Source organism: Chenopodium quinoa, unplaced genomic scaffold, assembly GCF_001683475.1.
Source record: "Chenopodium quinoa cultivar QQ74 unplaced genomic scaffold, ASM168347v1, whole genome shotgun sequence".
Classification (NCBI taxonomy): Eukaryota; Viridiplantae; Streptophyta; class Magnoliopsida; order Caryophyllales; family Amaranthaceae; genus Chenopodium; species Chenopodium quinoa.
Window position 1 is genome coordinate 2,005,271 of NW_018742577.1, and position 60,703 is coordinate 2,065,973.

The following is a 60,703-nucleotide window of genomic DNA, read 5'->3' on the forward strand; positions in this document are numbered from 1 at the left end:
TGGATGCAGCCAATGAATAGAGTGGCTGGCACGCGTCGAGCGGGATCAACTCCGTACAGTAGCCAGTTAACCTCATTATCGGTCAGCTGATCCAATCGAGCACGAAAAGCGAGGAGGCGCTCCATGCTCTTGTTCGGGCATCCCGATCCCACATCCCAAGCACACGCACGAGGAATACTAAGCTCCCTCGTCAAGGTACCCTGTTGAGGCTGGAAGCACGGAAAGTACTCGTAGATCCACGCCTGCAGAAGCGTGAGACAACCAGCGATCACCTTTTTTAATAAAAATTATCTTACCAAAATAAGACCACCTTGTAGATGGATTGGGAAAAGGGTAGAGAGAAACTAGGATACATGCTTGTAATGACTCGTAAAAGCGGTCTTATAACGATAAAGAGATCTTACACAAATGTTTATCGTTATGATCCTTGTTACCATGTTTATGCATCAATTTTCATTATTATGCACATGACCCAACACGTAGGTTAGGTTGTGCATACGATTTATCGATGAAAGATTAGCACGAGCCTGATACGATTCGAATTTCTTGATCCGTATTAGACTCACAACCTACAACATAGTACATTTTTCTAGGACCTTTGGCGGGATCCGAACTCGTAACCTCAATGTCATCAACTCCACTAAGCAAGAATCCCACAACATAGTACATGGGCTTGCACAACATGACCTATGTCTAGCTCTCTTGTTTTGATGCCGGGACTCCAGGAGTAATGGCGGATACTGAAAGCATTGAACCAGCGAAAATGGTCGTCAAATTTCGAGCTCGAGACTACGCCGCAGAAGCAAAGGCACATTCTCTCCCTCGTATTCCGGCCGATCTTCATCCTCTCTCCTCTACTCGTTCTCTCTCTCCTCAGGTTTCCGTTCTCAACTTTCTGTTCATGTTTATTTCGATTAAAATTAGCTATGTTATTCGCAGAAAAATTCAATTAATTTGAGGACTCGACAAATTGCATTAGAAATTTGTTGACTTGTTCATCACTAGTTTAAAATTCGTTGATTTCTCTAGAGTAATTCGATGTGAATGATTAAGAGGAATGTAATGTGGAAATCAGTGTGTATTTTTTGCACTTTGAATTAATGGCTTTGTTTCTAGTTTTGATTTCTTAGGGTTTGATCATGCTAATTAGGTAATTTGATCATTTTTGATGTAGATAACTCAACAGTGATTATTTTCAAACCTTTGTTTCGAGCATTAAGGTATTTTTGGATTAATTTTCTGTACACGGAATGAATTTATACTTATGCATGAGATGAAGGTAACGATAATTTGGATATTATGTGAAGAAAGCAAATTATTATGTGCACTCGGGAGTGTGATGCGCATCATAGTTCATAACAAAACACATATACTCGTAGTTAACATACGACTCAGAATAAAATATTATGTAAATATGATCAAATGACATGCAAGTATAGTGAAAAACAACATTAATTTGGAGGATCATACTCAGATGCACAAAATAAGGATATTCTTTTTTCAAGACAAATTAGACAATGCATTGAAATGAATGATCTAAGCATAATTTAGAAGGATCAGATCTCTACACTGATTACACCTAGTGGAGTCAAACAGTTTCTCTTCGAAAAGAAAAATAAAAAAATTAGAACGAAACTGAGATATTTTGCACTCACTATTTTTGTGATTCAGGGTGCGATTGGTGCATAGAAAAACAATTGTTAATTAGCCTTTATAATTTATGTGAAATGCCGCCTATTGATCAATTGATGTTCATTTTAATTTTATTTTCTCTGTCTGCTTACCAATTGCTTGCGCAATAATTTGTGCTTTAGGTTGATGTCAAAGATGAAGAGAAGGATGACACTTTTGATCCTTTACGAGCATCACGTGGCAGCATAGTTGTGCCTTCCAAAAACTCAGAGGATGCTCCATATGCTTCTAAATCAGATATCTCAAGCAGTTATGTTCAACCTCTCGGGAAAGAGTGGACCACTTTTAAGAAATTCTTGGTGCAGAAGTTTCCTCCTTCTAAGACGGTTGCAGTTTCATCGGTACGCGTGGCAGTCACCTGAACATCCTATATACATAAAGTAGGCCAATATCCAAACCTATTTGAAAACTAGAGACCCAAAACTGGCTCAACCTGTATAGGTACCTCAAAAGACCCCTAATTTCAATATGATCCGATCCTAACCCAAACCTGAATTGAATGGCCATTTTGTCATCTCTACTAAGCAAATACTGTATGTCTATTGCTTGCGTTTATCCCATTTACTATGCTAGATCCTGGAAGTTCTTGAAATAATCAAGCTGAACCTTTTTGTAGTTTCCAACGTGTCGTAAGAGATATGCCCTCTTCATGCTGATATTTTCTTTTGAAATGAATGTTTTGTGTGACAAAGATGCCTGGAAAACTCATTAGAAAACAATTAATTGTCTTACTTCTAAATATTGTTTGGAAATTTGCTAGTATCTGACTGAAGGAATCATGGTTTAGCCTGAATATATTCACCTTTCTCATGTTAGAACATGTAATGTCTTTACTCTTTAGTAAGCTGTTTTATTGACATCTTTGTTGCCATCATTTCCAGGCTGCTGATTTGGTGGTCAGAAGTCATAAGGGTAATAAGGATCCTTTTCTCACTTAAATTTTTTCTATGTCAATGTCAGCTTCTTTGTTTCTACCTTTTTGTAAAACATGCAAGTATACAACCCCACTTGATGTTATGACTTTTCCCCCTCACAAATGCTGCTGGTTGCCTCTTTAATGCTTTAAGCTACCTTATTCATTTCGAAATGATGCCTATTTATGCAGCATATGAGAAATCGAATACGCATTTGGATGAATTGGATGATCCACTGGGATCAGCTGTTGAGGATGTAAAATTTATCTCACAGCAAGAGTATACTGCAAGATTAAGTGAAATGAAGAATGAAATTCTTTGTACTTGGGCTGCTGGTGATCATTTTAAATCTCTGAAGTTATCTGTTAAGGCAAGTTGATGAAGCTGTAGGTTTTTTTTCATTATCTTTAGTTGGACTCTGGCCTTATGTATTCCAGGCACCTTGCCCACATCTTCATTAACATTTCCTAGTTAAATCTAATAAGCTGCTATATAGATGAAGTGATCTTTGTATTTTAGTTGAAAAATTCTTCTAAGGCCATTTCGTAGTTTCTTTTTACTTTCCTTATTCAAGATCATCAAGGGTTTTAAAATTGTGGTTTTTATGATAAAAAACTTCTTAATTAGCAGCAAACAGAGAGTATAAAGAAAGAGTATAAGTTACCTCAGAACAACCAGACAGACATAACAATTTCACTGTCAAGGAGGGCATATATTTATCTGGAGAGTAAATGACCACTCTAGTTATTTTTTATGTGCTTGCAGTGGTTTCCTTCTGGGTTCACATATGCTTCTATGCTTTAATTGTTGGTGATTTCCCCGATTTACTTATTGATTTGCTTCTCTTCTGTGTTCTAGAAGCGATTGTAGGAGAAACTTTGCTTGCTCTTTTCACCATTTCTTGTGGTCACTCAGGGATTAAGGAAATAAGTTCTCATTGCTTCCGACAAAGTTGCTAGACAAGCCTTTTTTTTTTGTGGAATCAGAATTGTTCATTTTACCTCAAAAAATAAGTTTTAGATGAGTCCGAATTAGTTTAGATAAGGGATTTCATTTCTATTTTACAACTGAAAATAAATTCAAATTTTGTATTTTCTTAAGCCCTTTTCATATTTTTCTCTCTATGTAACATGGAATTCAGAGATTGCTTAATTTGCAGGTTGCTAGGCTATTGAGGGATACAGCTTTGCTGCAATTTTATCCAACCTTGTTTACTCTTGCTACTGACATATTGGACATGCTTGGTGATATGGTATGGCAGCGCATTAAGCAGAAGGCCGAATTTTCAGAAGATGGTTCACAGAATCATGCTTTGCCAGGTTTTTGTCTTGTTTTTAATCATCGTATTCTGCATTTTTTGGTTCTTGCTTCATCCCCCCCAGCTGTGTTGCTTTTCTCTGTTGATTGACTTTTTTTTTTAATTGCTTTAACTCTTATATCTTCATCCGTTTGGACATTATATTGCTACAGTCAATATCTTGATAAAAAAAAGTGTGCACCAAAAAATTAAAAAAAAAAAAAATCATTTGTGGGCTTTGTGAGCGTAACATAGTATGAGATGTAGTCTCTATTTCAATCAAGTTCTCCCTACAAAGCAAGGTCATTCCAAAAAAAAAAACCCTCTCTTATGTAGATACTGTAACCTAATTACCTAGGACATTATGATGTAATTCACCCTAGATCAAAGATGCACCCTAACCTAGCTCAGAGGAAAATGGTTCCTTCAGAGGTATCTTTTAATTACTGGTTGGATCAACTTTGAGATTTTGAGCAGCCTGGGTGTAAAGTTGGTTGCATTTGAACGCAGTGTTGCACAAACTTGTGAAGATGAATCTTATTGTCTCATTCTGTGGAAATAGATATGTGACTCAGAGAGTTTCCTCAAAATGTTTTCTCCCAATAATTGTGTCATGTGTGACAAAGGTGTAGAAACTGGATTTCCTTTTGCTTTTTTTATCTGTAAGGGGTTGGGTCTTTGTGGAAAAGCTTTTTTTGATTAGAGGAGCAGTTTTAATGGTGTTTTGCAGCTTCTGCTTTTTTGATGGTTTCATGCTGGTGAGATGAGCTGGTATTGGAAGGACTGAAGGAGCATACTGCAGAAGTGCGAGGGTTATGGATGGTGATGATTTGGGCTCGTTGGCTGAAGTTTACTGATCATATTCTCCATAATTAAGTATTTAAGTTTAGTTTAGTGGATGTGTTATAGGATTATGTAATATTTTTGAGCATCTTTGTGGTCTATGCTATCAAATGCGTTTTCTACTAATTATAAATTAAATTCCGGTGTGATTGGCATGCGTTCTTGTAGTTTTCTTTTAGGGCACCTTGCCTCCTTGATGTTTTTGGTTCTTATAATCTGGAAAATAATTCTTCATTTCAAGGCAGAAGGTGACTTAGAGGGCTTATTGAATTTAATTCTGGTGAAAAATACTACCTCTGTTGAAAGTTTTTAACATTTACTATTTGCACACAAATTGAGGCAATTGAAGGGAGAATGTTGATGTGCTGTAGGTATAACAAAAAGGTGGGTGAAGTAGGATAGATAGTGTAAGAGGGTCGGTGAGCGTAAGAAAGGGTGAATAAAAAAGAGTGAATGAAAATATTTATATATTGTGAGGCAAGAGGGTTAGAGTAGTAAATGTTGGGGTTGTTTATCCCAAGTCCCACATGGAAGAAATAAGGAAGAGATGACTTCCTTATAAGTGGAAACACACTCCATTAGTATGAGCCCTTTTGGGGAGGTGCCCAAAAACAAATCCGTGCAGGCTAGGCCCAAAGGGGACAATGTCATACTAGTGTGGAGTGAAGTGTGTGTGCAACCTGACAAGGTGGGTGACGTGGGCCCAATAAATGGTATCAGTCAGAGCCGATGGTTCGATAGGATAGACACGAGCATTATGTGTGTGGGACATTCTCTCAAATGTGTGACCTCGCGATTTTGGGGTCTTGCGTCGAAAGTCCTCCTGAGGCTCAGGTGGCGTGTCCCGTGGTGATAGCAGCATTGCAAGGTATTTTGTTGGAAGGAAGGCCATTAGTATGTGGTCCTATGTTTGAGGGGAGGTTTGTTGGGGTTGTTCATCCCAAGTCCCACATGGAAGAAATAAGGGGTGACTTCTTTATGAGTGGAAACACTCCATTGGTATGAGGTCTTTTGGAAAGATGCCCAAAAACAAATTAGTGCGGGCTAGGCCCAAAGCGGACAATATCATACTTAATGTAGAGTGGAGTGTGTGTGCGGCTTGACAAGGTGGGTGACTCGGTTCCAACCACTGGAATCAGAGCGCAGGTTAGAGGATGATTTCCTTATAAGTGGAAACATACTCTATTAGTATGAGGCCTATTGGGAAGATGCCCAAAAATAAATTCGTGCGGGCTAGGTCCAAAGCGGACAATATCATACTAATGTGGATTGGAGTGTACGTGTGGTCTATTTAGGTGGGTGACGCGGGTCCAGGTATCACAGCGCAGGTTAAAGGATCCGTTGTGGGGGGAAGAGCTTCTCGTAGGAGAAGAATTTGAGAAAATACGACGGTGGTAAGTCTCGCGGGTGATAGCTATAGCTGCGGTACAAGTTGATAGATCTATGCTACGGAGTTGTAGACTTTTAGCCTTGTGTCGAAAGTCCCCTTGATATTGTGATGGTCAAGTGGCGTCTTCTGTGGTGGAAGCGACGGTACAAGAAAAGGAGATATAAGCTATGAAGTTGTAGCCTTGTATCGAAATTCTACCTAATATTGTGTTGGTTAGCTAGCAGGCCTAGTAATGTCGATGGTTAGGAGGCGAGTCATGTGTGTGATAACGACGGTATAAGTCGTTTGCAGAAGTAGCTTGAAGGCCGATAACAATTTTTGTTATCCAAAGGGCCAAGTTGTTCGAGGCCATAAAATCGAGACCGAGTGGAAAGGGTCTGGTTTTGTGATGTTGTAGATGTGCTCGGTGATTTGGGTCGAGGAAGGAATTTGTTGGGTTAATCTCCCCTAATCACAATTACCAGTAAGTAATATTATTATTGTAGTAATAATATTAATGTTGTAAGAAAGAAAAAGAAAAGAAAAAGAAAAAACAAATGAATGCATGTAGTGAAGTGAAGTGGACGGTTGGAGTCCTTTGTTGATGCATTGACTAAAAGTCCAAGTGGGTTAGGAAAGATTGGCATAATGTTTTTAATAAAACCTTGACTTTGCTTCCTAGCATTTACTCCCAAGTAGGAGGCTTGCTAGGGAAGTTTTTGGTTTATGCTATGTATAATGTAGCATTTAGCCGTGAGAAGTGTGTTTGTGAGACGGCACATACCATGATTAACGAGGAGGCTAGCAAATTGTAGAGTATGAATGTGTGTGTGAGAGAAGACACACACCATGAGAGAGTGCTAGCAGAATGTAGTGCTAGCAAAGATGTAGAAGCTTACAAGCAACTAACTGATGGTAAAGTAAATGAGTGCATCTCGAATTCTCAATGCGAAGGAGAGCACAATGGCTGTAGTAGTGAGGGAGGAATTGACGAGAGACAAACACGATATTAGTGTGAGGGGTATTTTAGGATTAGTATAAGTACCAATGTTAAGGGTACTTAGCGTAGACTGTCCCAAAATACATTGTATCTGATATTGTAATTGAGTGGTGGTCATTGTACTCCCGAATTTATTGCTAGTAAAGTTATTTTTGTCCTTGGAGATCGGGATTGTGGTTTTTCCCCTTATTGTTGAGTAGGGTTTTCCACGTAAAAATCTTGTGTGATGTTTTTATTATTCCGTATTTTATTATTCTTCCCAATATTGTGTTTAATAGTTGCTCCATCCCTAAAAACGCCCACGCACACACTTCTTGCGACTAAATGCTACATTATATATATCATAAATAAAAAACTTCCCTAACTAGCCTCAAGTAAATGCTAGGAAGCAAAGTCAAGGTTTTATTAAAAACCTTCTGCCAATCTTTCTTAACCAACTTGGACTTTTAGTCCATGCATCACCAAAATACTCCAACCGTCCACTTCACTTCACTACATGCATTCATTTTTTTCTTTTTCTTTCTTACAACATTAATATTATTATTACAATAATATTATTACTTACTAGTTATTGTGATTTGGGGAGAATAACCCAACAGTAAAAGCGGTTTGCAAAAATGGAGTAAATTGAAAGTGTTAAGAACTTTCTGAAACGGTCGAAAACAAATAGTGCTAAGAACTTTAGAAAATGGAGATAGCAACAATGACTACAATCCAATGTGAATTATGTTGATGACGGGGTTATGAGAGATCTGAATGTATGCTGAGGCTGCTTTCTGAAGGCCAGCTTAAAACCTTCTTAAGAGTAGTGGAAGGGGTAACATAAAATAATCAACAATAAGTTAAAGCTTATAAGTAAATGAAAATTTTGAAAACTCAAAAATTTGATAATATAAGTAATTCAATTTTCAAATTAATCACATCACTTTCTGCTTCCATCCATTTCAGAATAATTGCCACACTTCCTAAATTAATATGGTCCCACCACTATTTAATTATTTCTCTTTCATGGTATATAAGATTACCCCATAACATCAACTTTTACTTAGTAATAAAACCACACTACGTCAGCTTTAAACAGTATAATAACACAATCAAGGACCCACAATCCCACACTAATACACTATAGGTTTACTAAACTACATGCCTAGTCTACTATTGCAATTATTCTGAGGCAGAGGGAGAAATAAAATATAGAAAGTATACTACTTGTGATAATGCTAAAGAATGTATTGGAGAAGCAACAATGGCATATTGAGTATACATATAGTATCTGAAGAGTGAAGAGGAGTGAGGGGGGAGGTGGGAAGGAAAAAGGGGGCTAAATATTTCCTTAATACTAAGATTACTGGAGGAAAGAAAGGGGCTGCCCATATTTATCAAGGGCTTGGTGAAAGTTTATTTCAAGGTACTTTTGGCTGACTTCAGGGTTAATGTATTTATGAAATTTTGCAATTAGTCTTTCACTGTTTTGAACTGAAAAATCTTGTTGAAGAGTGAACACCTTAAATCTTCTAAGCTGGCTCAGGTCGGGTGAACTTGAAAAAGGTCTACTTGGGAACAATTCTGGGTTGATTTATGCTAGCTTTAGGAGAAATTTCAAAAGTCTTAATAACACCTTATATAAGGCCCAATAAGGTCTAATAAGGTCCCATAAGATAAGATTAGTCATAAGTTAATACTAATAAGATAAGATATTATAAAATGAAACATAAGTGAAGAGAACATTACCTTAAATCTTTTTTCTTTCTTATACTTCCTGCACATCCTTTTGGTTGTTTTTCAGAAACTGTATACTCTTTATTGGGATTCAGGGATGTCGGTAGATGCGGGATTAGTGTCTGACATTATTCTTTCCATTATTTAAGATAATTGTGGTTATCTGAATTTGTGATTGGTTAATGATAGAGGATTTCCAAGTGAGTGATGTTTGCTCAGATGCAAAAGAAACCTGTCACAATTGGTTTTGCAAGATCGGTTCCATACGTGATCTGCTGCCTCGAATGTGAGATTACTTCTTCCCTCTGTAATATGTTCCTTATTGTTTAAAGTCCTGCTTGCATTTAGATGCATTGAGGCACATATAAATGCAGATAACTTGCACTGAGATCCTAACATCCTCATTCACTTACCACTGAATGATGATGTGAGGATCCATACATATTCAGAAAACAAATGATGAATACTCTAATAATGTACTTCCTCCGTTTTTTTTTTATAGTTGCAACAATTTGACTTTTACACTATTCATGTGTTCCACTTTGACTAGATTTGATGATTTATAGTTATGCAAAAATATAGTCATGTGGGATCTTATTAGATTCGTCTCGATTTATACTATTTTAATATCAAAAGTTTATAATTTTTACATATTGGTAATTAAAGATATTAACGATTGAAATCATGCATCGGCAAGCGTGAAAAGAGAAGTGTTGCAACTATAAAGAAACAGAGAAAATATGTCAAGGTTTTTTTTATTTTTTTATTTTATTTATTTATTTTTTTTTATTTGTGTTTTATATTCTATTATTATAATCTGATATATTTCTTTGTAGAGGCCATTTGTCCAACATTCCAACTGCTTATATCATCTGTTCGATATTCTTATTCTTAATATTTCTCTTCTTCAATGTCTCGTATGCTTTTCTGAAGAATTATTTTTAATGCATAAATGTTACTTGTAATATCTATGCACCTAGTCTGCTGATTGCTGGTCTTTGTCTTTGAAACTAATCTATAGCTAATACAAAACAAAAGCCACTTACCCCAAAATTTAACACATGTCACTTTCCCATATATATAGGTGTAATTTATAAAAAAGTGTTCCTAAGTAAGTATACACGCTACCTGTCACCTCTCCTCCACTATAAAATTGCCACGTCATTCAGTGAGAAATGTTTACTTTCTCTCTTTTTTTCTTTTAATACTTGCCATAAACCAATCTATAAAATTTAAATTGTAAACAGAATGGAGGAAGTATTATATTATCTTATAAAAATGCTTATATCAAGATTTGAACTTGAAACCATTTAGAAATTGACAAGGAGTCTTACCATCTTTGCTCTTTATTAGATGTGATTAGTTAGTCTTTTAAATATAATCAACTAAATAGGTGGTTTTTTTTTTTTATTTTATCTTTTATTTTTTACATTTTGTTAATTTTTTTTTTTTTTTGTTAAGTACTACTAGGTAATGACTAGAAGACAAATTTTTTTGTCAAATGAAGCCAACTAACGTAAATAAAGATATTTAAGATAATTATACCATAAAAGTATTTATAAAAATAGAAATTGATCTATCTAACGCATGAAATATTATAATACAATTTATTTCAATTATTAACTTTGGGGCATCGCTAAAGGTAAACACTAGTTTCTCATAAAAATGATGTACTCCGTAAATTGAAATTGTTTTGATTTTTGAAAAAAGAAATATTAATGACTTGACTTTTCCTATGTCATATCTTAATAATACTCCGTGTAACACTGGGATAGTAATACTTATACTCAAAAGCAAATTTTACTCTTCCTCAAAATATTTCTTTTATGTGAGTTGTGTAATTTGCCATAAAATCAATTAGTTTATCATTCTTCTGTTTTTTTTACTTGTAACGCTTTTCTAAAATGGAAATATCACAATACATGCAACGCAACATATATGGATACTTTTCATAGCCAAAGTTACAAACTAACCCATATTTAGGTCTTATTAGGTAATTAGTATGTAGTTGATTGATACATGTGGTAGTAACTGTTTTGACTAGTTGGTTGTAAATAGCCGATTGTTTAAAAATGTTGGGTAAATTACTATTAAGTATTAGTTATTTAGGTTTATGTAATGTACTAGCCAAAAAGCTAATTTGAAAAAGCTCCTATAATAAACTCTTTCAATAAGCTATTTATTGGACTCCCAAATTAGCTTTTTTAAATAGTCAAACCTCTAATAGGCCTCAAAGCTAAAAATTCTCCAAAAAGCTCTTTACAAAGCAAGGCCTTCACCAACTTAAGTTTCTTTAATTAACTCACCTACTTAAAAGTAACAATCTTTCTCCTCTCAACTCATACATACCCTTCTCCATTACGCCTACCGTAACAACCAATATCACCACCTACCAAACCACTACTGCCGCCGCAACCACCACCCACCTCACCAAATCCACCACCACCTCCTTTGCTTTGTCCGAAACCACCATCCATCTTTACAAATCTCGTCAAAACCACCACCCATCTTCACCACAAAACACTAGATTCCATCACCACTGCTATTTAGTTCTCCCTCTCATTCTTGAATTTACTCTCTCCTCTCTTTAATTGTACCACTGCCCGGTGGTCATAAAGATGGTGATTAGGTTAAGGAGAAAAGGAAGATGAGTTGCTTTTTGTGATGGTGGTTATTAGTTATTCATTTATATTATAAATATTTTTGATTAATTTTCTTAGATCTGGAAATTTTCTTCAAGATTGAACTATCTTACTTGGATATGGTGTCAAGTTTTGGTTTTTTTTTTTTATATTTTTTTTTATGTTGATTTTTGGGCGATGATGGAGGCAGTGGTGGTAGGGGTTGTGGAGATGGACGGTTATGGCTGTTAATTAGTGGCTTTTGGTAATCTACAGGGATGAGGTTAAGGGAGTAAGGTGGGTAATTAAAAGAGTTAATTAAAAAGTTTAGTAATGTGGGGACCAATGAATAGTAATTTTCTTAAAATGTGTGCTAAAGGGCGTGTTGCAACTATTTAAAAACGGAGGAAGTAATATTTTATTGTAAAAATCGTTTTTCTTGTTATAAATCATGCATCGCATGAGTTCTAACCTTGTCATTACTATTTTACTTCTAAATGTGTGTATTAAAATATGGGCATGTCAAACAATGCAGCTACAATCCATCCATTTTCATGATGTTGCTATACTGGAATAATATGATTTAGGACTCACATAGATAGGGACACAATTTAGCACCTATTTATGCTGATGATTAGATACAGTTGGGTTCTAAATCAAGTAAGATTTACTGATTTAGTAAACCACCTATTATTTATTTTACTATCTTTGTTTGGCATGTAATGTGCTTAATTAGTTTCTTGCACACTAATTAGAATTTGTTCCTGAGTTTTAATATTATTTAATAGGGTGTAACTATATTTAGTATGATAAAGAACTAAAGATTATTGAGTTTACCTTTATAGTGTAAACCTTTGGGTGAAAGAAAACTTTTTGTTGTTAAGAGTTTGAAACTTCGAACATATTATTAATCTGGCTTTACTGTCATTGGTCCATTGCCATTAACATCAAACTCAAGAATCATTGTTATGAATCCATCTAAATGGTCATCAAGATCCATATCAATAACCGAAGGTTTTCTTGTATGTATGTATGTAAGCAAACCTGTTATAACTTTTGACATTTCTTCTGGTATTTTCGCCACTACCTTATGAGAAATTTTGTATTTCAGCTACTTGGAGCTTGCTATATTGCCTTGTTGGCGTTTTTTACTTGATGATACCACTGATGTGATCCAACGCTTGCTGGCGATGATGCGTGGTCTAGGCAATCCCTTGGCATCTGCATATTGTCATCTATATATGGTCTACTGTGTTCAGAAATTACCTTTATGCCAAAAAGGTATATTCAATTGAAACTTGCGTATTTATTTTGTGGTACCTTTTGGGTTTATTCTTTATGTGTATGCCTATGTCTTGTTATTTGTTTTTTTAATTTGTCATTTTTCTAGATATATTACGTCTACGTGGTTCATCTTCAATTTTATTTGATTCAAAGAAGTTCAAAAAGCTTTAGCTAAATGTAGAAAAAATAAATGACTTCTAATAATTCTAAATGTTGGTTTCCATTATAATTATGGTTCGAGTAATAGTAGTTATACTTCCTTAGTTTTCAGTTTTGACTCTAAATACGCAATTCTATGCAAGATGAGATAGAGTGTAACTTTTGGGGATCACTTGCTTTGTGCTTACTTTTTTAATATAGAGGACAAAGTGTGGGTTTTCGGACGGGTCCTTATGACAATTCATGTTAACCGACCCTAAATAATTTTGGGACTAAGGCTTTGTTGTTGTAGGACAGAGTGTGGATTTGATATGTTTTAAGGAGAAGAAAGATTGTGGAAGAGGAATTACATAACAACTCATTGAATTTCTAGACTTCGATTTAAGTAGCAGAATATCAATATATGTGCTTAGATGCCTAGTAAATTATTCTTCTTATGTAAGAAAATCAATTATTGAAATCTCACCTAGGAGCTAATTTCAAAATGCTTATTTAAGTAATTAAGAACTGAAATTCACAATGCCACACATGCCTTTCGTTGTCATGTTAGCTGGCGTTTTTAACCATTGACGCAACAAGCTGATTGCTATAGTGTTCCCTGGATAAAAAGTAAAGCATTTAATCTGAAACACGTTTTGCACAATATTTGCTATATGAGACTAACTCAACTAGATACCAAATGGATGAATTTTAAGCTGAAGACTTTGAAGTTGAAATACATGCATGCTTAATCTTGATTTATCTCACCTCAATTTTGATTGCCTTTGTATTGGGGTTGCTTGTGAGATAACAATCGTTGCCTTATCTATTGCTGGAATTTCCGCTTTTCTCTTACATAAATTTTACCATTCTCTCAGTTTATATTAATTATGATACCATTCATAAATTACTCAATTTGCAGGATATCTTGTAACCTGCATTAAAGACATTAATCGCATGATGTTACCTCTTGTGTCATCGAAAGAGACCACAGAAGGTAGAAACAATGAGAATTATCAAGTCCTTGTTCACCTCATGGAACCACCCATGTGGTACATCATGAAATGCTTATTTAAGGATCATCAGGTCAGTGAGATATTAAGTATGTAACTTTAGTGATTTCCATGTTATTTTCATGCTCATTCCCATAGGACCACAGTACTTAGAAATTAGAGTGCTATTTGAAGATTTTTGTTCTGCAATCTTTTTCAGGTTATTCTTTTCTTAATCTTAGTCTATGGTTTCTTTGGATCTGTCTTTTCTTCTGTTTATTTCCCTCGTGCTTAATGGATTTTTGTAAGTCTTGAACTTCTTTCATATGGCTTTTCCTTCTTCCTACTGATTACTGATCTTATTCTCTTGGGACTATAAGATTCCCCTTATCTTCAAGGACAATTTCTTCTCTTTCATAGTTCTCTAGAATCTGGAGCTTACAAGTTCATAGATAGATATGAACTTTAGTTCATGCTTTCTGGTTTTATTAGTCATTAATGAGTTTAGATCTTACACTCTTGCTATATTAATTTCATTGTCTTTTCTTTTTCATGTATTAAATTGCATTTGCATCAGATTCAAACTCTGTTTTGACAAGGAATTGTTGTTTGAGAGCCAATGAGTGCTTTTATAATTTGTGCTGGCAAGAATGTTTTCACTACTAAATTTCATCAAGTGTGATGAAATTCTTGGCAATAACAGAAGCCAAAGGTGTTTTGTGGTTGGCGTAGTCTTGACATTATTTAGGATATACAAGATCTTCAATTTTTCTAGTATAAACCTAAATCACAGGAAAACTAAGAAGCAAATCCTTGTTTCTGAATAAGTAGCTTTGCTTGCTTCTAGAATTTCAGGATGCGGCTGGATCCTAGGTCAGATTTTGTCATGCATATTATTAGTTAAGGATACATATTTGCTGTATATGAAAATCATTTACGGAGTATATTGAAATAGGACTTGGTGTGCTGTACTCCTCTGTTAGCTAGTAGAGTGTTGTAACTACACCATGTATCAATGAAAGACAAAGCAGGGAAAAGCCTTGAAGAAAAATCTCAAAGCTAACCTTATAAAACTATTCTAGTCAGTCCTAGAGTCCCCTAAACTGCTATTATGTACATCTCTCACCACAAAACAGAGTATTTCCAATCTAGCGTGTGACAAAGGTGATTTGCTGGTGCATTAACATAGATTGCTGACTGCAACCTTTAAATCTTATCAAGTCTGGTCAGAAATAGAAATCTTAAATCTGGAAATTAAACTAATGAAAAGCGTGCTTAGCAAAAGCTTAAACAAAGGTTTATATATCAACCCCGCAAATTACAAAAACGATTAAAACTATGAGTCTATGGAGAAACGCGCGCCCGATCGGCGAACACATGCTCGATCGGGCCCGCCATTTTAAGCTCTCTCCTTTGTTGGGCATCCGCCCAATCGGGCGAATGCATGCTCGATCGGGCCGGCTACCTTGAGCTTGGCACCTCCGTTTGGGCTTCAATCTTCACTTGGCCCAAACCTTTTACCATCTTTGGTCCTTAAGCTGGAACTTCCTTTCACGAACTTAATCACCGAAGTCTTCGGCATCCAGCTCCAATATCTCGTATTGGCTTGAAAAGCTTGAAAATCAAGCAATTCCTACCAAATGAACACCAACTCTATGTTTGAGTAGTTTAATTCTAGGGTTTTGGGGATCCGTGATTAATATGAAGGGATAATTTATTATTGTTGGTTGTTGATGTTGCATATTAATTTCTTATTGGATTATTTTAATTCTGTTCAATTAGATTATGAATCGAGCAGATTTAATTTGATTGTGATAGTTTAGCAATATTGATTTTATAAATCGAGTAGATGTAATTTCGACATAAAAGGATATTTTCAATAGGAGTTTTAGCTTTAATAAATGCGAGAGCGTGTTAGTTCTAATTCTATGATTGATAAATGCGTGAGCCGGTTAATCTGATTATTTGCAATATTGGTTGTTGATTGTTGTACTTTAGCCCAGAGTATTAATTATTGGCGAACCTATATCCTAGGCTTTTTATTATTGATAATATGCCTTAGTTTAATTATTGCTCTAAATTATAATTCATACAAATCTCACTCGTTTCTTGATAATTTAGATTTTAATAATTTATTAAGAATAAAAGAACATTGTTTCCCTTTAGATTCAACCCTACTTCCCTATCTATTTTAGTTAGTGGTTTTAGGAATCACTTTTGATCAGGTGATACGACTTTAGCGTATCAATTATCACAAATAGCAATGCAAAATTGCTGCTGATAAGAAGGGATCATATGAATCCAAAAGTCTAGTTTATTTTCTTAGTGATTTAGCTGCTAATAGAGCGATGCTTTTGCTAATTGTGGGTTCTATTGTTTAAAGCCGATGATTCCTTTTCAGTGCTGGAGACTGTTATATGTATATTCAGATGATGGTCTGATTTTGGAATCTTCAGCATTCCCATGTTTCCAAGATGCAGTAGGTGAATTTTAAATGTTTAATAACAAGAGTCTGTCCCTAGTCATGTGTTGGATGCATGATTTGCTAACTGCTGACATTAAGAAGGCATTATGTAGAATGCTGTTCCCGCTGAGAGTTATGTGCATTATGCAACCTTGAGGCTGTATGACATCTTCTCAACCCCAGTGTATAGGCTTGACAGTACAACTCTTGGTTGTAAGGATGATGATGATGATGATAGAGTAGTAGACTACTGGACTGTCTTAAGATGATGGGTTAGTATCATTTGTATTGTACTTATGTCCATGTTACATAGACCAATAGTCCAATATTGGAGGATTTGTCATAACTTAGGATTGTTATCATGCACTGTGCCTCATCTCACTCCATTTGCAGTTTTCAACTTCATTGGGAAGGATTGAGCTCTTCCTGGGTGAAGACCTCTCTGGATGTGACTTACCATTAATAATACTATACACTATCTAATTTTTCCATTAATATTTGTTCTGTGCTGAGAAGAAAGTGTCTTTTTTGCATTGCTTTGTAATACTTTCTTGGACTTTCATTATTGAATATCCATCATAGTCTCTTGGCTTAGAAAATATTTGTTTGTAAAGTATATGTATGTTCTCTTCTGGGGAAGGGGTGAGTTCTGCTTACTGATCTATTACATTGTTGGTATCCCTAGAAGTTTGCATTTAATACTTGTCCATAGCTCTCTGGTTATCTGTGTAACATAAGTTATAAAACATTTATACGTGTAATGCTAGCTGACACTGTTTTTTTTTTTTTGTTTTTTTTAATCATTTTTGAAAGCAAGGATGCAATATACTTTTCGAGCTTGGAATAACAAGGAATTTGTCAGAGTTGTTTGGCGAACATTCTTGTGTCTCACTCAATCTTCATCATCTACTCAAGGAACTCCCACCTGAGGCTGTTAGATCTAATACTCTGCACATTCTTGACCTCATTGCGTGTGGCATTGGTTCGTCCTTTGATCAGGTATATTAGATCTCTGTGTATCTCTCCTGAATTGAAATCTTAACAAACATATATCCGATGTATGCTTTCAGGCCAACTCTTCAATAATTTTTTATTTTTTTTCCCTTTCTCCCTATTTTTAGTGTATGAATTTCCGGCTCCTTGGATTCAGGCTTTACGAAACAGACGCTCCTGTGGAGATCGTCAATGTGGTTTTGGAGCGAGTGATGCAGGTCTCTTATGTTTCTTACATGATTAATTCATTCTTTCAGTTCATTTGTGACCCCTTGATCTTTCTTGATGTATAGCTGTGTTTTTTGCAATTGTTTGCTTGTAGTTTTTGATCCTGAGGGTATTTTATCTTATAGTTCAGGGATGCATATATGAAATAAACCATTTTGTTTCAGTTAGATAAGTGCTTGATATTAGATCCTGATTATCAAGAGCTAATACCTGCCATATTGTTCAGCTTTTATTGAATACATGCCTTTTATCCTCTCATCTCTATTCACTCTTAGGTTTGCTGAAACAAAATTATCCATGTGTGTTATTCTCAAGCAGAGGCAAATAGATTAATCATTGATGTTGGATGATGGATTGTATATATCTGCAGTTACCATTAGAGTTGGAGTAATCATGGGTCGGCTTTCAGCTGATTGTATATCATCAATTTTCATGATGCAGCTTTTAACATGGAGCATGATTATAATTGCTCTTTGCATCTTCCTATCAATTTTGCTGACTAATATCTGGAATTTCAGGATGTTATTGAGTACCAAGACCTGGATAATTTCCTAAAAGTCATAGATGGTTATGTTGATGTTGTCCTTCAGAATCAGATGGTGAGTAAGAATAGCTGATAAATGATCCTATCACTGCAGTTGTTTGAAAACAATATGCTTTTTTTTTTTTTTTTTTTTTAATAAGCTGATTGTACATCTCTCTCTCTCTCTCCCTTCAAACTAAAAGTATATTGTTTTAATAGTTGATTTGATGAAAAAAAAAGGTGTAAATACCGGTTTATTTTTCTTAACCTGGTAGAAAATTGTAAATCCGTTAGTCCTTCCGCCTAATCCACACTATTGTATAACAGAAAGTTCAATTGGAAGGGCTACTTGAGAGGATTGCAGAGCGAGCATGTAACAAATGGATAAAAGACAGTGAGCTGGAGAGCTTGCAGTCTGTTTTTATCAAGATTCTTAGTCATACAAAGTGCTTGGAAGATATTATAGAGCTGGTATCTCTCCTACTGTCCTCACATTTATGTGTCTCAGGTTTGGTTAGATGTGTGTATGTTGTAAAAGTTTGCTGGAGCACAGTTAATTTATTATTATTATTATTACTCCTCCCATTCCATGATTAGTGTCTTTCAAGGTTATGCCTATACAGACAAGTTACGTAAGTGTTTCATACAAAACTAAGTAGTATATACATTGGTGTTTTAAATTGCAAGTTTTAGCGCATTGTTATTGTAATTACAATGTAATGTGATAAATATACTCTGCCATAAATTGCTTTGCTGACATATTATACTCCTATCACATTCCCTTTGTAAAAGAACATATAACTTGAAATGTGTGACCATATGAAGTATTTGTAAGCTTTAAGTTTTATGTTTTCAATTGAAGTTACTGGAGTATATGCTAGTCATCTCAATATCAGTTTTGATGGTCATTGCAGAATTTCTTTGCTGAAATCATTGATGTCATGCGTGGGGCTTCAAAGAATGCCATCAATATGCGTATTCTTCAAATTGCTACCAGGTACATAGTAATATCTACTTTGGTCTCACAGTATACGATAGAGATTATACAGGATAGAAAATATGTAATAAACGATATGAGAAATGAGCAGTTAAGCAGAAAATAACCTCAATGTCCTCCACAACATCCTACTATGTCATTTTGGCTGAGGGGCAGGTGGAGTGATTGTTTCTGAAAAGCTCACTGGATTTAATTTGGAGCAAGTAGATTGAGCAAAAAAGTAGCACTGATGTAAGCTAACATTATTGGAGTATTTTTTTAAGAAAAAAAATTTCAGGATATCTTGAGAATGGATATGCGATAAAAAATATAGAAGAGGGTGTGAATTGAATTTAGCTTAGATGTTTCAATATGTGTATTTTCTCAAAGATGAAAAGACTAACTGAATGGTATTTTAGCAAGCAGCCAATTACAGGTTTCAGTATCTGCATTATGTGCTGTTTCTAATGGTTGAGATTTTTTTTTCATATGAATGCTCCGACACTGATCTCATGTATCTCTGCAATCAAAAGCCTTTTCAAACTCTCTGCAGTAAAACATTCTCAGATATCTCTGCAATTAGAAACCTGAGGATTCAAGTCTTTGCTTTAGGGACTTGTCTTAACTAATTTCAGTTGTCTTCATGTCTGCCTAAGTACATCTTTTTTCTCTATAGGAGTGGATGTATCAGGTGTCCGACTACTATACAGTTTCTTTTCGAAGTTTGTCAGGGTCTGCATAATGCCAAGGGTTCTTCAGACATGCTGGACAGTGATTATCAACCTTTGGAGCGATTATGCTCTTGTTTTGTGCACATGGTAACAAGTCATATATACATAATTTCAAATCCTCAATCCCCCCCCCCCCCCCCAAAAAAAAAAAAAAAAAAAAAGTAACTCTTTTCTGTTATTTGGTATCTCTCTACCATCATGTGCTGTTATGGGAATTATAGTTAGTGATTTTGGTAATTGTTGAGCAGGTTGATTTTGGGACAGAATGGGAACGTCACCTGGCATTTTTGATTGAGTGTCGTGCAACTTTTGCTAGTGCAGATGAAATCAAGGTCTGTACTCTCTTGTAGACATGCCACTAGTAAAGCAAAACGATGTCATGATTAGTTGCTAAATGTTTTTCCCTTTGCGTGTGCTCTCATAGCCTTGATAAATGAAATCTGCCATTCTGCCCTCATCAATTAAACAGGGTACTTAACTAGAAAGATAAAAGGCAAGACCTATGGATTGTTTGTTAATTGGTATTACAATTTTTATAGTTTTTTTGTTTAAATAGATTTGGATTACGAAATTATTTTGAATGGATAGGTAAAAACAACAGTTTATTTATTGCTCATAATGAGATGATATGTGAATAACTTAATATGTTTGTTCTTTGGAGATGGTGAACTAGGTCGAATATTCAGTCTCATATACCTGCTATGTATTTCTTAATGTTGTGAAGTTGCTTCTCTGTCGATACCTTTAAACTAAGGATCTGACATACATCTATTATTCAGTCTCTTGCTAATTCTTATTTTTTGGACATAACACATAACTACATTTCTTCTTACAACCTCTTTGGACTAACAATAATCCGCCATAGGTGAGAGCCTTATAAAAGGCATTGATGCAATGTTTTGGCGTGTTAATGTACCCCGTTTGAAAAAGCAGTCCACATATATTATTTTTGTGGTTTAGTAATGTTAACTGTGGCCATTATTTATCAACAGTACATCGTACTAAGGCATACGTTGAAGAATTTTGCGGTGATTTAGAAGTACTGAAAAAGAAATAGCACATTTTAGCATGATATATATATATATATTTGTAGTAGTCAAAGTTTGAAAACCTTGACCATTGAAGTCCAGTATGAGTTTTTATTTTGAAAAGGACATAATAATTTCTAGGAATAACTTATATAATGTTTCCATTTGTTTCAGGAAACTCTCGTTCATCATGCAAACTGCTTAGTGATGAAAGCTTTGAAGGATTCAAAGCAACTTGTCTCTTTTGGCAAGTCATGTTTAGCATTTTCCGAAGCTACAATTCCTTCTGTTGCGACTCCTGTAAAGCAGTTATATCTATATCTTGAGACTGCTGAGGTATGAGGCTTCATTGGTTTTTGTTGTTGGACTAGGTTTCTGAATACTGAGAGTAATCACATGGCGGTCCGTTATTTACTTCCAGGTTGCATTGACCAGCAGCTTAGTTTCTCATTCAGATGGATTAATAGATTCGACCATAAGCTCACTTCAAAATTTTGTTGCCCAGGGTTAGTCTGTTGCCTTTAATTTTTAAACATTCTTTTTTGTCGCTGGTTTCCTGCTTGAGCTTTTCGTAATTTGATACCTGTTTTGCCAACCAGATATTTCAATGTATTAGCAGCTCATCTGAATCGGTTACTATTTAAGCCATTGTTATGTACCAAATGTTGTGGTTCCAAGTGAGGCACTGTGAGTGCATTCTACAATAGCTGGCTGGTGAAAATGCTGGGTCACGGTTTCTGAACTTTATTTTTCACTTTAGTGTAGTTGCACAAATATGTACTTTTTGGTGATTTAAAATCCAAGAAATTGGGAAAGGAAGCACTTCACAAGTTCTCATGCAAATTTTGCTGGAGTAATATATTGGTTAAAGTGAAATTCACTGTCCTACCAAAACTACCTGTAGGGTCCTCCACTATCTTGGTTGTTTTATACGACCACAATCCCTCTATGATTGACAGACTGACTTTCTTCTCTGATTATAATTATTAGTCCCAAAAGATGTGTTTTTATTTAGCTACCACAATTATTCCTTGCTGAACATTCATACTGTACTTTTGTATTAATAACTATAACTGACCATTAATAGAAGTCGCTAAAAGAGTGAAAGGTCATTTGGAGACAGTCAGTTTTAGTGGGTTTGACCTGTAAAAAAATGCATTTCTTGAAATGAGTCATTATTAAAATTATTAATTTTTTTCAACAAAGTCTAAGACCTACCTTCACAAAAGTGGTATGTAAATTGTTTATTTGTAGAGACATTTATCTATCTCCATTCTGGTTCATTTAGACATATACTGGCATAGTGGATGTGATTAGCTGATAACTGATCAGTCAACTAGTAAATAGAGGGAAAGAGACTTCGGGAAGCAAGAGAGACAGAAATAGTGGGACTGCATGTGAATGCTGATCTTGTCTCTACAGATTTTTTGGATTGTAATTGTGAAATCATCTGTTATTAATAAAGAATCCTATGCTAGTATATAAAATAAAATGTTACTGTCAAGATTTCCACCTGACAAGCAATTTTTCTGAGAAGCACAACTCCATTATCTTATACGTCCAATTGGGCAAAGCTCATTCCTGCCAAATTTTTACTTCTCTGTGGGAAACTTGCCTTCTGTTTATGATGTAAGATGTCTCTAATGATGAATCCTATTTGAATAGCCTTGCTATTATTGTTAAGAAAAATGATGCAAAATCATAATTTACTCTTAGGTTTAAAAAATCTCTGACATTTCAGAACTACCACTTGAGATTTGAGTGAATGAAACTTGAACTCCATGTATTATGTAAGAGGCTAAGAGCTTGGTGACTTTCTGCTGCAGCATACTCACTGATACTAATAAATGTCTTATTTGCTTACCCTGGCCATGTATATGGATACTCTGGAGTTTGGTTTGCTTTTGATTTTTCTTGCTGTGTTACTTCATATCATGTGTACATTCACTGGTCAGTGATAAGTGTCTTATTTTCTCACCTGGCCATGTATATGGATTCTCCGGATTGCTTTTGATTTTCTTGCTGTGTTACTTCATACATGTGTATTGCAAACTGCAAAATCTTTTTAACATTTATTTTGTGTTGTAGATTCAGTGACACCGCTTGATGTGGATAGAATCATCTGCATAATACAAAAACTGTGCAGCCTTTTGATCATGGTTCCAGGTACTATAGATGGACTTAGATTGTAATAGACTACTAATCTGACTTGTATTTCTGATTTAACTAGGCTAATAAATAAAGATTAAAGCTTGTGTCTTTGATTGATAATGGCAGAAAATTGGATACACAAAAGTGATAGGTTAATAGGTTTATGCTATTATTCTCCTTGATAACTTTAGGTTATCACTCTCTTAGTAACTTGAGGTTACTCTCAACATATTTCCTCACAATTCACATAATCCTCTACTGCATACCCTATCCCCTATTTATACTAAAGCAATTGTAAGGAACCCTAACATTAATTGGGTTAGTCACTACTGCATCAGAAAATCAATTAGCCCTATTCATGTTACTCAATGCCTTAGTGGAACATTAATAACTTTTGTTCGTTTATGCCTTGTTGTCCTCTTTTGCTGCTGCTTGTCTCCACCCTTGGTGTGTTGAGCTGATTCGTTACATAGATCTCATCAATTATAGCCAAGTTTAATTTTTAAATATAAGATTATTTGAGCTGCTCTCATGTATGCGTAAGGTTGCCAAAAAAAAAAAGGTTTGCTATTTTGTCAGTGTGCTGTTTACGCACTTATTATCCCATTAATCGTAAAATGTGCTATGAATCATGTGTAATATTCTAGGAAAGGAAGAAGGAGGAATTAGTCATCTCCTGTGTCTAGTAGTTCTGTGGTTAGGCAGGGCAAATTATTCAATCCAACTTTTGAGCCTTCGGCTATAAATTAGCAAGTACGATTCTGCTTTGTACACTTCCCATCCACTTGAACAATTCACCATTCCCATGATAAATCTGAACATTCTGAAGTTAATTTTTTTTCCTCACATCTTCCAATGACCAATAATCTATCTATGCTTCAAAGTTTTCCTGCCAGAATACTGAATATATTGCATCACTTCAAGGTAACCCTATGCGTGGAGTCACCTTTATCCCAAAGAGCTTACTGTCACTGGTTAATTCTCACTCATTGTAAGTTTTATTGATACCAAACAGAATCATACTTCCGATTCTTTGTTTTCCACCCCTTATTTATGCAATTCATTCTCAGGCAAAAAACTGCAAGATTGAGAGTCAGAATATTGTGCGCAAATATTATTATGCTGGCAGCATTATCACAGCATAAACTCCCATACAGTCCTTGTGGCACGAAAGAGGTATTTAGGAAACATCTTTTGTTCATGTCGACAATGAAATTTCTCATGTCACTCTTAGGAAGCTTAACTTTTGTTATAAAGAGAATATATGACTGTATTGCTAGTTAATAAATTAAATTTTATTTGTGCTTGTTTTCGTTACTAAGACCACATAATTTTTATCCCCTTGAGACTCTGTATAGGCACCTCACTTCTTGGTGGTTGTATATACTGCCTTCGATAGGGTGTAGTATTATCCAACTTGCAGTTCATAAATAATAAGAGAATAGATTTGGGGTGTCATTTATATATTTGATATACGAAGTAGTATTTAATTTAAATATTCCTGAGAACTTAGTGTTGTACCCCAACTCCCCAAGTAGGCTAATAGGAGCTTCTTGAGTTTCATTTTCTGGCTGGCTGCATGTGTATGAGTAGTTGATTATTTAGCGCCATATTCTAATGGGCTTCTCTTAATGCTGATGGCCTGAAGGACTTCTCTTGAGTCCCACATGAGGATTTTCTATTTAGCTGTTTATTTTAATAATTACCATGTTTGAGATGGTTAATTTTGCCTTGTGAAATAAGTGAGAATGATGTAGTCTATTTTGAATGGATTGTCCGTATGTGTATAAAACTTATCATTTTAATGTTCTCATCTTGTCATCAGGTTTGATGGACATGAACCTTAATTGCATTTTTCCCTAAAAGTATTCCACTTCCCTTCTTTTATAAATTTGGAAGCTGAACTTGTCATTACTCAATTAAAGGCTTTATAAGTTACTCAATTAAGATGTTATTCATTTGAAATAGCTATATGTTTCTCTCTTGCTTCTTATGGTATAGAGTATGTCATGCAGGTTCCTGGTAATGATCTCCTGCATTTTGATGATCTGTACTATCATGAGGAACTTGCATCAATTTGTGGTCACATTCTTCCGGATTTTGTTCATGCAGTTAAGGAAGAAGCTTCCCCGGTATGTTTATCTGTCTATGCATTGTTGCCTTTATAGCTGAGTTTTCATTATTGGTTTGTTATGTTAATAATAGAATGTCACTATCTAGATTGCTCGGGGAAGCCTTGCGCTCGAAGCTTGCAACTGCATTGTATCAGCCCTCCAGGTTTGGTCCTGATTAGTTTCACCAGTGATGCCTCTTATGATTTACTCCCTCTGTTTTCTTTTAATATGCTTACTTTCCTTTTTTTAATTTACTTGCACTATTTTTAGAAATGGGACCCACCACTTTTACTCTCACAACTAATATTTTTATATGTCACTTTCACACTTTACTTTCTCTCTCCTAAAATTAAATAGAATTCTTGGTTTCCGTGAAAAGAGAAGTGTGTAAATTAAATCAATCAAACAATCAAACAAAGCCTTAATCCCATAAGTGTGTACAAAAAAAAAAAAAAAAGAAAAAAAAAAGAGAGAGGAAGTATTTGTTATTTTTCACCCTAGCATCTCCAGCTTCCAATATATATGATAGATGTCAATTAGGATACTGCTTTGGTGTCCTGCCATTGCTGTATAAGTCTTACCACCTTACCTTCTTCCCTCTGCCTGCCTGCTATGAGTAAGGACTAGCATTTAGGGTATTGACTTACTAGTAGGGATTAATTAAAACTAAGTGAAAACATTTTGCTTGTAATGAATTGCTTAAAACGAAATGTTGCATGGAATGTGAAAGCATTAGAGAAGAGTTGAGATTAAAGATGTTAGGAAGGGAATGATAGTAAAAATTATTTCTTGGGGGAGGGCTGAGGGTAACATAGAACTGAAAGCTTTTTGATGATTCAAGCCTTTTATGCAATGTGGTACTACGCATAATTTTTTCTGTTGACTGTGGTCAAGTGGGAATATAAGAAAGGTAACTTTTCTGATGAGATCATTTTGGAATCTTGAACTGAACTTGAAAAGAAAGTGTGCATTTGAAATGCAATCACTGTTTGTACATCAAATACTCTTTTTTTTGTGGCACAGTTTTATGTAGCAGGGTGTGCATGTCTCACTTGTACTAATATAGAAGTGTACGCTGCCCCTTAAGAGTAATAACTTAGGTGCTTGAGAAAAATTGAGAAAAACCAATGCGGAAATGATTTTGCAGCCTAAAATCCTTTTAAAAGGAAATGGATGTGTGGATATAGTGATGCATATGTATGTATGTTGCCCAATCAAGGAGTTTATTTTCCCAGGCCATAATATTCTGATAAACATATTATAGTGAGCATGTGCCAAGCATTGATAGGTTTAGGGGCTCATTTATACAACCTTTAAAATTCTCTTCTGTTTGTTCTACTAGTCTTTTACTCGCAAAGCATTTCTCAATGATAACTTAGCCTAGCTAAGATTTTTTAGATACCAGACATGTTTGATCTTCATTCAATGTCATGTATGTATATAAAAAGGTCATGGGTTCAAAAATCAAAACTTGCATCTCTATAGTATTATCAATGGTTACAAAATTTGACTAAAATTAAACTTGGAAATGTTAACATGATGGGAAGGCGGTAGATTAGGAATAAGCAAGCGCACTAGCTACTAAGCTCACTTAAGAGAACATGGTGCAAAGATAGATAGACATGATACTATACCTCTATTGACAAAAACTTAAAATGAATTGAATCAAGGATGAATATGTTGATACTTGTAACGCATGTCTTCAATTTTATTGTTTATTATTTTTATATGCAATTCAATTTATGCAGATAGACGAAAACGTATCAAGTATCTGCAATGAATTGGTGGAGATTGCCCGATCTTGTTTGAGCACGAATCACAAATACTTATTGTCAACATCCAACTTCTTTGTTGCCAATCAAATGCGTAGTGTGACAATATCCAATAGCTGATGGTATATATATCATGTAATTATGTAATCATTGTTTTTGGTGTAATTATTTATCAAGGCAAGATGGTTAGATGACTTAGATCTTAGATGTGATGTATACATATTACTAATTACTTAAAATATAGAGTAATTGTTCTAGATGCATTGATCTTACTAGTTACTACAGCTTGTATTCTTTGAGACAATTGCGTAGTAACTCAAGCTTTGTGAACTTCAAAAATTTTATAAAATTTATCATAACTTGTCTTATTACTTCATAGCATGCCTCAACTGTAATTTGCAATTTGCAATTTATCTCTTGAAAGCGAAGTACTTTGAACTTCACACCTTGGTGTTGTTGAAATTGAAAGGGGTTTCAACGCTTAAATAGGAACGAATCATCAAAACAATGAAATTTGAATTGGTATGTTTCGAAATTTGGAACAACTTGAAAATGATAATTCGACCCATCTAGGGTGTATTATTGAATCACCAATTTGTTCAGTTGATGCATTGTTTTGTAACATAGGAGTTCTCAGGTTGGTTACTAGAGTCACAGAAATTTATGTCCTAAAAAAATAAGAGGAAATGATAGAAGATGAATAATGGGTGTAACCTTCTCATTGAAAATCATGGAATAAACAGAAGATAGAAGAACAGCTTTCATGGATCACCCAAATATTATAAGCAATCAAATGTCTTTAAAAAAAGATAATAATTATAATTACATTAATATTCTAAGATAAAGGATTATGATTGTTAGGTCTTTTAATTATGTAGAACTATAATTCATACTTTGTATAATTTTTTTCCTAATGTGTTAGGTTGTTAATTTCTAATATAAAAACGTGTTTTATAACCCATAAAAGAGAGAATTAAATTGTTATATCGTTCAAAACAACGTCTAAACTATGATTTGGAATATATTTGACCAAAGATTGAAAAGTGTTAATTCGTGAGCTACTCTATTTCTAATTTTTCTACTATGCTTAACAAAAAAATTTGCTAGTGTTGTACTCGTTATGTTTTACATATTACGTATATCCCATACATTAATACAGAAAACAATAAAGAGGGGCAAGTATAAAACCTCTTCGGAAGGGAAAAGGCTTTGGGTTGGGAGGTTTCCAATCACCTTGGTTGGTAGTAGGGGAGTTAATGAGCTTAGCCGGCTCGCGAACTACTCGAGGTCGGCTCGGAAATTTTACAAGCCGAGACACAACCATGTTCGGCTCGAAAGCTAATGAACAAGCTCGAAATATTTTTTGTTTTAATTTTTTTTAACATCGTAACCTTAAATATTGGTAGAATATTTTTAATAAATTCTAAGAAAAATAAATAAACTTAGTTATAGTATATTATATCTTAAAAATAGACATTATATTGTTATAATTTTCGAATCTAAGTCGAGTTTTACTGTAACTTAAACTTGATAATTTAAGCTTGAAAAAGTTCGGCTCGAACTCGAACAATAGTATATTGTGCCAAGTCTGAGCTACCCAAGCTCGGTCTCGACTCGGCTCGGCTCGTTAACACCCATAGTCGGCAGAATCCCCAATTCTCACCAATTAAGGGTTTCTCTCTCCTCTTCCTCCCTCCTCTCCTTTCGCCCCCTTTTATCAAATTCACTCTTAGCCTAACTTTCTCTCTCCTCTTCAACAATGGAGGTCGAACTCGAGGTAGTCGGCCGCCATGCGATGCTCTTCGACGACGACGCCACTGCCGCCTTTGTCAACTCCAAAGATGCCCTAATTGACTGGAATTCTCTTTCAATCGATCGTTTTGATGTTCGCAATCTTCTCACAAATCCTCCCTCTTCTTTCCGCAAGCTCACCGTTCATGGCGGCGGCGGAGGAGTGTCTCCCGATTCTCATCTCGAAGCTGAGCTCGATCTCGAACGATACGCTGATCTTCCATCTTCTTCTGATGAATTAGGTTTGTTCTTTTTCTCTCTTGCTCTCTTGTCAGCTGAAATTTTTTATTTTGAATTTATTTTGTATTTGTGGTTTATCAATGAGTAAGCAATGTATTGAACTGATTTGTGCTTTGAATTGATTAAAATTGAATTTTGTGTTATGTTGTTGATACTATAGTTTATTCCAGTGAATTTAGTTTGGTAGGGCGTAAAATGATGCAACTATATGGAATCAGAATTATCAATTGTTTATCTAAGATAAAGCTTGTTAACTAGGTCATATTTGGAAAATTGAATTTGGTAAACTATATATCAGCTTCATTCAGAGTGTTTATGTTGATCAAATTAGTGATTGGAGTGTAGCAAGATCACAGATTTGGCTGTGTAAGTCTATTATTTAGACAAGGGTGTAGTTTTTGAAATCATGATAATATTACTAACTCGAGAGAGAACTCATTGTGGATAAGATCATGAAAAAGTTGTTTTTGTTTGTGTCTTTTAAGTATATTTTTCAGATGAGAGAGTGGTATTTGAAATTAAGATAATCTTCGCTTGAGAGAGCACTCACTGTGGAGAAGATTAGATTACGAAAGTGTTGCTTGATTTGTTGTATATAAGTATGATTCAGATGAGGATGGGTTATAGAAATTAAAATAATGTTGCTCTCTTGAGGAAGCACTCATTGCAGGCCAAATCATGGTTATGTTGCTCAATTTGTTGTATAAGTGCACGGAATGCTTGCACAATATACAAAGGATTTCTTCTCAACAAATGGCAAAATTGTCAAAAATTAAATAGCTTGTTTTTGCTCCAATTTGTGAGCTAGTACCAGATAGATTTTTCTTTTGTAAAATAGTAACTTGAATATATTTTTATATTAAAAATCAGTACCTTGAATTAAATTTTTTTATATTAAAAACATTATCTTAATGCCACTTTATGGCCAAAAAGTCAAGTTTCCGGCTATTGACTTCCGTTTCCTCGCCAATATTATGCGCGTGATGTACAATTGCAAGAAAAAAAAGGGCAATTGAAAGGGTATTGTATCTATGGAGTAACAATAAGGGTGAGTTTGGGAGGGCTTTTTTGGAAATCAAGATGATGTAACTAGCTTTGTGGAGCACTTATCTTGTGAGCTCCCAGCTACTAAGAGCGATCACATAAATGAGTTTTTGGAATCTTTGGAGAGGGCAGTGTATATGTAGGGAATTGAGTTGTTTGGCATAAAAATTAGGGAGTGTGCTAAGAAAATACTTCTATGGGCATGGGGCACTGGATTTTGATACTTAGTTAATGAGGTCTGTCTTTGCATTTATAGGTTAACTTAAAGATGAGAAAGTTATGGAAATCAATTTGTAATGTAACAAGTGTTAGTTACAGGTGCATGCTATGTTGCTTTGCTACATATTTCCACATTTGCAGGAAAGATATCTTATCTGCAACTGGTTGATCTCTTGAAATGACAAGTAAGAATGTCCTCCGTCCTCACTCTGCTAGTAACATCGTATGTCTAATTTTCTTGGGTTCTTTCAATGCTCAGCTTCTTTTGCAATTAATCTAGATCATATAACTAATTCGTACAAAAGACAATGGTGATAACTGTATTTTGGATTTGTTTTGTCTGTTAGAAATAGAAAATGAAGCGGCGAAGACAGATGCTTCTGGATATCATTTTGTGCCCTTCTCCTATGGAAACTCTACTGATTCCAGTGACCAGAAATATCTTAATGTGGCTCCGGACACATCTGCGTTTCATCCTCCATTTACAGTGCCTGAAAGTTTACTACAAAATCTGGTAAGCTGATCCCTTTTCAGTTATACATCTTACACATGGCTTCTATAAGTGTTTTAAGAAGTTGATGATTTTTTTTCCTCTTTGGATAAATAGCTGATGTAAACAAATGGTATTTGTCTGATGTGCATATGTTATTCTGAGGCTTACTATGTCTAAGTTTTCAGATGCTTGGAGCAGGTGGACTTCTTCTGACCTAAAGTTGCTATTCAGGGGCACATTGTTCCCTTTTGATGTGATGACAGATGGGCCATGCAGGTGGGATTAGGATGATAGAGTTAATTACTTTACCTGGAAATTCACATCATCATAGTCGTGTGGAGCATATGGAATGAAATGTTTCCTCATAGAATTTTGATATTTTATCGTTTAAGATTATCAAGCTCTACGTGAGATGCTACTTATCAAGTTTCCTTGGCTTTTAATATTCTTGGTTCTCCACAAGATTTTAGATAAATTTAACATGTGAGAATTTCTTCTCTTTATTAATGATATTTTTGTTTTCCTCTAATTCTTTTCAGCCTCCTACGGATAAAGTGCATCAGATTATTGCAAGGACTGCTTTGTTTGTTGGAGAAAATGGTGGCCAGTCTGAAATTGTTTTAAGAGTAAAACAGGGAGATAACCCAACATTTGGATTTTTGATGCCTCACCATCATCTACACCCATACTTCAGATATCTCGTTGATCACCCAGAGCTTCTGAAAGCTGACCATGATGGCAAGTCACAGAAGGAGAACACAAATGAGGATCGAACTAGTGGAGCGCTTTCTCTCCTGGGTTCATTCTATGGTACAGGAGAAGATGAGGATGTTGCAGCTGTGCCTAACCAAGAATCTAATCAGGTTGACTCTGATGAGACTACAGCAGTAGCTGTGATGTCCAAGTCTCATGCAGTAGAAAAAATTACCGGTCCTGAAAGCGAGTCTGGAAAGGACGAGATTGTTTCTAAAGTTGCACATCCTTCTAAAGTGAAAGTGCCTTCATCGAGTAAAAATCGTAGTAGTAGCATTAAGTCTGTAAAAGCGAATGCCGTAAATAGAGAGGCTGGCACTTTAGCTTCTACTGTTTCTATCATGGACAAGTCAAAAACTTCAAGTTTGTTTCCAGTTTCTGAAGTTGAAACGCTGCTTGTAGACCCTCCAGCAGAAGTTAAAAGGTTGGTTGATCGAATAGTTGAGATCATCTTGAAGAATGGTAGGGACTTTGAGGCAGTGCTTATAGAGCAGGACAAAAAGCATGGCAGGTTTCCATTCTTGGTGCCATCCAACCAGTATCACCCGTATTATCTAAAGGTTCTGAAGAAAGCTCAAGAGGTTTGTCTCTTAATAGTATATGCTGTTATTTTCTTAGTCATGTAATGGTCATGCATATATATAAGTCATGGCCAGTTTACTTTGGATGAGCCTGTTGGGACAATGGGCATTGGGAGATTTATAGGTAACTACATGTTTCAAACCAGTAGATTATTGAAAGGTATGTTTTGATAGCGGTGGATTATGTTGAATTTGCTTAGATGTTGAGGCCTGTTCATGTGAAATGGGATATTAGTATCTTTTACTTCTTTCCTTTTTTTTTTTAATGCGAAGTCAGTCTGATACTTAAGTCATATGTAGATCTCTGTTTCTTTGGTTATTCAACTTTAGGATACCTATTTAAAAAGCAAGCTGATTCAAAAATTGTCACACGTTACTCAATGAAAACTTTGTTTCTTATAAAGAAGAATGTTTAGTGCTCAATTGTTAAGTACTCTGAGCTATGTCTATTTATCATTCCAGCTTTCCTTATCAGTTAAGCCTCAGCTTCTGAGTCAATTTAACACATTCCTTCTGCTTTGCATTCAAGATTCAACTTGTTAGAATGTAGCTTTATAAAGCATATTGGTGTGAGACAAAGCCCTTCAGTTTCACTGTTGCATCATGATACAGCCTATTATTCACGCTTCATTGTATTTGGACAGGAAATAACCTGCTATATTTGGTTCCATTTTTCTCTTTTTTATTTGGAATCCTGATTTCTCTTTCCTTCATCATTTCTTACAGTCCAGATTAAGTGGTAAGAGTTTTAACACTGAGACAGAAAAGAACACTGCTTCCAGGAAGGACAGTCGTATCTCATCATCCATGGGATGTGGAGCTGATGATTCAGCGCTTGACTGTGACAAAAAAGAGAAGTTCAAAATGGTAATTAGCAAATCAAAAAAAGATGCACATGATCATCCATCCAAAGAGACTCAGCAGCACTCAGGAATAACTGTGGATGCAGCAGCAGCAGCAGCTATACTTCAGGCTGCCACTAGAGGCATTAAGAAACCTAATTTGGATATATTCTCCAAAACATCTTTGAGTGGTGTAAGTCGTGGTTCCAGCAATGAAGGTGGGCAGGCATCAAGTTTTGGAAGCCTTCAGTCTTCACAAAATCAAACTTCAGGCCAAAAGTTAATAGAAAATCAGAAGTCCAATGTTACAATTCCTGTTGCTAAAGAAATTGCCAATACTGCTGCTCGTGCAGCAGCTGGTGAGGCGGACTCATCTGAAGCTGGGATGACCAAGGAGCAGAAGTTAAAGGCTGAAAGATTGAGACGAGCAAAGATGTTTGCAGCAATGATAAAGAGTGGTGTTGCACCATTGGGTACAGAGCCCCAGGAAGCTTCATCTGTAAAACCATCCAGCTCCGATTTCCCTGGCTCTGCCACTGAGGTAACCAATGGAGAAGTCAAAGATAGAGAAGGAAGCTGTGTTCTAGAAGAGGCTGAGACTTCAAAAAGGATTGAGATGCCAGTAAGGAATTGTTCTGACGATGAAATTGAAAGGAAAGCAAGAAAAAGCCGCCATTATAGGTCTCGAATACATGATGACAGTGAAGGAGAAGAAGATGAGTACTTGGGGAAGAGTGGGAATGATGAAGAATATGATGATCCAAGGCATTCTAGGAAGAAGCATAGGTCACGTAATTCCTCGAGGCATCATAGAGATAGAAGCAAGGATACTCACAAACATCGTAAAAAGCATTCATTGTCAAGAAACAGAGAATCTCAACATAGACACAACCATGATAGCACTTCTTCTCCCTATGAAGATGACAGACATAACAGATATAAGTATGATAGCTCTTCTGATGATGAACACAAGGGCCATAAGCGCAAGCACAAGCATGATAGCTCTTCTGATGATGAACACAAGCGCCGTAAGCGGAAGCACAAACATGATAGCTCTTCTGATGAAGATGAGCACAGACACCGGAAGCACAAGCATGATAACTCTTCTGATGAAGACGAGCACAGACACCGTAAACGTAAGCAAAAACACTACAGAAAAGAAGAAGACACACATAAAAGGAAATCTAGGAAGGGTGAGAGAAAATCTGTAAGGGAGGAAATTGAATTGGAAGAAGGTGAGATAAGAACCAAATCTTCAGATCAGTCTTCGTCAGCCATAGGTGATGATGCTAGTACAGAAGCCTCTGTTGATGTTTCAAAGATATCTTACCAAGATAAGGCTCCATCTTTACCCCCTCCTGAAACAACAGAAGTTCCTGATGAGCTAAGAGCCAAAATTCGGGCAATGTTGCTAGCCACAATGTAACTTCTTTTTGTATTCGATTTCTGTACCATGTAACTATTTTTCTGACATTTCTGGTTACCATTGCACAATGAAAGATTGTTCTTTCTCAACTTGTTTCTGTACCATTTTTTTGTCCTTTTATCAATAGATTACTCTTTCTGTTGATTATACTGCAAAATTCATGAGCAAGATTGGCAGTACGGTGTAAAAGTTGTGTTAAAAGAATATGATATTAGATCTCGAGGAGTTGTCACAACGTGGCTAGTTTTACGGAGTTCATATACTATACACCTACGGTCATAATACTTATACTGAGTGACTAGGTCACAGATATGTACCTAAAATAAATCATAATGTGATTGTTGATATCTATATACTATTAGCCACCGCTAGTCACTTGAAAATTGAATTCAGGATAAACCAACATATCTATGTTTTTCTTAACAAATTTTTTTTATTGAAATCATCACCACAGACTAGAGATAAGATGAAGTTTGTTGAAATTAAATGATCCGAAATCTGTTAATTGAGTGATGATATATCACGATATAAGCATGAGAACTCATCCTTTGACTGCAATGAAATGAAGAAGGTTCTCCTTATAATGTGCATACCTTTCGTGACCAAAAAAACCTATAAAAGTGTGCCATTTAATATATAATACCAGTAGAAGAAAATAAATTACCATTTTAAGTGGATGATTTAGAGGATGTTTGGCAATTGGCTTTTTGCTTAACTTTTGGCTTTTGGCTTTTTAGTTTGGTCAAACAACCCAAAAAAATGTTTGGTAGTTGGCTTTTAAGCTGACTTTTCCGCTAAAAATCAAAAGCTAATAGGAGTAGCTTTTTCTATTGGCTTTTGGCTTGTTGACGCACTTAATCACTAATAAATAGCTAACAACCATAAATAATTTTACCAAACACTTTTGTAAATAGCTGGCTTAAACAACTAACTTAAAAAGCCAATCCATACAGCTAATACTTCCAGCTAGTCAAACAAGCCAATACCCAACAGCCAACCGCCGATTGCCAAACAACCCCTTAAATTAGGAAAGATAGGCACATGGGAGTAAGTAGAAGAATCAAACCCTTTTTGACAAATTAGAAATAAATAGAGCATGCATGTTTCAAGGGTTATCCCTTGATTTCTCTTTGAAAAAAACATCCATACACATTGATTGCGGCATGAGCTAGCCAACTTTTTCAAGGATTTTCTTTTACAATCTAGCGTACCACTCCCCTTTGTATAATTGTATACATGCATGCATGCTTCTTTGTCCACATTAATAATGAAATGGATAGCATATTCATGCACGCACACACTCCGGCTAAATGGTTAGCATATTAGACAATATATAATAGTTCTTGTGTCATAAACAACGATTGTTTGATAATAAGTCAATCTTTTCTAGAATAGTTTTTCAAAAACAAAAAAAATAAAAAATAAAAAATAAAAATCTAGAATTTACTTTTAGTAGCCATAAAGTATTAATTAATAAGACAAAAATATATTTAAAGAAGAATGAGCAGTATAGATAGAAATGAGGTCAGATCACACTGAATAGGAATTAGGAAATCAATTTTTTTTTTTTTTTTTTTTTTTTTTTTTTTTTTTTTTTGTTATTTAATTAACACACACAAATCCAATCATAAAAGCACATACATGGATTATTTTTTTTTCCAAAGAATGGTCTAGAGAGTGTGACATAGATGTACCATGTATAGTAGTAATATCGAGTTTGATTCTCACTAAATGAGACTTGTAAGTCTTGTGAAAATTTTAATGCAGTCTTATGACTTTTGACTACCATAATTTTTAAAATAGACGGTTAAGATTTTTTTTTTTTTTTAATTAGTAATTTTAATTAAAAATCTTTTTTTAATTATTTTATATATATATTTTTTCCACAATTTCGAAAATATTAAAAAATAATTTCTAGAAGATAAAAATATATTTAAAATATTTAATATATTATTTTTAATTAAAATTACTAATTAAAAATAAATCAAAAAATAAATAATCTCAGCCGTCCATTTTAAAAAAATTATGGTAGTCAAAAGTCATAAGATTACATTAAAATCATCTGTAAGTCTTGGACTTCAACTACACTAGCTTAGGAGATCCCAACCATCTACTATGTACAATACATCCTCATTCCTCTATGCTCTCCTTGAATGAGAACAAATAATAGTACTAATCGATTCCTATCTAAAAAATCGTGACTTTTTTTTTTTGAAAAAAAAAAAAAAAAAAACCTCCAAATTATATACGTGAATATTTTTCAAACATACAGAATATAATGAATTTTTGTTTTTTACCTAACTAAAAAAATCAAGCTAACTTTACCAAGTCAATGAATTGTGCACAAGTTTAATCTCACGAGTCTTGACAAAATACCAAAAAGCCTAATTTTGTTGCACTTAATCTTGTTTTAAAGTTATAGGTAAGCCAGTCAATCTTCTTTGAGAATAGAGTGTAGACTTTGGAAGAAAGTTGTAACTTGAAAATACATAAATAATAAATTAAAAATCCTCCAAAAGACAAACGAACTCTATATAATTTTTAGAGATTTAGCTGGTCTAACATGCATCATCATGCATGCAAGCAAATTAAAATAGATATATGATGAATAGTATATTTTCGCATGCCGGGTGGCTTACAATTTAACGAGTTTCCTCAAAAAAAATTTTTTACGAATTGTCAAAAAGTCTAGTATGATTTATGAAGCATGAACCAAGTAAATTAATCATGTGACTATGTGAGTCGAGACTCGCGACTAGTTGTCCCATTGCACATCGAAGATTAGAGAGAAAATAACTAACATAGATAGGGTATACCGCCACTCAATCTATCACCAATTGACTTTAAATTAAAATCTTGCTAGTTTATTATATGCGGTCAATACAAAATAAAGGTCTCTATGTTAAATTAAAGGTTACTCCTTTTATGTTAAAATAAAGTCATTGTGTTATTATAAATGTCATAAGAGGTTAATTTTGAAATTTTTGATATATAGGTCAATGTGAATGATAAAGGTCACAATATTAAAATTAGGGTCACTATATTCAAAATAGCATCGTACGTCAAATTCATAAAAATATTAAAGGTCACACGAGTTTTAATAAAGGTTACTATGTTAAAATTAGGGTCATTATGTTCAAAATATAGTTAGTTGCGCGCGTATAGATATCAGGGCCACAAAAATATTATTGTGGACCAGGCCCACGCAAGTTTTTTCCTCTGTAGTCAATTTGAGCAAAAATAAGTTTTTTTTCTTTCAAAAAAAAAACAAAATGCTAACTTGATTTGTTATCTTAAAAGTAATTACTTTTGACAAATATAAAGACATAGTGTGAAACAACAAAATAAATTTTCTTAATCGATTAATGAGAACTATTTAAGATTATTAATAGGCAAAAGTTAACGAGTGCCCTAGGGGCGTTAGATAAGAGAACTAAATGTGAGAATTTTAAAGTAAAATAACCGATCGTCCGATTGGCGCGTAATTTTATCATGCATTCTGAACTTAATAATATTTTAAGTAATATATAGATTAATTAGTTATCTGACGCTTGTTAGCAATATCCTTATTAATATAAAGACATGAAATATTGTTGTAACCTGATATTAAGTGTCAACCAACCATGGTAAACGATTCTTACTTTATAGTCTAATCTTACCATTAATACATCCAAATTATAGGAAGACCAGTCAATCACATTGACTTTCTCAACATTCTACACTCCCTAATTAAACCGTTTTCTTTTTAACGAAATTCATGCTTTTGTCTCCATGATTTACATTCTTCTTGGAGATCTAATCTCATTTTATTTTCCCCCCCCCCATTATTTTGACTCTTTCTCTCTCTCTATAAGATTACGTGTACACCTATGCATTTGACGCAACCCCTTACCTCATGACCTAGATTTATATAATAAAAATATAAAACATTATATATATTATGGTATATATAATATATATACCTTATTATATAAAATTATATGTTGATTAATTAATTAATTAGTTAACTAATTAATTTAGTCACCCCCATTACATCTCTTCTTTGGTCTTTAGCTTTGACCTCTTTTAATGCCGAGTCCATCTCCTAATTTTTGCTTATAATCTGTTAAATTATTTCTGTATTATTCACTTTCTCAACTCTTTAGACTTTTCTTTCTATATTTCCACCTTTTTCTTCACCTCTTCTTCCTATTTTACACTAATTACTCTCCATAATTATAATCTTCTTAATTTTGACTCCACTCTAAATCTTTATGATCTAGCAAATAATTGAGAGGATCATAATATATATCAAAATAAATATGGAATATCATGTGAATCGTAGCTATATTAGAAGAGATGATGATGATAATAATATTGAAGATGATCATGAACCTCAAAAGCATAGGTTAAAGGAGATGGACTTTTTTCAAGGCTCTACTTTTTTTTCACAAGGGATATTAAAAGAAGGTGGTACTAACAAGGCAGACAACAATGGCGGCGACATCCGAGATGGTTATGGTGATGATGATGATCTTAAACTACAACTTGATGTATGCAACTAAAAATTATACTATAATTTTGTCTTAGCTTGTTTATGTTGTTTAAAGTCATTAATCATTATTTTTTGTGACGCGCTCATTTTATGTGATCATAGACCGGGTTAAAGCTTCAAGTGGCTAGAAATTTCGATTTTGTCGAGAAAACTACGGTGGGAGATGAAGTAGAAATGCTAGAATCTCATGATGAGAATCAAAATGCTAAGGATGAGGTGATTAACACTTAGTAAACTCGTGTATATACGTAAATCTTATGTGATTATGATAAGTATGTACGTATATTTTTATGTTGTTCTAACTTTTAATTAGATAGAATTGGTTCCTATTTTATTGTCATACCATGAAAATCTAATTTATTATAGTAATTTATTATATGTGAGTGAAGATGATAATTCTAAGGGAGGAAATTGCACGAAAGAGCGTCGAAAATCAAAGATTGAAGACATTACTTGATCAAGTTACGAGCAGTCACCAAGCCCTACAAATGCAAATCATGACAATTAGACAACACCAACTTGATCAAAATAAATCCATTAAAGTCCACCCAACAGAGGTACTCTTTTTTTTTTTTTTTTTTTTTTTTTTTTTTTTTTTTTTTTTTTTAATTTACATATTTTTGTTTAAAATTACCTATAAAAAAAAATTGATATGTAATGAATTATATAGTTAAATTTCAGGGTCAAATTATAGGTGAAATTTTCGTATAAAACATTCTTTGATGTACATGTTTTTTTGGATTCGTGCATATGATTTTAGACATTAATTAATGATGACGGGGTAATAAATGAAAAGAGGAAACAACAAATGGGTCAATTCTTGGGTCCAAAGCAAGAAAATAACACTGATGGAGGTGATAAAAGAAGGTCCAATTCAAATTCAAGTGATAACAATAGAGATTACGAGCAATTAAATAAAAGTACAAGTAATGTGCAAAGAGTTGGGGGTACTGCAACCGTAGAGACTGAGGAGGCTCATGAAGTAACCATGAGACGAGCTCGCGTATCAGTTCGGGCACGATCAGAAGCAAATATGGTATGTAATATCTAAATTTAATGTCACCCTCTAGTTATATAGTATATTTATATTTGACATGCTTAACTCATGGATTATACAATAGAGATTCATTATACTTATTTGTATTCAAAAAATGGATTTAGTTAATACAAACATACACACAAATGACAAGAATCTAAGCTATATACCAAAAACAATGCATGAGTTTGTTTTGGTATTCTAGTTGTTCGTAATAATTGTTATCATAATGATATCAAATTATTTGAAAATAAAACAACTATACAAATTACATTGTAAATTGTTTCTTTTTGTCTATGAAAATTTTGATATTCTTTTTCTTTCCTTAAGTATACCTAAGTTTAATGAATTACTGTTACAAATCAATAACATGTTGGCATGTTGTCAAAAACTAGGAGTTTATGTACCATAACTCACATGTTTAGATCTCTCTTCTTCCAGCTATTAGGATTAATTCAGATAAAATAAAATATTAATCAATAGCATTCTTTATATTGGAATATTTTTTATTATTGAATGTGCAGATTAGTGATGGATGCCAATGGAGAAAGTATGGTCAAAAAATGGCAAAAGGAAACCCTTGCCCTCGAGCTTATTATCGTTGCACCATGGGAGTTTCTTGTCCAGTTCGCAAACAGGTTAATCCTTCGTTCGTTAGCTTCTTTGTACCCTTTCTATTTCAATAACTAACTTGGTGATTGAATTTGAATAGTTGTTATATGAACCTATTAAAATTTAGTTGAACTAATTTTTCACAAATAAATTATTTGAAAGGTGGAAAGAATAAAACTTGAAGCAAATCGATCAAATTAAAACCTTCAAAGCCAAAATTAGTTTAGGCCTCATCATTAATGTAACTTACAATTATTTTATATCAAAGCTTAGTAGATGATCTTGATCATCTAAGGCCAACCATTTACAAAGTGTTCCTTTTCCATATATAGAAGTTTCAATGGGTGATAATAGCATTATAGTTTGAACCCTTTCTAGAAACAAACTCTGGAAAATACTTTAATTGGTTCCACTTATATATGTACAAGTGTATCACTTAGGTGTGGTCTTTAATTGGTTCACAACATGCGGATATAAGTTAGGACTTATATTACTTTATTATCATTGGAGAAAATTGCAAAAAAAAAAAAAAAAAATAAATAAATAAAAAATAAAAATAAATGATAGTGCTAATTATTAAAATTGCAAATTTTAAATCATATCTTAAATCCTCAAGGTATGAGGTTTAAAAACCGAAGAAAGGATTGGTTGATTACTTGATTATGCTGAACTTCTAGATATTAAATAAAAAACAGATTTATTATTTACAAAAAAAAAAAAAAACACGTGGTATGTATTGTGAATCAAGTTCCAAATTCATATCAGTTTGATCTTATCTCATTCTCACTCTAAATCCATACGGTCCTGCTAACCCCAATCACCCTAGGTCCTTTATAAGAAAGAATACGATTAAGTAATAAGGCAAAGATTACAAAGCTCAAAGAATGATTTAAACATAAATGTATCTTTATTTAAAAGAAATTGTGCTTCTTCATTATCGTAGTCGACCTATATTTGTATTTGATGTTTGGTAGAATATTTTCAACTTACAACCAGTTGTATTTTATAGATACAAAAAAAGATTTAATTTCTCTCATTTAGTGCTTCCACAAATTAGCAAATAAGCAAAGAGTTAGCTTTGATGTACGACAGATAAAGTATAATCAACGCACCAAAATTAAAACTATATTATATAGTAATATGCGAATTCAAGCATCCCTATAGCTAGGAGGCAACAAAATTTAATCTTTACAAGGACATCATCTTTGTACATTCCCTTGATATGTTAGTAGATTATGTGCTTAATAATGTATCTCAATCCACACAAACGTTATTGGTAAAGTATTGTGTAGGACGCACTCACGTGAGTCCGGTCATACAAACAGGAACAAGTAAATTTTTTTATTTTTCTTTTTTTTTGAGGAAAAAAAAATCTTAATTGTAAGAAATTAGATAATAATAGTAAGATATTAGATTATAAATATAAGATATTAGATTATAAGTGTCGGAAATTAGATAATAATGGTCAGATATTAGATTATACTTATCAGGTATTAGATTATAATTGTCAGATATTAGGTCTTAATTGTTAGAAATTAGATTATAATGGTCAATATTAGATTATAAATATCAGATATTATATTATAGTTGTCAGAAAATAGGTTATATATATAAGATATTAAGTTATATATATCAGATATTAAACAATGTCTCGCCGTAAAAGAGGGCTTTATGAATCGATGCGTATCAGTGAGCAACCAAAGAAGGCTAAGGTTGACCAGCTTGAGGCTAGAAAACGAAAAATCTCAAAAAGCCATAATAATTGAGGAAAAGATTGAAGCAGCTCCAACGTGCATTGTTACTGAAGCTTTGCAGTTCTAGTACTGGAACTTAAGTAAATCTGTGAGGAAATTTGTTTGCTGTATAATCCGGTTTAACAGAGGCAGGGTCGCCGGCGCCGGGGTATGGGTGAGGGAGGTTCACCGGCACCGGGGAATGGGAGGGAGAAGGTCGCCGGCTGCCGGCAGGGGCTGGGCAGTGACATTGGGTAAGGGATGGGAGTATGCATTATAAACCGGACTCACACAAAACCTTCTCAATGTTATTATATGCATGTAATGCATAACTTGAAAACAAAATAGAACAAAATTTTGGTGTGCTACATCTAGAAAAATCTACATCTTCAATAGATGGACAAAGCATTACAACTATAGTACGTAGTAATTCTTTTGTTATAGAATACTTTCAATGATTTAACTTTTGTACTATTTATACATTAATTTTACCATATTTTCTAACTAATATTTAAAATTAAAATCAAATGTTACTGTGTAACATTGTTGGATTAGTTTTAAAGTATATTTAATAACTAATTATTTATGATTTTCATTATTACATAACAACATATATTTATCATCAAACATGTGCACAAGTATTCTATGCTCAATACCACTAAAATTCTAAAATGAAGGAATATGTGAAGAAATAAACCACTTTACCAACGTTAGTCTCTCTTTGCATAATGTTTTACGTAATACATATCTTGTTTAACTTCTAATGTTTTTTGTGTAACGAATATACTTAATCTGACAAATTGACAATCAGACATACGACAAAAGTGAATTAAGTTTGACAATTTCATGTCAAGAAAACCGCATGCAAAAAGGCTAGGAAAATTCAATGCATCACTTAGTTATAGAATAAATATAAAATTTTCTATTCAATTAGTCAAGCACTTTACCTTATTTGTCATGTCAAGTATTATTGACCTATAAATTGGAATAAATTTTGTAATTTATGTTGACATAGATATGATTTTTTTGCATTAGATAACCTTGGGCAGCTGTCTAAGCTTAAGGAATATATATTCACGTTTTCCTTCTAGTATTTACACAATTTAACATTATCATATCTTATATTCTATTTCAATAGGTCCAAAGATGTGCAGAAGATAATAGCATTCTCATCACAACCTATGAGGGACACCACAACCATAACTTACCACCGGAGGCGGTACCCATGGCCAGCACAACAACCTCGGCCGCCTCAATGCTCATCGCTGGCTCCAAGTCATCAAGTCCGATGGACGGACTATTATGTCCGTCTATCTTCTCACAATCCACGGCACTCCCAGGCCTCCCAAGCTTGGCCACAATATCCGCCTCGGCCCCTTTCCCTACTATCACATTAGACCTCACTCGGCCTCAAGGCTCACAACCACAAGGGAACAACAACAGTAACATGCCATGTGCAAACGCAAATGGGCCGGCCTTAATGGGCCTTATGCAACAATTGTTGGGCCATGGGCCCAACAATTTCCTTGGATCAAATGAGCCCAATAGAGAAAATAGTAACTTGCCTTCAGTTGACCCATTAAGTATAGCTAAAGCTGCCCTTGCTTCGGACCCTAATCTTGCTTCCGCTTTAGCAACGGCTATATCCTCAATAATTAAGGGTAATTATGACTCAATCAATAATGTTAATAATAATGGTAAAAGTAGTGAAATAGTTATGGGTAAGCAAATTTCTAAGGACAATAACTCTGATTTGTCCAATTTATCAGAGAATTAATTGGTTAATTATCAATAATATAATCATCATTCTCATCTTTTTTATATCCTTATTATAATCTTTAGATTTTTTTATTTTTTCCAAAAATTTTGACGTGCCTAGGATCATATGTACTACGTATTTTTTATTCTTTTAGATTCCATGTATCTAATAAGTAGTGTAATTTATAATTTTGAAGGATATTATATTGCATTTATTCTTCAATTATTCGATCATTTAGTCATGAAGTTCATCATATAGTTCAATTAATCAAACATATCTAACAATCAAGTCAAACATCAACTTTATTTTGATATCTTTTGCTCACCAATATCCCTTGATTCATGCTTTATGTCTAACATATTAAGCATTAATTTATAATTTAACCTCAAATTATTAGTTTCAACTATGGCATGACTAGGAAAGCAAGAAGGTGGCAAAGGAAAACCGAACCTCTAACTTGTTGATAGTGTAATTTAAAAAGCAATGTTGACAACGGTTTAAGTTAAACGAAGGCAACATCGAATAACACTATTGGAAAGGATAAGGTTCTACTAATTTTATAATTTGGTAATGGAATGAATATATAGAATAAATAAAATAGTATAGGTGATCATAATAAACAATAGGACATGATCTGATCGATTACCATGCAACAATTCATGCACGTTTTATACATACAATTTTTTAACTAGCTATGAGTTATTTACAGTTTCTTGTGAGTTGTGACGTTAGCTTCAAGCCTTCAAGCTGATTAACTTACATCCTCTCCTTGTGATGAGTTGGTGCACTAGCCGTAGCTTGCACCACCTTACCCTTTTGTCGATGAAGCTCATTATCTTCTCTCAATCGAGAAATTTCATTCATATAATAGTGTAGTCTGTCTATTATGAAAGCAAGAAACAAGGACATTCCTATACAAAATTGGAAGATAAAGATTATGATAGGTCACAAAAAATTTCACAATTTTACTAGTTGAAACTTTATTAAAAATGAAATCTTCACTAGTTAATTAAGTCTGAATTCAAGAATTATGTACCAAGAAGAGTTGTTTCCAGGAGATGATGAGCCATAAGAACTTGTTCGGTTGGATTAATGGCACCAGCATCCATGAAGCGCCGGTGGGCTTCTAAGAGGCCATATAAGCTTGAGAGGAATAACACAAGCATCGTTATAGACAAAGTTTGCGCAACCACAGGACCTCGGCCAACCTTCAGCAAGCTTAGCCCTTTCACTAGAAGCTTTCTCAAAGGAGTTTGGAACAAAAGGATACAAATGAGAAGAATTTCCGTTAACACCAATGGATACATTATGTACAGAAACATCTTCAACCGAAAAATATAGGTTTCTGAGCTTAGTTCGAGATTCAGAGACAATGTTTAGTACAAATTTTGTAAATTTATTTGTTTTTGTCAATTTTAGACTAGACAAGAAACATATGATTGATTATGATTAGTTTGCCAAAAAATGTAAACCTTTTCAAGACTTATGTTATTTTGTATTAATAAAACTTCTATGTAAATTAAGGTATGACTGTATGAGAAAGAAAGAAACTAACTCAAGTATGGTATATAGTGTAGAAACTTTGCCTTTTTCGTCTTCAACCTTTGATTCTCGAATCTTAACCAAACCATCAAGTAAACAAATAAAACTTTGATGAAGCACTATAGAATGAAGTACAGTGCAAGTTATTTACACATATTTAGCTCTCCTACGACTAAATTTCTTACATACATCCATGTATATAACCAACTAAACGCCCTTTACGACTCATATCCATTTTTGATAATTTGATCTCACTCATATCTATTATCAACCTTTTCAAAATCACATGTTTGTAATTTGTATTGCGCGACCCATCCCCTGTTGAAGGGTTAAGGAACTTATCTTACAAGGTTTAGGTGGATGAAGATCAGAACATGACAGTAATATCGATCATTAGCCAATAAGCCAGTTATATCGCAACTTTAATTCTGAAGCCATAAGAATTAGCAACATGACAGTAAAATCAAGCTAATCGATACAATATACGAAGTACAAGATGAATCCATCTAGTTGGCCAAAGCAAAAAAAGGATGTCATACTCATAGCCAACAATAAATTAACAAGACTAGGACAACGAACTCATATCATTCCAATTACATCTGAACTTGCAACTTCATACACATATATATGCATAAGAGAAGATTAATTCAACAAATGCATCAAGGTATATTAATAAAACCCTTAGACATCGAGCCTAATTTCAATATTGTTAAGACTAGGACAACGCCACTTAACCCAAGAAGGTGGCGGAAAGAAGAGTCTAGTACTCAACTCCTGGCGCTTCTCACAAGACATTTCGTCGCCACCCTTATCATATTCGTTCATGATGAACAAATTGAAATAATCATTATACGTCGGATAAACCAGATCATCATTTTCGCCCATAATGAACAAATTGAAATGACCTTTAAATGTATGATAAATCATACGACGAAAACATTCTGACCCCTCGGACATACAATGTGGATTCCAACTCGCTAGCTTGATATTATTATTCCGGGTTAACCAAACAGTCCCGCTTGTATTAAACGAGTAAATTGAATTGGGTTTCCATAGTGCTAAGCTTCTTGGTGGAGGTGGGAGAGCAAATGACACATTACTTCCAATGAAAAATGTCATATTTCCTATGTTTTCAACCCTTTCCCACTTACTCTTCATCTCATCCTTTTCTTCCCTCAACATCAAAACTAGCTTATGTCTACAAATTTTACCCTCCCTCGCCTCGACATCGATAGTCAAATGCAAGCAACCATTAGATTTAGATGGTACAAAGTTTGCATCCATGCAACTATATTTACCTTCATTTAGTTGCAAAATGCCCGGAACATCGATTTCTTGCTTCATTATTGAGAGATTACCTACACAAGCATTCAAGGTGTCAAGATTGATTATACTTCGTATATATTAGTAGGGGAGGGGATATTCCCCCCTTCCCCATCCCCACCACCAAAAACTCATCCCCTTCCCTTTACTAATCTCAAAATCTACCGAAAATTCGATTTTGGCTTGTTTAAAATGAACACCCCTAAAGATTTTATTATTACAAATTAATCCAAAGGTTGTATTATTTTTGGCAATTTTCCCTTAAAAATTTACAAAGGTTACATATTTGAAAAGTACACGATGAAATGAGTGTAACGAGAACTAATTTGATTGTAATGTTTTAGCTTATAGATTAGCGTAAATTTGTGGTCGAATTTAATTAGCCAAATTTATACAGCAAATATCATATTAGATTAGACCATATCTTAGTTTATTAAAGTCAAATCAGATTAATTTAATTATTTCTGTGGATCTTTACGGAAAAATTGGTTAAAGTCATAAGAGGACTATATGTAAGACTTTGAATCAAATTTCATCTATATTATTTTAACTTGTGATTCATTGTAAACTAGATTAAAAATTAAAAATTAATTAAATAAATAAATAAATAAAAATAACAGAAATTGAGGTGCGCCCATACCTGGATTGATCACCCACACTTGAAACTGAGAAATCGATGTCATCCGAAAGGCATAAAAATTACCATTGTGAAACTCAATATCTTTAAACCTCACATAATGATCTTGTTGTTGATCTTCAATTTTAACCCATTGATGATCCCCGAACCTCCACAACATCAATCCTAGCTCATCATCAAGTAACACTAACACGGCCCGTGCCCCTTGGACGACTTTCTTCGATATTGGTTGTGCATTGTAATCCAAATCATAAACCAAAGACATAGGTCTAGCTAGCTCAACAACACGAAAATCCAACAGATTTATTTCTCCAACTATGAGTGGGTCAGTGTACAAGTACCTCTTAAACTTGGAGTCGCTACTAAGTGGGCTAAGAAGTCGCCATTTGTTTAAACCAAGCTCACCCATTCTAGCTATCCACCCGCCCCGACAAGGACTCCCGGGCAAAGGGTAAAATAGGTAGTATCTAGTCTTGAGAAGATAAATAGGTTTATTGGTGTTAATAGCATATCCGAGGAGTGGGACTAAGGCTTTGTTGTTGTTGTATTCGAGGGGTGGGACCTCTAAGTGGATTTCCCGTAAGGGGAAATCGGCTAGAGGTAGGGCGGATCTCCATGAGGGGCAGACACTGCGAATGCGGGGGAGATCCGTCTTAAAATCAAGATGGTAAGCGATGAGATGGAGGACGTCTTTTGGAAGATCAGCCCATTTTTTGGTGTTTGAGTGGTGGTTTTGGGTGGTGGTGTTGTTGAAAGGCTTTTTCTTAGGGGGTGTTTGTGTTTTTTCCATAAGTAAAATGAAGATAGATATTAGTGGGTTAGTTCAAATAATAAAATGATATATAGAGGATTGGAGGGAAAGGTTTTTATAGAATATAGGTGATAAGGTTAACTTCTTTTGATGGGGTTATTCGTTTCCACAAATGTGATAGGGCTAGCTAATTGTAGTAAAATAGTACAAATATGCAAAAGCAAGGCCAATGGGCGTCAAGTGTTTTGGAAGTATGCTCTTTGGGGTGAATTCGGGTGACTTTTACTTTTAGTTATTTCTTTCTCTTTCAACAAAATTGACATACGAATTTTTTTTTCACGTTACAATTTTATAGTTTTTTGAAATAAGCAGGGAAGTGTCATTAATTGTTGTCCATTTTCGATAGTTGTAAGACCACTTTCAATGGTGAGCAAAAAAAAATGTCCACCCACTTTCTCTCTCAACAAATCAGTTTTGTCCATGGGCAAATTTTTTTCACAATTTCTCTCTCAATGGTGAACAAAAAAATGCTTGCCCACCACTCTATCTCTCTTACTTTTTCAGTACTCTACCATTACTTTCTCTCTCCTACACAACACTTCTTTATATATTAATTTCATTTATATTTTTAACAATATTACTCCAAATAAATAAAAACTAGTTTTAAATTGTGTAACTTATTTTTTTTATTTGTGTCGTTTTTTTCGTTAAATTTTGTCGTGTGATTATGTACGTTAGATGACATAATTGTAAAAAAAGCTCAAAATTTCGTAAATGTTTTTTTTTTTTTTTAAAAAAGCGGTACATTACTAGAAACCAATTACATTTGCAACGTCATGTGTAATTAAACTTAGTGAATAACATAAAAAAAATAATCAAAAAATAACCCGACTCCGTATGGAAAAGTAGGTAGGCCATGGTACTTGGCCTTATTTAAGTCGTACTAATTTTTCCCTAATTACGTGGCCCGTATCGTAGCCAAATATGTTCGACTAAATCACGTTTCAGAGATAGATGAATTTCTCTATCACGGAGGTAAGCTTTTCGCTGTAGAAATGCGTCAAAGTCAAAGTTGGTAGAACGACCTACGTTGAATTCAAACAGTGGTGTTGTAGACGTTGATGCTGGTGTTAATTCTTATTGATCTTGTTCGTAGAAGGCTCTTAGAACTTCGGCTCGAGTGTAGTTGTGGCGCTCATCTTCAACAATCATGTTGTGCATAATGATACATGCTTTCATTATGTCCCGCAGTATGTCCTCATCGTACGCCAATGACAGTTTTCGTATTATTGCAAATCGAGCTTGCAAAACACCGAAAGCTCTTTCAACGTCCTTCCGAGCAGCAGCCTGGTGGTCAGCGAACATTTTATCTTTCTGAAGTTGAGGGGATGTGATACCCTGAACAAAAGTTGCCCACTTCGGATAAATGTCGTCGGCTAAGTAATATGCCATGTTGTATTCATGGCCGTTAACTGTAAAATTTACCGGAGGAGCTCGACCATGCAAAACCTCATCGAACACTGGTGAACGGAACAACACATTAAGATCATTACAAGATCCGGGAATACCAAAGAAGGAATGCCATATCCATAAATCTTGAGCCGCAACGGCTTCCAGTATTAGCGTTGCTTTCTTGTTCCTACCGGCGTACTGCGCTTTCCAAGCCGTTGGACAATTCTTCCATTCCCAATGCATGCAATCAATGCTGCCTATAATGCCTGGAAAAATCACGCAGTTCATTTTGATGCAGTATTCGGGCCAATTCATCAGTTTTAGGGTTTCGCATATACTCGGTTCCGAACTGATCAATGACCCCGGCACAAAAACGTTGAAGGGAAACTCGAGCGGTTGACTGACTGATTCGAACGCATCCACGGCGTCCGCAGCCATGCCGTAGGCTAACATTCTTATCGCGGCTGTACATTTTTGAAGAGGTGATAAACCTAACCTTCCAGCTGCATCCCTACGCTGCTGGAAGTAAACATCATCTTCAACGACCTTGTTCATTATACGTAAAAACAAAGGTCGTTGCATACGAAATCTTCTTCTAAATTGGGTGGTGTTGTACACATGATTATCCGAAAAGTAATCATTAAACAGCCTAGCATGTCCAATTTCCCTATCTCTTCTATTCATACCCCCTCTAGGTGTTTTTGAAGTATGTTGGGATTGTGTTTGGGGCATGAGGAAAGATGGGGGTTGGTATGTGAAGAGTTCACCAACGAGTTGATCATATTCTTCAGTATTTGAAGAAGATAAACTTGAACTTGAACTTGATAATGGTCTGGAATACATCATGTATTAATATTGTAAGTTTATGAATTGGTGTGGTTGTGAATATGTGTCATGCCTACTATATATAGAAAATATATCAAATGAATATGTGGTTACAAATCTGAATGACCACACCAACTAAAGGAATCAAATTTTCAGCCACATAATAGGTATACTATGCTAGTTGACAGTGAAAAATCTTGAGTGCAATTATGTCGGTATCAATGACCCAAAGTTAAAGCATTCTGATAAAGTGAATTCAGAAAAATGTGACTACACAATGACAAAGACTTATTGCAATTATGTCGGTATCAATGACCCAAAGTTAAAGCATTCTGACAAAGTGAATTCAGACTAATGTGACTACACAATGACAAAGATTTAAAGTAATTATGTCGGTATCAATGACAACTGAAATCAACTTGTTAAACAACTTGTCATTCAATATTGGAAAATCATAATACAAGATTACATCTTACATTGAAATTAAACACACCACTAATACAAGTTAAAAATAAAAGATTACATTGCGCATAATGTTAAACTTAACTAATACAAGCGTAGACCTAAAACAACCAAACATGCTTAAAAGCCTTGTAATTTACCCAGTAAAAAATTCTTGTACGCCTCTTCTTGAGGAGTGAGTGGCATAGGCGAATTCTTCAGAGTTTGCAGCATATCAAACATGGTTCTCATCTTATGAATGTCAAGTTCCTCCCGTTTCCTCTGTTCCTTATCCTTTTCAATTTTGATCCTATCTTCCTTCAGAATGGCCTCCCTCTCGCAAATTGTAGCGAATTCCTTCATTCGTTCGCTAAGGTCAGAAACCACTTTCTGTTGCTACTGCTTTCCCTTTACGCTTCGCCTTTGCTTTCTTGACACCCTCGGGTCGTTGTAAACCTCCAGATGAAAAACCATCCGTAGGGGTTTCATCCCCTACATCATCTCTGGACCTCTTCCCACTTCCAGCACTACCTTTCTCCTCAGCATCACAAGCGGCTTTTCTTTCCTTCTTTGACAAGGACCATCTCAGCTTTGGCCTCTACTTTGGATCTTTATTAAGCATTTCAATTGCGTGAGGAAAAGTGAAATTGCGACCTTGGGCGAGATGAAAATGCTTCGCCGCACTTTTTACACGGTCAGCTTCGTTGTAACCACTCCCTCCCTCCGGAAGTCTACCTGCTTCATCATAGCAAGATATCCACTGTAGTGTGTCTGCTGCCAACCTTCTCCAGTGCGACGTCAGACTCTTAATAGGTCTTGGCGGAATTATATGCGCCATCTCCGCATGAGCAATTTGATATGCTGCGTGTACATTACGCCATAGGCAAGTTGCTTTCTGGCTCGTATTAATAGCATCCTCGCTGATCTGCAAGTACAACCCAATCAGAGCTTCATCTTCCGCAACAGACCAAATACGAGTCGCTCGTGCAGCAACCTGGTTGGGTTCCAGTCTGCGAACTGGTGAAGGATACTGCGGTGTCTCTGGTACGTTTTTCTCTTCGCTCTCATCAAATTGTGTGTTGCTATCATGATCGGTTTCAGGTGTACGTTCTTCATTAACATGGTTTTGTAGGGGAAACTCGGTGGGTGTCTGATGTTGTGGAGGTGGTTGCAAAGACGTATTGCCCATTCTTTGCAAGAACAATTGAAATTCGGGATTAGTTAGGAAATCATCACTAAAACCCGAAAATTGTTGACGGAAATTTGGGTCGTTTGGATCCATTAAAAGATTCTACATCAAAAAACCAAAGATAAATTTTGTTACAAAGATTAATTTAAAAAACAAATTTACATTACAACAAATGAAAAAATATAATTTAATACCAATTAATTTATTAAATATACAACATTCACGTTGAACAACATATAAACAAAACATATAATACATAATTTAATGTAACAAAATTAACTACCTACACAAAAATAACATATAAATACAATATAATTTATCATAACAAATTACTTCACATATACAAAACAAAAACCCATTTTCCATAAAAAATTACCAACTAATTTCAAATTAAATTAACTACAAATTTAGTAATGTATGGACAAAATATCAACAACTTTCTTCAATTATATATATAATTGCAATTACATTACATGACCTATGTTTTTTATTTGCAAAAAAATCACATATATACTAATTTTAATAATAACTGAATTTATATATTAAAAAAAAAACATATTTACCTCAAAATGGGTGAAATACAACAATAATATTCTTCTACAATTTCAAAATATTTTAAAAAATAAGAATATGGAGGATTTATGGTTGTTATGAAATTATACCAAAATATACCAAAATGCATGTCTATTTATAGAGAAAAAAAATTTATGACCGTTGGTAATTTTTTTTTTTGTAATAAATATATTTTTCAGAAATTGAATTACAAAAAAATAACCGTTGTATAACAGCTACAATTTTCTGATTGGTCAACAACTTGCAAGCGACACGTGGCGTCCTCCCATTTGCTGACTCACTGACGCGCGTTAGTTAGAACTTGAATTTTTTTTTTTCAAAATGCTGGCCTCAAAACGCGTCGTTTTGAGGAGTTTTCTTCTGGTCCACCAACCCAAGCGACGCGTTTTGACTATGGGAAAGCGGATTTTTTTTTGCTTCTGGCTGCACGTTGTGGGGCCCACAAAAAATACTATTCATCTTAAAAAATGCTCAAGTTTTGGGCATTTTCAGAAATGCTCATGAGCATTTTTTTGACTATTTCTCATTTGCTCACCATTATATTGCATGATTAAATTTTATGCCGACCCAAAATGCCCATGAGCAAATTTTTAGCTCACCATTGGTAGTGCTCTAAGATAGCTTTCGGAAATGAATCAAAACTTAAAAGTTCGGATACATCAGGAGAACAAGATCTAGCCAAATAATGGGTCGTAGTGTTCCCTCCCCTGGCCTTTTCACGTGACTACAAACAAACAAAGCAAAAGACGGGATCATACTAGATACATGATCAATAAACAAGGACAAGTAATTTAAACCCAGAATAGTTACCATTTATTTTGGACACCACTCCCAGAGAATCACATTCAACCCCTACGTATTGGATCCCTGAGCTTATAGCAATCTCAAGCCCCAAACATACTGCTGCTGCCTCTGCAATCTCAGTGTCCCATTTGCCCTTGATTCTTCTAGCAGCTATGAATATAATTTTACCTGCAGAGTTCCTGGCAATAGCACCCAGTCCAACTTCGTCATTGTGAAAAATCGTTGCATCCGTGTTTATCTTCACCACATTCCCAGGGGGCTTCTTCCATTTTGAAGCCGAAATATGCCTAGCACTTCTTGCATTCCTAAACATTAGCAGCATAGCTATTGTAATCACTTACATATCTTACCAGATTCACAGCTAGGCCTTGTGGATTATGATCCGTCTCACCAAACACCCACTTGTTCCTACTCATCCATGCAGCCCAGGCCAAAGTACAAGCCACAGTGAGTTGAGTGCCCTGCAATACATCCTTCCAATCAATGAAGATGTCAATAAAGTGCATATCCGTGGTATTTAGAATTAAGCACCAAATTCACTATTATCCCATATCTTTCTAGCATTTTCACAGTACACTAAAGCATGGCTAATTGTTTCATCCTCCGTATTACAGACTTTGCAAACACTATCACTAGTTATATGTCTACGATGGAGCTCAGCACCCACTGCCAAGGTGTTAGAATCCGCCTCTTTCTCTATGTATCCCCCTTCCTTTTTCATTCCTTGTATTTTCCTTATGTAGTGTCTTCTAAGTCTTTCTTTTTTCTTTCTAGGCTTTAGAGGAAATTATTGTGTTACTGTAGTTTCAGCGTTCACTAGTATTTCTCCATGTAATCAATATAAAGCTCTTAATGGGGCGAATGGTTGAATGAATGAAAGCTCCTATCCCGATTTCCTTTGCTTTAAGACTTGTGTGTTGATTTAAGCCTTTATAGATATTGTGTTTTCCTTGTTTTAAAGCATCCCCACCAAACCAAGAGAACCTCAAAAGACGCATTCTTTATCGTCGGTCCCGCTTGTGCCCGCTTCGAAATATCAGCCGTCACAAGCCCCGACTCCGCACTCGTTGTTGACGAGCGCTCCCTTAAGATACATTTGGTTCATGCTACTGTGTGCTCACGAACCCCCTTCGCTCTAGGCTTGCGTCCTTGTCATCAAAAGACAAGCGCGCGCCGCACGATCCGGTGTCAAAACTCTCGGACCGTGACAGTTGGTATCAAAGCCAAGTTGCTTGAGATATGGTGAACGACGAGATTCCATAATATACCTTAGAAGAAAGACTTGCTTGGATTGAGAGCAAGTCAGAACAGTGGGCTATGCTTGAAGAAAGGATGCCCAAGCTCGAAAATATTGTGATAAAACAAGCCGAGCAAATGGAGAGGCTCGCGTCGACGGTTGATGGGTTGACAGAGCAGCTTAATTTTGTGCAAGGTTTAGCTGATGATGCACATGATAAATGTGCCACCTTGATGCGTGCCCAAAGAGGGCTCGGGGGTAGTGGAGGTGCTAAAGTAAAATCTCATAAACCTTGGACCTTTAATGGCATAAGAGATTCAAAGGAGGTTGATAACTTCATCTTTGACATGGAGCAATACTTCTGTATATGCCAGTTGGAGGATGAACTGAAGGTAGATACGGCCACGATGTATTTAGTGGACGATGCTAAACTTTGGTGGCGGACCAAGTATGCCGACATCCAAGCTAAGAGAACGTCGGTAGACACTTGGGAGGATCTGAAGAAAGATCTGATGGCTCAATTTTACCCTGAGAATACTGAGCTTGTTGCTCGCACCAAGCTTGCAACGCTACAACACAAGACCTCCATTCGAGAGTATATAAAAGAATATTCGGCGTGCATGTTGGAGATTCATGACATGTTAGAGAAGGACCACCTATTCAACTTTGTGCGCGGTCTGAAAGATTGGGCTCAAAGGGAGATATGGCGCCAGAAAATTGATACGTTGTCGGGTGCTATAGCTGCAGCGGAAAGGCTGATGGATTACTCGTTGGATAAAGCGCCCATCCAAAAGAAGGGAAATAGTGGGTCAGCATCAAACACCCCAAGGAGCTCCAGAAATAATTCTCAGACTAGCTCGAACAGTGTGGGGAATAGGTTCAGGAATGGGGGAGAAGAACCGCGGAAGAACGTCTTCACCGCGTCTGCAAACAGAGGTGGGTCCTCGGGCTCATCATCATCATCATCATGGAACAAGCCCCTCACTTGTATAATGTGCCGCGGGCCGCACAAATGGTTCGAATGTCAACACAAGTCGGAGATAGACAATCTCCAAAAGAAACTCTCCTCAATGTCTTCACACCCTCACAAAGGGGATGACAAAGAGGAGGAAGTAGTAGGCAAAGAAGAACCCTCTAAGTTGGGGGCAGTGTATTGCATGTACGCTGTGGGAAAAGAGACGTCGGAAGATAAGGGTCGAGCTACTAGCCTGATGTATGTAGATGTCTGGATAAATGGGAAGAAGGCTCAGGTGATGGTCGATACAGGAGCTACTCATAATTTCACTATAAGAAAACAGCTAGATTCCGACGGAATTTTCCCGTCGGAAACATAGGAACTACCGTCGGAATCAAGCCTTCCGATGGAATTCCGTCGGAAGTAGTCTGTCGCAGCACCCTTTGTCGGAAATTCGGTCTTTTTCGGCGGAAATTCCGTCGGAAAAGGCGATTTCCAACGGATCTAATTCTGTCGGCGCCGATTTTGACTTTAATTGAAATTCCTTCGCAATTTTCCGACGAAAATTTCCGTTGGAGGTGGATTGGTTTCCGACGGAATATTCCGTCGGAAGAGGAATATTCCGACGGAATTTTTCGTCGAGAAAGTCAATTAAAAAAAAAAAAAAAAAACCAGCCCCCACCCCACCCTGCCCAGACCACCCCACACCCACACCCAGCGCCGCCCCTTCCCACCCACACCACCACCAGACCACCCCACCCCCTGCCCCCCTAACTACCCCCCTACCCCACCCACACCACCACCAGCCCACCCCACCCCCCTAACTTCCCCCCTACCCACCCACGCCACCACCAGCCCACCCCACCCCCCACCCACCCACGCCACCACCAGCCCACCCCACCCCCTGCCCCCACTAACTACCCCCTACCCACCCACGCTTAGGGGTGAAAGTTCGGTTTGTGGTGTGGTTTATAGTCCAAACCGAAACCAAACCACATTAATTCGGTTTTAGGATTTTTCAAACCACACCGCACCATATTATTATTAATACCGAACCGAACCACACCATTTTAAATTCGTTTTTTCAAAAAAAAAAACCAAACCACACCGGAATTTTTCATCCTCTTCCTTTTTTCTCCATCTAACTGCTCGTTCACTCTAAAATCGCCCACGTTGGTTGACATTGTAGGACTTAAAAAAACACAAGTTTTATTATTTTTTGGCTTTATATATGTAGGGTAGAAATTAGTTTTGGACTAGGCTATAATTTTGATATGGACCATAATTCGGTTTGGATTTTGGTTTTTGGTTTTTCAAATCTTAAAACCGAAACAAAACCATATTAATTTGGTTTTGGGATTCCTCAAACCGCACCGAACCATATTAGACTAAAAACCGCACCATATTTCTAATTCGGTTTGGTTTGCGGTTTGGTTCAGTTTTAAACCGCATTAGTTTCACCCTTACCCACGCTACACCCAACCCCCTACCCACCCACAACCAACACTGCCCCCCTACGCCCCCTACCCACCCACAACCAACAATGCCCCTAAACCGGACCACCAGCCCACACCCACCCACCCACCCACACTTAATCCACCCACCCACACTTAATCATCCAAAAAAACCGAAACTACCCAAAAAATCCCGAAACCACCCAGATCTACCACCCAAACTCACTAAACCACCAAAAACACCCACCACCTTCAAAAATCGCCACGCACACATCACACACGCACACACAACAACGTTACACCCAAAAATCTAAAAAAACAAAGAAAAAAAAAAACCAAAATCGACAAAAAAAATAATAAAACATACCTTATCCGGCCATGAAATCGACGAAAACGGTTTAACAAGGCCAAATTCGGCCATGAAAAGTCTAGATCTAGGCTTTTAATGGTCGAATTTGGCCTAAAAACCCTTTAAAATAAACAAAACACACCCCGTGGTGGCTAGTAGAGGCGGTTACGATTCGGCGATGGTGGTGGTCCGGTTGCGCAAGGAGACGAGCGAGAGGAGACATGAGAGGGAGAAGATACGTGGAAAGAAGAAAAGGGAGGAGAAGGAAGGAGAAGGAGAAGAGAGAGAAAGAGAGGGCAACAGTGAGAGAAGGGAAGAGAAGAGAAGAGGAATTCAGAGGAAGAAGAAAGAGAAGAGGAGAGGAGAGAGAAGGAGAAAGGGGAATTGGCGGTGGAAGGCTGTACTTTTAGAGTTTAGTTATTAAATTTTTTTTTCTAAATAAGTTTCCGACGGAATATTTCGTCGAAAAATTTATATTCCGATGGAATATTCCGTCGGAAATTTTGGGTCCGTCGGATTTTTATTCTGTAGGAAATCCATCAGAAATTTCCGACAGAATATAAATCCGCCGGAATATACAAGATTTCCGACGGAATTTGGGTCCGTCGGAAAACGTCCGTCGGAATCTGGCCTTTTTCTTGTAGTGTTTTATCACAAAGCGTGAGGCAAACATATTAGGGCTGAAAGCCGTGCATAGTGGTGGTCGCATGAAAGCTGTGAACTCTGAAGCACATCCGACTTGCGGCATGGCAAAGAATGTGAACACTAGGATTGGGGAATGGAGTGGGGGTCTGGACTTCATTGTGGCAACCATGGATGATTTTGAACTAGTCCTTGGGATGGATTTCCTACACACAAGCAAGGTTGTCCCGATGCCCCACCTAGGGTCCTTACTTGTGACAAGCCACCAACCGTGCCTCCTACGGACACACGCCCAGCCTGGAAAAAAGAAAGAGTTGAAAGGCCCCCTGCTATCAGCAATGCAACACAAGAAGGGGATGACGAGGAATGAGCCCACGTTCCTCGCCACCCTCTCGATGAAGGATGAGGAGGTTGGAGGTGATATCTCGGAAGTGATAGGAGAGTTACTTGGGGAATATGCAGACATCCTTCCTAAGGTGCTCCCAAAATCTCTTCCTCCTCGAAGGGCCATAGATCACAGCATCGAACTGGTGCCAGGCGCTAGACCACCCTCGCGAAGCCCGTACCGGATGGCCCCTCCGAAACTCGCAGAACTGCGTAAGCAGCTGGACGGGTTGTTGGAAGCTGGGTTTATCCGACCCTCTAGAGCTCCCTATGGGGCACCAGTCCTTTTTCAGAAGAAACAAGATGGGAGTTTGAGATTGTGCATCGACTACAGAGCCTTAAACAAGCTGACAGTGAGAAATCACTATCCGATATCGTTGGTGGCAGACTTGTTCGATCATCTGGGAGACGCTGTTATTTTGTTTGCCAAAAAATGTAAACCTTTTCAAGACTTATGTTATTTTGTATTAATAAAACTTCTATATAAATTAAGGTATAAATGTATGAGAAAGAAAGAAACTAACTCAAGTATGGTATATAGTTTAGAAACTTTGCCTTTTCCGTCTTCAACCTTTGATTCTCGAATCTTAACCAAACCATCAAGTAAACAAATAAAACTTTGATAAAGCACTATAGAATGAAGTACAGTGCAAGTTATTTACCCTCAGAACGTATTTAGCTCTCCTACGACTAAATTTCTTACATACATCCATGTATATAACCAACTAAACACCCTTTAGGACTAATATCCATTTTTGATAATTTGATCTCACTCATATCTATTATCAATCTTTTCAAATCACATATTTGTAATTTGTATTGCGCGACCCATCCCCTATTGAAGGGTTAAGGAACTTATCTTACAAGGTTTAGGTGGATGAAGATTAGAACATGACAGTAATATCGATCATTAGCCAATAAGCCACTTATATCGCAACTTTAATTTTGAAGCCATAAGAATTAACAACGTGACAGTAAAATCAAGCTAATCGATACAATTTACAAAGTACAAGATGAATCCATCTAATTGGCCGAAACAAAAAAAGGATGTCATACTCATAGCCAACAATAAATTAACAAGAATAGGACAACGAACTCATCATCATTCCAATTACATCCGAACTTGCAACTTCAAACATAATATATATAAGAGAAGATTAATTCAACAAATGCATCAAGGTATATTAATAAAACCCTTAGACATCGAGCCTAATTTCAATATTGTTAAGACAAGGACAACGCCACTTAACCCAAGAAGGTGGCGGAAAGAAGAGTCTAGTACTCAACTCCTGGCGATTCTCACAAGACATTTCGTCGCCATCCTTATCATATTCGTTCATGATGAACAAGTTGAAATAATCTTTATATGTCGGATAAACCAAATTATATTCGCCCATGATGAACAAATTGAAATAATCTTCATATCTCAAATGGAAAATACGACGAAGACACTCTGACCAATCGGACATACAGTGTGGATTCCAACTCGCTAGCTCAATATGGTTACGTCGGGTTAACCGAACTGCCCCGCTTGTATTAAACGAGTAAATTGAATTGGGTTTCCATAGTGCTAAGCTTCTTGGTGGAGGTGGGAGAGCAAATGACACATTACTTCCAATAAAAAATGCCAAATTTCCTATGTTTTCAACCCTTTCCCACTTACTCTTCATCTCATCCTTTTCTTCCCTCAACATCAAAACTAGCTTATGCCTAAAAAATTTACACTCCCTCACCTCGACATCGATAATCAAATGCAAGCAACCATTAGATTTAGATGGTACAAAGTTTGCATTCATGTAAGCATATTTACCTTCATTAATACCCGGAACATCGATTTCTTGCTTCATTATTGAGAGATTACCTACACAAGCATTCAAGGTGTCAAGATTGATTATACTTCGTATATATTAGTAGGGGAGGGGATATTCCCCCCTTCCACATCCCCACCACCAAAAACTCATTCCCTTCCCTTTCCGAATCTCAAAATTCACTGAAAATTCGATTTTGTCTTATTTAAAATGAACAGCCCTTAAAGATTTTATTATTACAAATTAATCCAAAGGTTGTATTATTTAAAAAAAGCCGGCCATAGGTTATATTATTTTTGACAATTTTTCATTAAAATTTACAAAGGTTACATATTTGAAAAGTACATGATGAAATGAGTGTAACGAGAACTAATTTGATTGTAATGTTTTAGCTTATAGATTAGCGTAAATTTGTGGTTGAATTT

The 60,703-nt window shown here is 35.5% G+C and overlaps 6 protein-coding genes across 11 annotated transcripts; 3 read left to right on the forward strand and 3 right to left on the reverse strand.

Annotated features, from left to right (window-relative positions):
* The first annotated feature begins 647 nt into the window (after positions 1-647).
* LOC110720928 (UPF0505 protein-like) lies at positions 648-27,106 on the forward strand. Of its 2 annotated transcripts, XM_021900018.1 has the most exons (23): positions 649-877; positions 1,815-2,033; positions 2,574-2,604; positions 2,798-2,976; positions 3,766-3,925; positions 9,024-9,120; positions 12,567-12,736; positions 13,800-13,963; positions 17,147-17,332; positions 17,455-17,544; positions 18,073-18,153; positions 18,405-18,548; positions 18,992-19,074; positions 19,730-19,871; positions 20,033-20,116; positions 20,987-21,148; positions 21,234-21,318; positions 22,901-22,978; positions 23,888-23,954; positions 24,034-24,139; positions 24,979-25,095; positions 25,184-25,240; positions 26,826-27,106. In XM_021900018.1, the coding sequence occupies exons 1-23, from the start codon at positions 731-733 to the stop codon at positions 26,967-26,969; spliced, it is 2,793 nt and encodes a 930-aa protein (XP_021755710.1). In that variant the 5' UTR covers positions 649-730; the 3' UTR covers positions 26,970-27,106. The 2 variants fall into 2 exon arrangements, with proteins under 2 accessions (XP_021755711.1, XP_021755710.1); XM_021900019.1 differs by lacking the exons at positions 23,888-23,954; positions 24,034-24,139; positions 25,184-25,240; positions 26,826-27,106 and having other exon boundaries at positions 648-877; positions 24,979-25,074.
* Positions 27,107-28,522: 1,416 nt separating this feature from the next.
* LOC110720929 (protein suppressor of white apricot-like) lies at positions 28,523-34,327 on the forward strand. Of its 5 annotated transcripts, XM_021900021.1 has the most exons (5): positions 28,798-28,882; positions 30,243-30,328; positions 30,491-30,657; positions 31,176-31,970; positions 32,697-34,327. In XM_021900021.1, the coding sequence occupies exons 2-5, from the start codon at positions 30,322-30,324 to the stop codon at positions 34,236-34,238; spliced, it is 2,511 nt and encodes an 836-aa protein (XP_021755713.1). In that variant the 5' UTR covers positions 28,798-28,882; positions 30,243-30,321; the 3' UTR covers positions 34,239-34,327. The 5 variants fall into 5 exon arrangements, with proteins under 5 accessions (XP_021755712.1, XP_021755716.1, XP_021755714.1 ...); XM_021900020.1 differs by lacking the exon at positions 30,243-30,328 and having other exon boundaries at positions 28,523-28,882; XM_021900024.1 differs by adding an exon at positions 30,822-30,912 and having other exon boundaries at positions 28,772-30,657.
* A 4,044-nt stretch (positions 34,328-38,371) lies between these two features.
* On the forward strand, positions 38,372-43,974 carry LOC110720931 (WRKY transcription factor 42-like). The gene is made up of 6 exons (XM_021900025.1): positions 38,372-38,770; positions 38,875-38,988; positions 39,162-39,329; positions 39,533-39,808; positions 40,333-40,446; positions 43,292-43,974. Exons 1-6 carry the CDS (start codon positions 38,540-38,542, stop codon positions 43,928-43,930), a joined length of 1,542 nt encoding a protein of 513 aa, XP_021755717.1. The 5' UTR covers positions 38,372-38,539; the 3' UTR covers positions 43,931-43,974.
* A 477-nt stretch (positions 43,975-44,451) lies between these two features.
* On the reverse strand, positions 44,452-45,516 carry LOC110720751. The gene is made up of 2 exons (XM_021899794.1): positions 44,949-45,516; positions 44,452-44,823 (listed from the first exon to the last, which is right to left on the reverse strand). The coding sequence occupies exons 1-2, from the start codon at positions 45,232-45,234 to the stop codon at positions 44,669-44,671; spliced, it is 441 nt and encodes a 146-aa protein (XP_021755486.1). The 5' UTR covers positions 45,235-45,516; the 3' UTR covers positions 44,452-44,668.
* A 437-nt stretch (positions 45,517-45,953) lies between these two features.
* LOC110720752 (putative F-box protein At3g25750) lies at positions 45,954-48,739 on the reverse strand. The gene is made up of 2 exons (XM_021899795.1): positions 47,418-48,739; positions 45,954-46,812 (listed from the first exon to the last, which is right to left on the reverse strand). The coding sequence occupies exons 1-2, from the start codon at positions 48,202-48,204 to the stop codon at positions 46,136-46,138; spliced, it is 1,464 nt and encodes a 487-aa protein (XP_021755487.1). The 5' UTR covers positions 48,205-48,739; the 3' UTR covers positions 45,954-46,135.
* Positions 48,740-49,302: 563 nt separating this feature from the next.
* LOC110720703 lies at positions 49,303-50,463 on the reverse strand. The gene has a single exon (XM_021899754.1). It carries the CDS (start codon positions 50,461-50,463, stop codon positions 49,303-49,305), a length of 1,161 nt encoding a protein of 386 aa, XP_021755446.1.
* Positions 50,464-60,703: the final 10,240 nt, after the last annotated feature.

What these genes read in the sequence shown, in the direction of transcription:
- LOC110720928 (XM_021900018.1), top strand. Translation starts at nt 731, where the DNA reads ATGGCGGATACTGAAAGCATTGAACCAGCGAAAATGGTCGTCAAATTT. An exon ending in GCTTATTTAAGGATCATCAG is followed by an intron (nt 13,964 to 17,146) that starts GTCAGTGAGATA and finishes CATTTTTGAAAG; the next exon opens with CAAGGATGCAATATACTTTT. An exon ending in ATTCTTCAAATTGCTACCAG is followed by an intron (nt 19,075 to 19,729) that starts GTACATAGTAAT and finishes TTTTCTCTATAG; the next exon opens with GAGTGGATGTATCAGGTGTC.
- LOC110720929 (XM_021900020.1), top strand. Translation starts at nt 28,609, where the DNA reads ATGGAGGTCGAACTCGAGGTAGTCGGCCGCCATGCGATGCTCTTCGAC. An exon ending in ATCTTCTTCTGATGAATTAG is followed by an intron (nt 28,883 to 30,490) that starts GTTTGTTCTTTT and finishes TTTGTCTGTTAG; the next exon opens with AAATAGAAAATGAAGCGGCG. An exon ending in AAAGTTTACTACAAAATCTG is followed by an intron (nt 30,658 to 31,175) that starts GTAAGCTGATCC and finishes AATTCTTTTCAG; the next exon opens with CCTCCTACGGATAAAGTGCA.
- LOC110720931 (XM_021900025.1), top strand. Translation starts at nt 38,540, where the DNA reads ATGGAATATCATGTGAATCGTAGCTATATTAGAAGAGATGATGATGAT. An exon ending in TTAAAGTCCACCCAACAGAG is followed by an intron (nt 39,330 to 39,532) that starts GTACTCTTTTTT and finishes ATATGATTTTAG; the next exon opens with ACATTAATTAATGATGACGG. An exon ending in CACGATCAGAAGCAAATATG is followed by an intron (nt 39,809 to 40,332) that starts GTATGTAATATC and finishes TTGAATGTGCAG; the next exon opens with ATTAGTGATGGATGCCAATG.
- LOC110720751 (XM_021899794.1), bottom strand. Translation starts at nt 45,234, where the DNA reads ATGTTTCTGTACATAATGTATCCATTGGTGTTAACGGAAATTCTTCTC. An exon ending in CCTGGAAACAACTCTTCTTG is followed by an intron (nt 44,824 to 44,948) that starts GTACATAATTCT and finishes AATTTTGTATAG; the next exon opens with GAATGTCCTTGTTTCTTGCT.
- LOC110720752 (XM_021899795.1), bottom strand. Translation starts at nt 48,204, where the DNA reads ATGGAAAAAACACAAACACCCCCTAAGAAAAAGCCTTTCAACAACACC. An exon ending in AGTGTGGGTGATCAATCCAG is followed by an intron (nt 46,813 to 47,417) that starts GTATGGGCGCAC and finishes ATGCTTGTGTAG; the next exon opens with GTAATCTCTCAATAATGAAG.
- LOC110720703 (XM_021899754.1), bottom strand. Translation starts at nt 50,463, where the DNA reads ATGATGTATTCCAGACCATTATCAAGTTCAAGTTCAAGTTTATCTTCT.